Source organism: Zalophus californianus, chromosome 7 (genome assembly GCF_009762305.2).
Source record: "Zalophus californianus isolate mZalCal1 chromosome 7, mZalCal1.pri.v2, whole genome shotgun sequence".
Lineage (NCBI taxonomy): Eukaryota > Metazoa > Chordata > Mammalia > Carnivora > Otariidae > Zalophus > Zalophus californianus.
Window position 1 is genome coordinate 100,419,274 of NC_045601.1, and position 60,948 is coordinate 100,480,221.

The 60,948-nt window shown below is 42.8% G+C and overlaps 2 protein-coding genes and 2 long non-coding RNA genes across 5 annotated transcripts; 2 read left to right on the plus strand and 2 right to left on the minus strand.

Annotated features, from left to right (window-relative positions):
• Positions 1 to 6,562: 6,562 nt before the first annotated feature.
• Positions 6,563 to 13,867, plus strand: LOC113927013. Its single transcript, XR_003521481.1, has 4 exons — positions 6,563 to 6,821; positions 8,626 to 8,760; positions 12,965 to 13,087; positions 13,758 to 13,867. It is a non-coding gene; the product is annotated as an uncharacterized LOC113927013 (long non-coding RNA).
• Positions 12,103 to 38,670, minus strand: TFAP2B (transcription factor AP-2 beta). 2 transcript variants are annotated; one of them, XM_027602525.1, is made up of 8 exons: positions 38,540 to 38,620; positions 35,373 to 35,399; positions 33,680 to 34,138; positions 28,905 to 28,965; positions 20,988 to 21,207; positions 19,216 to 19,334; positions 16,936 to 17,077; positions 12,103 to 14,026 (listed from the first exon to the last, which is right to left on the minus strand). In XM_027602525.1, exons 1-8 carry the CDS (start codon positions 38,618 to 38,620, stop codon positions 13,726 to 13,728), a joined length of 1,410 nt encoding a protein of 469 aa, XP_027458326.1. In that variant the 3' UTR covers positions 12,103 to 13,725. The 2 variants fall into 2 exon arrangements, with proteins under 2 accessions (XP_027458326.1, XP_027458327.1); XM_027602526.1 differs by lacking the exon at positions 35,373 to 35,399 and having other exon boundaries at positions 13,396 to 14,026; positions 38,540 to 38,670.
• On the plus strand, positions 21,807 to 24,212 carry LOC113927014. The gene is made up of 3 exons (XR_003521482.1): positions 21,807 to 22,348; positions 22,649 to 22,716; positions 24,066 to 24,212. It is a non-coding gene; the product is annotated as an uncharacterized LOC113927014 (long non-coding RNA).
• Positions 38,671 to 44,533: 5,863 nt separating the features above from the next.
• On the minus strand, positions 44,534 to 60,690 carry LOC113927948 (calcineurin B homologous protein 1-like). Its single transcript, XM_035728339.1, has 3 exons — positions 60,645 to 60,690; positions 45,461 to 45,839; positions 44,534 to 44,546 (listed from the first exon to the last, which is right to left on the minus strand). Exons 1-3 carry the CDS (start codon positions 60,688 to 60,690, stop codon positions 44,534 to 44,536), a joined length of 438 nt encoding a protein of 145 aa, XP_035584232.1.
• Positions 60,691 to 60,948: the final 258 nt, after the last annotated feature.

Here is a 60,948-nt window from a genome sequence, read left to right on the forward strand (position 1 = left end):
TCCCAAGGACCTAATGGGGCAACAGAGGGTCTTAAGAGTTCTAAATAGAATTCACTAGGGAGTAAGATTCAATATCTCAATCTGCAACAGGGCTGAAAGAAAAGGGGGGGCAGGGAATTTGTGACTCTCAAGTGGATGAATTGCCTGATGTTGCCTAATTTCTTCACTTTGGGAGTTCTTTATATGTGGTCATACTCAAGGGTGTGTGTGTGTGTGGTTTTTTTTAAGATTTTATTTATTTATTTGAGAGAGAGAGAATGAGAGATAGAGAGCATGAGAGGGAAGAGGGTCAGAGGGAGAAGCAGACTCCCCGCCGAGCGGGGAACCCGAGGTGGGACTCGATCCCGGGACTCCAGGATCACGACCTGAGCCGCAGGCAGTCGCTTAGCCAACTGAGCCACCCAGGCGCCCAAGGGTGTGTGGTTTTATGATTAAATGACGGCTGGTATAATCTGAGAAGTCAAGGTATTAACTTTGTCATAAGTTTCAATCATGTTCACACTTAATGTTAACTTACACTTGCTTTTATTTAAAAGTGAACAGCCTGGTCCACCATATTAGGAAGGAAAACAATGGAGTTTTTTATCTTATTATCCTGACTGTCCAATCCCAATTAAGTCGGGGGAACAATTTTCACCCGCTTCTTATAATTAATGCCAAAAATTGTAATGCCAAAAGAACATCCATTATAAGAGAGCTGTTTTTCAAAATACTGTACTTCAGTCATACGGGATCAGAATTTTTTTTAAAGCCTCTTCTTCAAAACTACTAAAATATATGTAGAAAAAAAATCCCACAATCTTATCTAGAATAAAAACCAAAGCCCTAAGACCTTCTATAGAGGAAAAAGCACTTTGGAACTAATTGTGGTTCTACCAGGAGCTACACGCATAAGGTTGGATGAGCCATTCTCTAAGCATCTGTAAAATGAAGTGTTGAGGTTGATGATGTTAGAAGAATTTTTTCCATGTAACCATCCTGTCCTACTTAAATTTAACATATTAACAATTCCCAAATACATCCAAGGCAGGCAAGAGACTATCCTGAGGAAAGAAAAAGCCAATCCTCCCTCTAGTGTTATCAAACTTTGTTTACTGATTTGAACATTAAAAAAAAATCACTCACAGTTTGACCCACCATCAACATCTTTGGATGAGTCTTTTATGTGTCATTCTAAGTATCTTAGCACCAACACAGTTCCACCCTGACCAGGTTATGAAGAATCTTGGAAGATTTTATTTATATATATAGAAAGAGAGAGAGAGAGAGGGAGAGAGAGAGAGTATAGGAGCCCAGATGAACTTTATTGGTTGCAAGAAACTTTTTCCTAAACTGCTATTACTCATCTAAATGGAAGATCCACAGCCCCTGTGCCTTATTTGTCCGCGTAGGTATGGCTGTGTGTAGATAAAGTGAAGGGGCTGCTAGGCAGTAAAAGGCAACATACAAAAGATGCTGTTATCATTACTGTTTTAAGTCTCATCGTGCTTATTCAAAGACTATAAATCAAATGAATAAAAAGGATACATGAGTGGAATGACAGGACAGTTGGTCCGAAAGGCAGTCGTACTTCCAAGCTCACCACCAATGGATCCAACAAGTGTGTTCAACTCAATTGTGCATTTACAGACTTAACAGAGCCTCAAAGAGTTCATGACCACCACTGCCTCTGCAAACTCAAAAAAGGTGCTTCTGAGGGAGCATAAACTCCTCCCTTCATCCCTATATATTTCATAGGCCCTTCTCTCATGTTAATGAGATTTTAGATATGACCTACAGTATCCCTAAAGCCCTTGCTATGTGACCTTTGTGGCCAGGGGCTCATGGACCCAAAGCCTTATCAAGGAACCAGTTGGACAGAAAAGGAATTTAACATATGTTTGATCAGCATCATGAATTATATTATTAAACAAACCCAGGGTATGAATCATGGCAGGTCCAAAGGAGAATTAAAATCACCCAAATCTTCCCCATAGCTGGGAAGGACCACAAAGGACCTTACTGATTATAAGGTTAGAAATGACATTTTCAAGTTCCCATCTGGAGGCATGTTTGTTTCTTGCTGCGTAAGTTTGCTCCTGAGTTCTTCAATGGTCTGTTTTGAAAGGGTGAGACTGACTGAAACAAATGCGTCTGTCTTAAGGACTTAAAAAAAAAAAAAAATCACTGAAAACAATGTAGGGATATAAATGTCTGTGCCCACAGCCAAGATAAAAAATGCAAAGTCTGGGCCACCTTGCCTTTAATTTTCTAACTGCTGTTTTGTAAGGCTGTGTCATGCTTCTCAGTTCAAACACGCTTTGGCTCTTTATTATTCATGGACCTCTTTCTCAGTCAGTGGTGTTGAATAATAAAACAGCCCAGGATCAAATGGGCCAATTCTCCACGCCTGACACCAACTGCTACTGTTCGCTGGGCTCTGCCAAGCGTTGCCTCTGATAATGAGTGGGATTTGGTTAAACAGTAAATTAATGAATAATGAAATATCCAGGTTGATCAGTTAGAGAGCACGCTTGCTTTGCCCTGGGCTAAATGCTTGGGGCAGAAATTACTCTCAACCGGCACTTGCCTGGCTGCTGGTCTGGATAACTATTTTACAGCCTATTGCTTGACAGAATGCTGGGGAGGGGTGAAACCAGTGGGGGAGAGAAAAGGAAGAAGGACAGAGTTATTAACAGCAAAAAAAAAAAAAAAAGAGAGAGAGAGAGAGGAAGAATAACCTAGTTATCACCTTGTAGGTTTCTAAACTGCATGTGTAAGAACAAAGTCACAAATATGATCTGGAGAAGTCAGAGTTCCAAAATTCCCAACATGTGTTTAACATCAAGGAGAAAAGATGAATGAAAACAGTCTTCTGTGTGTGCTTATGCACATATGTGATTAAATGTAGAACAATTCAACTACAAACTCATGTTTCTGTGTGCACATTAGAGTGATGACATGCACAGAAGCCATCCAGTGTCCAGTGGACAGGAAAACACTAGCCTCATTTTAGTTTCATGCTCTGGTTCTTAAACACACACCCTTCTACAAATTTTAGAACATTAAAAATGTTTCCAAAACACCTCCATTTAAAAAAGTTTCACTGCAGAGGTGCCTGGGTGGCTCAGTTGGTTAATCATCTGCTTTCGGCTCTGGTCATGATCCCGGGGTCCTGGGATCAAGCCCTGCATCAGGCTCCTTGCTCAGTGGGGAGCCTGCTACTCCTTCTCCCTCTGCCCCTCCCAGCCCCCACTCCTGCTCTCTCTCTGGCTCTGCTCCCTTTCTCAAATAAATAAATAAAATCTTAAAAAAAAAAAGAGTTACACTGCAACTGAGATTCCAGGAGATACATATATTACATGCAATATATAATAGTCCATATATAATATAGTCCATAATATAGTCAGTTTTCAACTTGAACTTCACTGAAGAATTTTAAATTGTTATGTAGTGGGGCACCTGAATGGCTCAATGGGTTGAGCATCTGACTCTTGTTTTCACCTCAGGTCACGATCTCATGGGTTGTGGGGTTGAGTCCCACACTGGGCTCCTCACTCAGCAGGTAGTCTGCTTGGAAGAGTCTCTCCCTCTGGCCCCTCTATCCCTTGCCCCCTCTCCCCACCCCCTCCCCGGACTCACTCACACTCCCTCTCTCTCTCTCAAAATAAATACATGAATCTTTAAAAAAACAGTTATGTAGTTTCATGCATGGATGTGTAACAGGTTTGCTCATTCACATGAGGACATTCATATGTCCTTTACAAGAAACCACCTTTGCATCATCAAAAACCCACAAAAGAGTGTGCCAAGAGGACAACACATACTAAGAAAACATGTTCTTTCACCCCTGACATCTGTTTGGGAGATATACTTCTCTAATTGATTATCCCTAAAATATCTTATTCTTTCAGAACTTTGACCCCTTCAAGTGGCCCCAAGATTGGTGGATTTCACAATTTTACACACCAAAAGCTAAAATACTTTTCAATCAATTAACATGTCAAGTTGTTTGGCTTTGGCTTGATGATAGTTTGTTCTTAGGGGGAAGATAGAGAAGAGCCTTCACAAAAGTGGTGGGAGAGGGAGCATGTATTCAGGAACCTAATTTAATAGTCTTCACAATTGGAAGGAAACTCAGAACAAGGTTGGAGAGAGGTGGACATTATTTTCTTTTTGTGGTAGAGTTGACAAACGAAAGGATTGTTTTTAAAAATTTTACACAGGCTAATAAACAAAGGAGCAATATGAATTACCTATAACTTCAGTGTACATCATTACTATGCTCAATTCCTCAGGTCCTATCAAGCAGCAAGGCCTAGTGGCCGGTATTCCCCTAGTTTCACCCTGCAAAACAGTGTCATAGACAAGTTTTTACCTCTCCACACTGGCAACCAAACCCCTCTCCCCCAAGAAAAAATAAAATGCTCTAATTGTCTTTATTACTTTCAGACATTGTCCACCAAACACAGATGTTCACTATTGAGAATTAAAGGAAGGGTAAAAGGTCACAGGGACCCAGATCAGCGAGATCCTTCTTTGGATTATTTGGCCCCATTGTCTTGAATGGCCCTTATTTTTTTTTGAAAAAGAAAAGAATATTTAGATTGAACATAAAAGTGAATGAATCACTCAGGGGGCCCATTTTGTTGGTAGGGCTCATGCCTTTGCCCCCTGCTTCCTAAAGACAGCAAAAGGGAAAGTGTGTGAAACAACACATTAAAAAGAGTAAAGTGTGCTTCTGCTTCATCTCTTAGAAGTTTCCTATCTTTAGGAATCTCTGGCCAAAAGAATTTGGTCTTGACCCTAAAACATAGGATGTGAAAAAAAAAATCTTTCCAACACATGGGACTCTCATGGCAAAGAAAATTCCCACTGGCAAGTGTTTCACTGTGGCTGTTTTCTGTTTAGTCCAGGTCTTGGGGACTTCCCATATTGTGAATTGTGTATGTGTGTGTGTAAATAGCTACACTACCCCCCCCAAAAGGTCTTTCACCTAGTTTCCTTGTAGAATCATTTATAAAGAAAGATAACATATACACAAAATTCACTCTGGTCCACGATTAATACCTTGATCTCAAAGTTAGTGCTGCCCTCCCCTTTTTTTGTGAGGGCTGATGGAACACTGAGGTTTGGTTTGGTTTGATACTCTTTTCCTTGTCTTGACTGTGATTTTCCCAGCCATTTTGTACAACCCCTTCCGGCCCCTTTCCAAACCTAGAACGGCTGACATTTCAACAGTAAAAACCACCGCTGTGTAGAAGTTATCTGAAATCCTACTTCCTTAGAAACTCGGATTATGGTCGCACTCACTTTTCCTACTTGAATAGCCAAGGGGTCCTTCCGTAATCAGGTGTTCCCAAAGCTGCCCATCCTCTAATTGCTCATCCGGAGGCCAGGTTCTAGCGCTCAGGACCCAGTGGTTCACACGTGGAGGGCTAGGACTCATTGGGTTGACTCGATCCTCCACTTCCGTCTCCCGTAGTACAGCTCTGACCTAGGTCAAGTTTCCACACCAGAAAAGACTCGCACGCACAGTCTCAGTCCCAAAGAAGCTCCCCTTCCCACGTCTCTATACTATGGCTATTCTTGCGCCAGCTTCTCTTCTCTGGCCATTTGATCAATGTCCCCAGAGGAAGAGACATTTGACTGTTAGAGAGGGCGGGCTCTGACCTCCCCAAAATATTCGCATATATGCCCTGCCCATGCCCGCCTTTCAGTTAAGTGTGTTGGCTAATGACATTCGACAGCCACATCCTAGAAACGTTGGCTAATATCTCCACTAACAGGCACGTCCGGGACGTTAACTGGTGGGCGAGTTACAGATGACTGCCAGAGTTGCCCTCCTTGCGGTCTGGGCAAGTCACGCTTTGCTAAGTCCATTGGCTACTGTACTGCTTTCTGAAGTTTTTAAAAAGCATTTTTATGCAGAGGCCACTCCCGGGAGCAGGTGTGACCCCTACTTGGGTCTGGACGCCTCTCGCCTGAGTCAGTTCCAGAAGGCGGCAGACCTTCAGAGAGAAGAGAAATGGCGAAAAGAAGCAGGGTGGGCAGAACCAGCAAGGTTTCGAACAAGTGGGCAAAAAAATCACCGCCTGACCTTGCTAGCTTGTGACCTGCGTGGAACGTATTGAACTTGTGTAACAAAACTGCTCCCTCAATCTGAACGAACACACACACACACACACACACTACAGCCGGTTTTTTTTTTTTGTTGTTGTTGTTGTTTTGTTTTGTTTTTTTTTTTGCAAACTTGGCGCCTCAATCCCGAGGGAGCACAGCAAAAATCCTTGCAAGCCTGTGCGGCGCCCTGGGCAATAGCCGGGGCTGGAGTTGCGCCCCAGAGCACCGCGGCGCGGGTGTCCGCGCGTGCGCGATTCTTGACACTCTGTCGCGCAACCCGGAGAGCGTGCCTAGACTCGGGCAGCGGCGCGGTATGCGTGGGCTTGGCGGAGGCAGGGGCGGCGCACGCGTAAGTACGTGCGTGCGCACGCGGACACCTTGCCTGGGTGTGAGTGTCAACGCTCTGGTGCCCAGGCTCAACGTTGCTGTCCGCGGCTGCGTTCTGGAAACATGCGGGGAAGGCGGTGGGAGTGGCCAACTAGTGACCTGAGGCAGGGCAGGGAGGGAATCCAAGCAAGACGGTGGACCCCAGGAGGCGTTTGACTGACCTCATCCTAAAGAAGCGACGTGGTTATTTATGAGCCCTGATTTAAGAGTAGTGGCTGCTAAGGAAGTGAAAAAGGAGCTCACCCCAAGCTATGAGAGAAGCTATAGTCTCAAGAATGCTGTTTATGACGATATAAAACAACGTGGAGCTTGTGATGGGAAATATGGAGAGCGTGAGTTTGGGATTAGAAACAAGGAAACAAAGTCAAGAAGGAAAAATGAGTTTTCGCCCTCTTTTCCCACCCCACCCCCTCGCCCTCTGCCTCCGTGCATTTCCTTCCTTCCCTAGGAGCTTACGATTCCAACCAGGAAGTTAGCGAGGGGTGAGCACACCCCATCCTGGGTCCAGTCTGCCGGAATCTTCCCCAAGTTTAAACGAGGCTCGTTAGAGGGCGAGGGAATACATATAAATAAACAACTTGGAAGATTTATGGGAAGGAGTTCAATTTTATAGGACTGTATTTATAGAGCCAGCGCTGGCTCACTTATAAATAGATTAATGGGAAGCTAAAATTAATGGACTTGTGAGCTGCGCGTTTAATTTCTGAGGCTTCTACATGACAGACAACCGCCCTCCCTCGAAGTCCAAGCATGGAAGGCAGCTTGCGTCAGGGAGTCCTGATCACCCTCAGGAAGGGACACATCCCCTCAGGCCAGCATCTCTCTAGGGGCTCTAAGCTCGGGCTGCCCCGGGGTCTTAGGGGAGGGACCCCATGGGGCTGTTATTTGCAAACGAAGGAAAAGAATGTGGCCTCATAAAAAAATAATCGAGTCTTCCTCCTAGCATTATTTTTAATCAGGGCCCTTAAGCCGCTAATACTGGCGGGCAGGCGGGCTTAAGGGGGCACTGTAAGCCGCTCAACCCGGCTGGCTGCCTCCTAGCAGGCAGGGGAGGCAGCGACACTTCCTCCAAGGTTACGTAGGGTCCCTGTGCAGGGCTTGTGGTCAGGGTCCTCTGCCTAGCGGTTCCAACTGTGGCTTTCCTAACTCCCTCTGCAGACTGGTAAAGCAGTAACGAAGGGATTGGGGAGCTGTGACAAGGCCATTTTGTTAGGTAAAGGCTGTCTCAGGCTTCCTACCCCTTTCCTTCTCTTTCTAGTTCTTCATGTCTTCCCCTAGTTCTCTTTCTCACATTTGGGACTCTCAGGATCCTGGGTTTTACCTAGTAAAGATGATTGTCTCAGATACTCTCCTTGTCAAATGGTGGTGGGAAGAGGGGTGGTCTGGAATTTACCTCTGGGGTAATAGATGACAGGTCTGTTTCACCAGAGCTGGAGCTGACACTCCTTTAGGAGAATTTGCCATAGGAGATGGAAGTTACTCACCACTTCTTTTGTAGAATCCCAGTGGTAACCAAGCCCTTACTCTCCAAAAAGCAAATGGAAAGGGAACTCAATGTAATACAGTTGAGTCAGAGACAAATACGTATACCTATTTTCATTATAGATAAATGGATTGCATGGCCTCTTAATCACATTTCCCTTGCAATTCTTTCTTTCCTTCTACTTCCCTTCCTTTTCTGGGGGGGGGTGGTTTCTATGATTTAGTCACTTTAGAGTTCTAGCCATGATACCCTCCCCCCCTTTCTTTAGTTAATAAGGAAGCCAAGAAGTAGAAAATCTCACATAAAGCAGATTCCATTGTCCCTTCTGTCTTTCCCTATAGGGAAGTCCAACTAGGAATGATTCACCTGAAAAACAGAAAATTGATAGGGAGGCATATTATTAATTAACTGAGCACCAACTACATGCTAAGTACTCTCATAATCTGGAGTTATCAAGATTCGACTTTGTTGATTATCCTTAAATGTATATACATGTTACTGTTTCTGCTTTTTATAATTAAACCAAGCAATATTTGGATGTTGGAAAGGACCCTAGGAGTCCTTTTACAGATAAAGACCTTGAGGTCCAAAGAGAAACAGTGACTTGTCCAAACTGTGTAACATCTTGGATGACTTTACTTTCCTTGCCTCAGGGAAGACGCCCAAGCCTTGGGATGAAATACAGATTGAGAAGATGTTTGATCACTGCAGCCCATTAGGGCTGGGCTGCAGCCCATTAACCCAAATGAGAAAAGCTCTGGCTTCTCTAGGCAGCCTCTGAGCCTAAGGTAAGAACCAACCTCCTAAGACAACTATGTCTTTTTCCTCCTCTGGGTCAAAGGAGCTGCTCCTCACTTGTTTATGGAGGGCCTTGCATAGCTGGTGAGGTCAGGGTTGGGTTCATTCCTGAAATAAGCCAGTTAACTCCTCCAGATCCCCAGGTGTGGGGTGCAGGAGCCCATACCTGGCCCTGTGGGCATCTCCTGCACCATTTCCTCCAAGAACACCATGCCAGAACGCTATCCCATTAGCAGTGGGAGGGGAGCATCATCTTTGACTTGGACCCAGAGCCCTTTAGTTACTGGGACACAGAGTCTTTTAGTTACCTGGGAAGTAAATTTGACACATTTTTTTAAAGGGCAAAAATAAACCAAGAGATGCAGTTAACGAGCTTTTATTGCAAATCTAGTTAGAAAGAGGAGAGAAGAGTGTCAACTTGGAATTAAGAAAATAAAAAACACCTCCTAGTGAAAACAAAAGTGTCTGTTTTTCTAAGAAGCAAAATTTATTGTATTTATGCTGTAATGAAAACATTGCCTGTGTTTTGGTGAGAGGAGACAAAAAGGAAAAGAATTCTTGGCTATACTTTTTTTCTGTTTGTAGAATTAAACAATGTCCATATTCAAGAAACTGAAGATGAAAACACAACAAAAACACAACAGTCTTTTTATTTGGGTAAATCAGATCAACACTGGACAATAAACCAATTTCTACCCATTACCGTAACAGCTTGTCTATAAAGAACAGAAAAATTCAGATAGGATTCTACCTAGGGTCAAGCGTTTTTTTTTTTCTTGTTTTTTTTTTTTAACCACCCATTCACAGAGGTATAGATTCACAGATAAATAATCCCAAACTACTTGCCATATTTACACATTCCCATTAAATTAAGCATAAATAAATATATACAAACTTAACATGGATACCCTCCAGAACTCTTCTTCCGAAGAGTCAATAGATTGATATTTCTTGATTGTGTAGCAAAAACAATGTTAGTGAATTAGAGACCAACTCAACAGTGGAGTCAATTTTGGCATTTAAAGAATTGTGTTCATTACACTTTTTGAAAGAAAACAAAAATGAATTTTGATATTTTGATATTTCTTCTTACTCTTCTTTCTTTTTCTTTTCTTTTCTTTCTTTTGTTTTTCTTTCTTTCTCTTTTTAACCCCGATAATTTAACATATATTGGCACAGGAGGGGAAACACTGTTTGGGCTCTTGAGGCAACATCAGATGGTTTAAGATTATTATTTCCTTTCCACATAATGTATTACGCATACAGGATATCAGATGTGATGACAAATTCTCTATAAACACTCTAAGTAGGAAGGAGTTGCCCTTTTAAGTAAGGCTTTGTACCAGAGGAACAGTGTGTAGATAAGTCCGGGGCTTCAGGTTTTCCATTCAACCAAAGTTTTCATAGGATATGAAATAATTGCTTGAGAGAAAGCGGCTTCCTTGGCCAAAGAAAATAAAACAGCCAGGTCTTTGAAAGCCTCTTCAGTTCTTTATGTGGGGGTGGAGAAAGCTAAGGATGTGGAGCCAGAGAGAAGGAAAATGCAAGATAATTTTGGGAGTGGGAGTGGTGAGAGAAAGTTACTTTCCCAGTTTGGGGGAGAAATTACAGATCATTTTGATGGTGGAAGCCTCTCTCAGAGAGCTCCTCCGCCTTTTTTTCTTTTTTTTTTTTCCTCCCCTGAGACCCATGATACCTGTAGGAGGAGGCAGGGTTGGACAGAGAATGGTCAGGAGACCTTTGGAACCTCCAAAAGGAACTTGCGAAGTGGAAAGTGTGAAGGCAGCGTTGCCACATCCTGACTCCTTTTTTCTAGCTTTAGCTTTTTTGGTTTGGGACTAAGCATTCGGGAGGGGGCACGCGGCAAGGATAAAATGTCTCAAGAGTGCAGGGTGGAGGAAAAGCTGCAACTCACCTGTTTGGTTTGAAAACAAAGCTCAAAAGGCCTTGTTTTAAACGTTTCCCTTGACTTAAAAGGCAAACTCTTGCGTTAATCCTACTGTTTATTGATTTATGGGCCCAAGGAAACCAAATCTTTTAATAACTCAATTATCAGATAAACGTAGCGGGCCTGGCTAACGAAAGCAAAGGGGGCAGGGGTAGTGCATAAAAGGAGAAGTGAGGGAGCGAGGGAGCGAGGGAGGCAGTGGGCTCTCTCCACGCGGGGGGTGGGGCGCGGGAGGCGCGCAAGGGGCTCTACTTAGCGGGGGCGCGGGAGGAACACTCCAATGAGGGCGAAGGGCGATGAAGAGAGCCTGCATAGCCAAAATGGACAATTCGTATCCCATCACCCGCCTTTAGGAGCGTGAGGAGGGAGAGTTTTCGTCCTGCCAAAGGCTGGGGAAGCTTCCGATTCCCCGGACATTTCTAGGCCACTTGCCCTCCGGGAGCAGGCGCCCGGAGCGGCCGCTGGTAGCAAAGGGCACGGGCAGCGCTGAGACCCCTCCCCGCCTGCAGCCCACGTGGCGCCGCCCCATTACCTACTGGAGAATGGGGCTTTCTCGGTCGCCTTAGCCCTTAGGGTGAGACCGAGAACGAAAAGGGCCCGCGCGGCCCGAGGCCCCTCCAGCGGCTGATTCTATGTCCTCAACACGACTGGGCGCGAGTGGCCCACACGCTCTCAGGACCTGCACAGTAAGAGCAAGGCGCGTCCATCGCGTCTCTGGCACGTCACACGCGTGGGGCGCGTTGCCCTGCAAGGAAAGGAGACGATGGTTTTCAGTGTGGTTTCTCCTGGCCTTTTGCAATCAGAATACATATAACGCAAGCGGCCAGGCCCTCCGACAAAGGCGCAGGCTTCTGAGCTGGGGAGAGATGGGAGTGTCTACACTCTCCATTAGGTTTAGTTCCCAGCCTTTGTACTTCACCTCGTCTAGGACTGAGCCCTGTACACCCAGAAGTTCCCAAAGGAGCTAGCGGTAGATGGGCTGGGGTGTGACCAAAATCGTTGCTAGGACCTTCCTGGTGATCTAAAACCAGCTCCCTAACTCCCTCCCCCATAAAAGTGTCAGCGCAAAGCTCTCAGCAGGTGCCTAAACCCCAATCCTCCAACCTACCCCCAAAGCCAAAGCCCATGGGGGCGGCAGAACTGAGAGTCCCAGTGAATCTTAAGTGTAAATCCTGCAGAACAGACAGGATCTTTATCTTTCAGGGTTGTTGCAAAGGTCCTAAGGTCTAGTTGGTATAAAGAGGTGCGTGTATCCACACTAAGTTTAGAGACCACTGGGGGTGAAATTCCCCACTGCTTTGGGGAGGGTGGGGACAATGGGTTCCAGATCTTATTTCATGATAATGCTCAGATGAAGCCCAAGAAAGGAGCAGGGCTGCCAGAATGAGAGATATTAAATGCAGGAAACTTTATCCACTGGGAATAGTCCCAGTGTATACAGATGGTAAAATTCAAAGCTGAAATACATCTCCTTTCACTTTGCATTCATTATTTTGCCATTATATGCCAAAACAAGTGCACATCTGAGAGGGGGGAGTGTCTCATTCATAAAGCATCTTGTAAGAAAGCAATTGTTGCTAAAACACGGGAGCTTGCATCACCCTCCTCCCCACAACCACTCAAAAAGCTGCTTCTTCACCGGCTAAAACGGCAATCACCAAAGAGCCCAAGGAAATGGAATCTATTTCAAAGGCAGGGCAATATTGCTAAAATATTGGGCTCCAAGAACCCTTACTCTTCTCCCCTAAAATTCATTTTTCAGCTCCCCCTCCCGTGGAATTCCATGTTGAGGTATCTGTTAGCAACTAGACTCAGAGCTGCTTCAATCTCTTATTGGCCACTTTCTAAATTATTCCCTTTGAGCTTCTTTAAAGAAGTGCACCTGCAGAATTCTGACACACAGGCTTTGATTAAAAAGGGATCGGATTTTTTCTTTTCTCTGTACCTTATAGATTGTGTAGGAAGCCCAAGTCCTCTTTGAAGAAGCTCATAAACCATGCGGGCAAAGCTTTGGAAAACAGAAGAGAATGAAATGGTACATACCCCTCCGAAGGAATTACATACTAATCAACGTATTCATATTGTGCTTTTTTTTTTACTATTGTTCTTAAAATTGGTAGATGACACAAATATAACAAATGCAAGATTCTCTGTATGCAGATGCCGGCAAGGCTGGGAATTAGTAACATTTCTGAAAGGAACTGATGATGAGTCTGAATCAACTTATTGATCCGGATTTTCCTCAGCCGCAGGAGCCTCTGCTCAGCCGCCCGGCACAAGCAGCAGCCCCCACCGGCACCACCGCGGGCCTCCCTCCCCGCCCGCCCTCGCCCTCCCAAGGGTGCCAACGGCCTGGGAGCTGAGCGCCGGTGAGTTAAGAACGCAGGGCGGGGCGGGGGCGGGGGCACCCAGGGGACTGAAACACAACGCAAAGGGGCTAACCACACTCATTTTCATCCCGGAAAATTCCCGTGACAGCTTGAGGGAGGGAGGGCAATGTAGAAAAGGGTGGCTGGGAGAGGGGTGAAGTGAGGTGGAAGGGTGGGGACTGCAAGAGTGTTTCCTAAAAAAATATTAAAAATTAAAAAGTTCGTGCGTCTCAGTCAACCAACTCTCAAAGCACTGACACCAACAATGTTTCTCCGATTTTCTTCCAATAAGTTAGCGTTTTCTCATCTTTAGTCTTACGTTTATTTTCCAAAGGGGGAAAATCATGGTTTTCTTTTATTATCAGTATTACTAAGCTCGAAAGAACCGAAGTGGAAAATCCGGACGTTTGTCTCCAAGTGTATCTTGAAATAGACACTGAGAACCGATATTGTTGCTCCGTTGTACGCCTCAGTTTTTTTTAAAAGTTATTTAGCTCTTTTTTTTTAAATTTGATTGTATGTGTATTCTACCTAATATAATTCTTCCAAAGCCAATCCAACATTTTAAAGCTAAAATTAAATTTTTTCTGTTTTCCTTTTGTATTTAAAACATTTTTCTTTTTTTTTTTTTTAATTTTTCATTTCCTGTGTTTCTCCTCCTTGTCGCCAGTTTTACTACCTGGGCCTTCCCCAGACGTGTGCCTGTTAGTGGTGGTGTTGTTCAAGAACATCTTGTCCATGCCTTTGAGCGCCTCGGTGAGATAGTTCTGCAGGGCCGTGAGCGCGGCGCAAATGGCCGGGGCGCCGAAGCCGTGCGTGATGAGGCTGAAGTGCGTGAGGCAGCTCTGGATCCCCGGCTCCAGGATGGGGCTAGGCCTGCTGTTCCCGATTGGCGTCCGATCCTGCGCCAGCAGATCCGTAAATTCTTTACAGAGTTGCCTGCAAAGAGGTGGGAGAGGAATAAAAAAAATCACCCTCAGTGTCGTTGTCACTGGCATTAGAAAGGAGACGCTCACACAAGCCCAGAGGCACCCGGTCACCATAGAGCCAGGGAGCGAGGCTAATGTGGACGATTCCGCTCTGATTCCCTTCCCAGCGCTCTCCCTTCTGGAGCAGCTGGGACTAGACTAGAAGGAAAGCGGGGGTGGGGAAGTTAGGCGCCCCTTCTACCCCAAAGCCTTGCCTTTTTTCTCAAATCCAGTTTTCCCCGCCCCCACCTTCATTCCAGGGCCGCTTACACTCTGCTCGGGAAATCGGCTAGGCTTTAGCGTTGGGTTTTGAATATTCAGTAATGTTTCGCTCTTACCTGGCAGTTTTGTAAAAACCCCTTCCCCCTTCTCTCCTCTGCCTCTCTAACCTCTTGGTGATCAGGCTCAAAAAGCCCTGAAAGATTTAGGCCCCTGAGCCACAAGCCTGTCTCTGGCACAGAAGCAGATTGCCGGAGACTTGCATGGCCCAGGGCAAGCAACTGTTTATTCCAGGAGAGAATGCTGATTCCATTTAAAGCAAAAATCTGTTTACCTGCAGTATTTGGGAAGGAAGGTATATTTTCCCCTTTCCCCCCTTTCTTTTAAGCACAGGCTACTGAAAATCTTTGTACAACAGGATTGTTGTCAATATAAAAGGATTCCTACATGTTTAAATAAAACCTACAGGTAGATGGTTAAGACACTGGAGAGGGTAGATTTTTTATTTGTTGAAGGTTTTTATTTCCTCAAGGCAACTACAATTTAGAGGAATCTCTCAGCCTTAGAAATCCTACGTGCCTAACTACGAATTGAGCTTATTTGAGAAATTTTTAATATAGGAGGTGGACAAGAGGGTTAATATAGGAGGGTTTTAGCCCGGAAGGTCCAATGGCTTGGCTCTGCTACCAGTCAGAGGAATGGCATCCCAAAGGCCATAGCCTTTCACAGACTGGCAGCCTGCTTCCACTGGTGGGGGCGGGAGTGGTGAGAAAGAAAAACTACAGGAGTCCAGTCTCAGCACCCGCACCCCCCCCTTGCCCTCCCCATGGCCTGACACTTGGGGACACGTGGGGCCTGGACAACAGGTAAACAAGGCAGTTACTGAGAGGCCCATATGAGTGACCCTGGGGCATCCTTTGCCAGGGGGATTACTCTCAGGAAGAGTAATGCCTGAACAAGACAGAGAATTACCTCCCCCACCCCCACCGCAGCAGGTGAAAGGGTTTTGTTCTTAAGGCTGGTGGGTAGAGAATCCTAACAGGTATCCTCTCTCTACCCTCCCCTCTACTGGTTTCTCCACTCGAAATGCACACATGCATTCTTACAGCTAGGAAGAGATAGGGTAACGGTTCTATCTAAATAGGGCAGTTCTTAGGCCAGGGGTACCTTGGAATCACCTGTGGGGCTCAAATGCACACATCCGTGCCTCTGCCCCCACGATTCCAATTCAGGGAGCTTGAGACTAGGTCGACAAATAAATATCTTGGAAAAGCTCCCCAGATGATTCTGATACTCACCACAGGTTAAGAAGTGGTGTCCTAAGTGAAGTCACAGGGTTTCAAGAGGTGATGGGGTGGGGGAAGTTACAAGCATTCCTTAGAGAAATGATAGCATTTGTGGACTCCTATTACCTAATTTATGCACTTTAGTTTTTTTTCCCCAAAGTACATTTACTCTTTTATAAAGCACTGTGACAGGTCCCCCACAACCAGACAGTGAGGCAAGGGGCAGGAGGGCAATAGATCCATTATATTGCTAGTTGGTGCATCAGAAGGAAACCTTCCAAAACCAGGACGGGTGCCAGGTTTTGATCATTGGAAGAGATGGTTAAAGTCTTTCCTTAAGTTTGTACTCATTACCAAAGTGCCAAAAAGGAAATTCTGAACTGGGGAGAACAAATGCTTAGAGTCAAACATTCTAAATCTTCAAAGCCCAAAGCAGGGTCTGTAAGCAATTAAAGTTCTGGGACATTAATATTTTTTGACCCTGCGGAAAGGGGCAATCAAATTCCAATCACGTCTCAAAAACATCTGGACAAATTTGAGCAAATGATTTTTCAGCCTTCCATATATTTCTTTAAATTACGCTGTCAACGGAACAAACCGCGTCCTCCAGCACTAAATAAATGAGCGCCGCTGTTTGGGCCGAGCCTGCGAGAGAAACATGCGGGTGCACGCAGCGCCGCCCACTGCAGGCCTGAGCCGGCCATAAACCACCAACAATATGACACCGAAGCCAAAGACAGGAGTAAATCAAATAAATAGAAAACCCACTGTAAAAGTTCAAATGAGCTCTAGACCTAAATTTAGCCAAAGATTTACTATTTTCCCCTCTGGAGTTGTAGTAAATTTTACATCAGTGGAAGATGCCAAACAGCAATGTAGTAAAGAGAATAATTAGAGCTGCGGGTAGAGATGGGTACACGTGGGTGACATATAGACACCCCGAGCGTGGATATGACAGGGAGATGTGAAACCGGGCAGGAATGTGCACCTAGGGACCCAGGGAAGAACTGGAACAAGAACCAACCCAGAAGAAGGTGATAAGAACTGTAAAAAGCCTGGATTCATATTAATAAAGCCATTCTCCCCCAGAAACTTGGTAATTGAGGAGACCAAGAGAAACCCATAGCCCATAATCAACTTGGGTGAGGAGGAGGGAGGAGAGAGAGAAGGGCAGCAGGGTGGAGCCGGGAGGGCTCCTAGCCAGCAATCCACAGGCTGCAAAAGCTACTTTGACCACTGAGCTGCTTCCCTGCCCCACAAATGAGGTCTGCATTGCCACTCCCCAGTTCCCCAACACCGCCTCCCCATGCGAGGTGATGAGGTGACGCAGCAGGATGGGAGTCAGGGAGGAGGGCTGAGGGTCTGGGACACTCACTTGGTAGCCAGCAGCATATTCTTTCGGGAGTGCAGGTCACTGGGGTCGGTGTGCTGCCGGTTCAAATACTCAGAAACCGCTTTAGCAGGAAACTCCGTTTCACAAATATACCCAAAATCCCGAGCTAAGTGAACAGCTTCTCCTGAAAAGACAGCAGCAGAGGTAATAGTCAGCACCTAGTTCCAAATCATCCCAGGACAAGAGATCCTTCCTAGTCAACTGTTGTTATTTACAGAAGAGGCCAGCTGTTGGGGGCAAAAGCAAAGGTGAGACTGATGCCCAAATAAAAATGATTCTCAGGCCATAAAGTTGATGGAAGAAATTTTGCCCCTGCTGCTCTTTCCAGCCTCTCCATGATCCTTTTAGCCAAGTCCTAGCTAGACATCCTCTGAATAGCTTCAGGCCTCCTACATCCCAGGCTTTCTCTTAAGGGAAAGATGGGCGTTCAGGAATCACCTTAAAATTGCACCTAGACAGTTGGCTGGATATTCAAGCCAGATTTCCCGCCCCCTTTTAAAAGCACCTGTTACATCTGCTTTGAGTGAAATTTAAAAGTATTCCTGTCTTTTGTATTATCTTTTGTATCTTCCTATAACTGCACTAGGAAAAAACCTCTTATTAATAACTAATATATACAAACATAATTCCATGTGTGTACATGTCCACACATATTAAAGAACATATGTAATAACATATATGGAATGAGTGTTTCTATCCAGCAATGAAATATTTATTCTTTGTCAGTTCCCTGATAAGTTTCAGGTTTCTCCTCAGAGGTTCCTGTCATCATCTTCCTACTTAAGGACTTTCTACTGCACAAGATGACACAGCAGCTATAGAAAACCTGGACATCTGAGAGATTCCTCAGCTTATGTGGAAGCCCCTTTCAAATAAAGCATTATTACCCTTTAATGCACAGCCTTAGGTGTTCAAGGGAAGATACCAAACATGAAAAAGAGACATGTTGAATTGTCCCATAGCTATGTTATTTTTAAGGAGCATGACTTACTTTTAATCATCATTATTATAGTAACAACAAAAGACTTCAGGCATGATGCTTACAATGATCCAGATCCATAAAGCTGAAAACTGCTAAACGAATATTGGAATTTCATTAGTTTTCCTGTTTTGTTCTTTCACTGCTTTTACAAATTAAGGATGGTGATATTAGCAATTCTCTGAAGGACAAAAAGTAGCCCACCCTCACCCCCAGCTGAGAGTCAACTGCTAATAAGTGTGCTCGGGAAATTTGGTGACTGCCGCCCCTGGAAGGTAAGTTTGGGCCAGGCAACTTTGCCTTGAAGATGGCAAAGTGGAAAGCCCATAAATGTGATGACTTTATGGTTGCTCCTTGCATATTCTAAGATCTCCAAAAACCAATTCCCCACAGGAGTGTCAAAATATCACATCCATAAAAATAAAAGAAAAAACCAAGACCAACATGTTAGACTCTAGAGAAAATTCTACAACTTCCTTCATTAGGACCATCTGGCTGTATTTCCTACCCCTTCCCCATCCCGCAAATTAACTGCAGATCCTCTTGTTCTCAACTGTGTAGAAGATCCTGTTTATTACATACCATAAATAGCATCATCCCCCAACCCCAAAATGATGAGTAAATTAGAATGTGCTTGTTATAATTATGGGCCTTTAATTCACAATTGATGGATCTACACTGAAGATCATACGTGACTCCCCTCCTTGTTTCCTCACCCCACCCTTGACTCCGTTTTCTCCTAGGCCTCACTGGCTTCACTGAGCCATATTTCATTCATAATAAGTCCCAGGTAACCAGCAGGAGATAGGACCCTGGGAGTGGCATGAGTTTTAAAATAACCACAGGGGTCATGAATGCAATAATAGTTTCATAAACTGACAATGTGTTTTCTACTACTGACGATTCAGAGGTAGAACCTGGGAAGGAGAGGGGTATAGAATGGATTGCTGCTTCCGGAGTTACTCTTGCAAGAGTTCAAACAGAGGGTGTTTCATGCACTCTGTCCTGCATCTGGTGGCAGAAGTGACCCCTGCACTGCCTTAAAAGTCTGGACCTGAGCACTCTTCAGAGCTTAGGGACCCTCGCACACGTCCCTTGGCCTCTCTACAATTGCCAGCTCCCTCTAAGTAAAAGGACCTTTGAACTTCTCTCAGGCAGCCGCTTGACATCCAACTCATAAGGGCACAACAATCGCAGTGATTTCCAGTTAATCATGAAACGTGTAAAATGTCAGCCTTCAGCCAACAGTTAAACTTCGTGAAATGGCCACACGTCTTGCTTACCTTCCACCAGGGAGGTGAGTAACGTGACATTTGCAGCTTTGCGCCTGCCCGCGGGTAAATTCAAACCGATTTTTTCTAGCCTTTCTCGCAAAGATCTCCCCCCATTTTTCGATTTGGCTCTGAAATTGCAAGAATTAACATTCTGATTAACCTCAGAGTGTTCCTGAAACAAAGTTTAGACTTAGCAATCTAAAGCCCAGTGGAGCTTGAAGAGGTTTTAACTTGAGGTTAGCACATTTTCCCCCCTTCCTTTTGGTTATTTGCTGATAGTTTGCTGAGGTTTGCTTAATTTCTGCAATACAGAGCATAAAAAAAAAAATGAGTCTTTTTTTTAATCTCGTGAGAAAAAAATATGATACCAGATGGGAATAATTAGGGTGTAGGTTGTGGGTCTAGAAAAGGTAGAAGTTGCACATGCAACACACAAGCTCTTTCCTTATAATGGAGCCAGTTAGGTGAACAGAAACTGGGCAAGCACAACCTTGCTGAAAAGAGGGAAAGAACAGGGTGGTTCAGAGAGGAGGCACTAACTAGCTGAAACAGGTGGGGTTTTCGAGGAAGGAAGGGGTCAAGAGTCACTATAAAATGGAGTTGGGTTAAAAGGGGAAGGAAGACTGAAACATGAAACCAGCATGATGATGGTAATCGCAATAACAGTTAAACTAACACTTTAGGGAGTTTAGTTATGCGATAAGCACTGTATATTGATTATCTCACTAAATCTCATAGCAAGTTTTATACACACACGCTCAATGCCCAGGGGTGATTGAAAGAAACTTCCACACTCCGGGGCTCAAAGGACTCACTTCAGGAGAGCAGAGCAAGAGGATTCAAAGTGAGAAAAATCTGTGAGTCACACCCTTACTTCCTCCCCAGACTTTCCCTGTATGTGCTAAATTCTGGGCAAACATACAAGAAAAAAAAAAAAAAAAAACAGTTACTCTGACCTTTCTTGTGGTACTGTTCACACAGCCACTTTTAGGAAAGAAAGGGACTTTCAACTCCTCAAAGAGGCTAACTTGAAAAATTCATCTCCTACAGTGTCACCTTCATATCAGAGACACTACCAAAGTGTCCTTTGTCCAGGCATTGGCAGAGATTCTGGGTGAAGGCTTTAAATCTGAAGATAAAAGCCATCTCTTCCCCCATTTTCCACAAGGAAGTCTATGGAATGTCTCCTCCCCATATTATGGAGCACTTGAATGCCCCCAAGAAATAACCATTACTATTCCATTGTTATTATTGGTGGTGTTCTTACTGAAGACAGGAGGTCGCAAGTCAAGCACGGCATTTTTTTCAACCTGCAGGGCACAATGCCTTGATAGGTAGTGACCAATTTAGTCGTCCGCCAAGCATATTTTAAAACAAAACAGAGAAATATTACAGTACGTTACTGGCACAAAGCAGGCTACTCCATGAAACGTCTGTTTTAGATAAGTGTGTGTAGGTTCTGAGTTTCACTCAGGCTAGAGAATGCCCTCGAAGTGTCCCGGGGACAGGAAGGAGCCAAGCACTGAGCAGGGAGAGAGGGAGGTTCCCAGCGCGGACAACAGCGTGAGAGCGAGGCGGCGCGTGCTTGCGGCGCGTGGGTCCCAGGGCGGCGGCGTTTGCGCGCGCGGCCCCCAGCACGTGGCGGCCGTGGCTCTCCGCACGCGCAGCGCGGGAGCCCGCGCTCTGGACGCCCGGTTGCTAGGCAACCGCGTCCGGCTATCTGTAGGTTTCCGGGAGAGCCCTCTTCCTTCACCCCGTAATAACCGGTTTGGGGGTTTTACCTTCTGAGGACGCCGCCGAGGAGAGACGCATTGAGGCATTCGGGGGGCGAAAGCCGTCTCTGAACTTCCCCCACAGTTACTTTGTACTTTGAAGTTGAACTGAGCAGAGACAAACGGCCCGGGACCGAGCAAAATACCTCGCCGGTGTTGACGGACATGCCTCCCAGGAAGCCATCTTTATTCATCATCAGAGAAGTCACAGATTTGGGAGGAACCGGAACTAGAGAGAAAAAAAATATGCCATAAAGGTGACCGGGTTTCGATCCTGGTGACCGGCTGATAGAATGTGTCGGTGCGTGCTCAGGGGCGAGGCCACAGGACAGGCGCCAAGTGGAAAGCTGGAGGAGGAAGTGTTTGTTCCAGTGGGGCTGCGGTGCGTTCAGAGCACTGTGTACAAACAAATGGAAAAGCCATCACTCCTCTGGAAACTTACCCCATGTGTGTAGACCTATGAGTGTCGCTTGCCACAGCCCCGCTCACTATACAAATCAAGAAAACACGCAGCCTAGAGTTTGCATTGTGTTGTGAAACCTAGCAAATCCTATTCCATCGTGTGCTAGCTTGTGACCTGAGACATCTCAGGGAGCCTCTCTGAATCTTAGATTCCTCATCCCTCTCCTGAGGATAATAATCACATTTGGTGCTGAAGCCTGAGAGTGATTATACTATCAAAGATATAAAACGGTAATACCAGTGTTCTTTATGGGAACCCCTCCCTCCCTTCCTACTGGACCCAAATCTGTGGTCATCACTGGAGAGCACTGGAGAGTGGGCCCTATCAGAGACACAGCCAAGTAATACCATTAAGCTTGGGCTCAAAAGAGCTGCTCATTTCTCTAAAGTGGATCTCATTCTTTCCTACATCATAACAACACATTCATTTAGAAATGAACCCAAATGCTCCTCTCCAGTGAAAGCAATTCCACAGTGACATGAATTTTGTTTACAAATTAAAGCACCGGCTGGTGATTGTTTGGAGCAGTTATGATTTACAACAGGTGCCCTGATCAATCAACCAATCACTCTAATTCATGTGAGCGGAGGTCTTGCCTTGCCCCAGTTGTTTCATTTCGGCAAGTAATTGATAACAAACTGCACTCAAGGTATGTTTTATGCAGAAGTTAATAAGAGCTGACAGCTGGTTGCCACTGCTACCCAGGCGCATTCAGTCTCACCAGCCTGTATTTCTGTTTAATTGTGTTTCAGTGTCATCTGCACCTCAGGAAGAGGCGGGGCTCAGTGGAACCAGAAGGCTGGGAATGAGGAACAATGAATGGTCAACCTCCCAATTCGCTGGCAGTCTTACTCTCTTGGAGTTCTACACTGCTGAACTTCTGCAGGCTCTAGAAGCCACAGGGCAGGTGACTTCTCCTGACTTGCCTTACACCTTAGCTTCTTCCAGTGTGATATGAAGCTCCCAAATCTTCCAACGGTATTTGTTGATCACCAGTCCAGGGGATTTATTGAAACATGCATCTGGCATGAAAAAGGAGGTTTCCATTCCTGTTCTTTAATAAACACAATGTCTCATCCTGTAATCCTGGTAGGGGAAAGATATGCTCTTTCCACCGTCTAGAGCCTAGAACACTTATATGTCAGACAAGTTGCATAACCTCTCTTGTATAGAACAGACCAATTAACACTGAGTATTTTTGTAACAGCTTATTCTCTCCACTACGGATTCTGGCATTCAGACCTCCATGATTGTTTAGAGACTGCTGAAACCCAGGTAGGTCCCAAATTTCTTACTGTAGGAATTGCATTTGGCCCTTACAAACACCTTGTGGAAAAAGATTTTCCTAGGAGAATGGATGGGGGTCCTGGAGCAGTCCCTTTTGCTACTCCTTAGTAGACATTTTAGTATTTCTGGATCCGTCTACAGAGTCCAAAGCCTTGTCTCAGGGCAGGTGAATGATGTTAGGTAACAGAATGGATCTTCTGCACCGCTATGGGGGTGGTGGGGAGCTATAGAAGGTGCTGTCTTCTTTCTGATTCCCCTCATCATATTATCAGTGAAGCTGCTTCCCATTTGAGAGTGAACCAATGAAAAGTCCAAGTGTGAGTATTAATTAAATTTGAGTAAAATATGGAGTTAAAGTTATTTAAAAGACAGTGATTTGGATGGGAACACCCTGTCATTTAATTCTCTTACACAACATCCACATCTATTTTGATCTGTCTTATTCTTTGCAATACTCTCAATTTTCATATTTCAGATTCATATTCAAGAACTCTAAGCAAATAATTTATGATCATGGGAATCAGCATCAGATAACCTTGGAGAAACTTTTCCCCAAAATATAGATGATGGCCTTTTGTAATTTTAACATGGGAAGAACTATAGAAATAAATTGCACAAAAATCTCATCTTCGACACTCAGCAATGTTTTTATATTTAATATTTTATATTTTATACTATTAAATATTCTTAGAAAGAATATTTTAACAATAAAAAACCTCACTAAGCTGAAAATATTAAGTTCAGTTCCTATTTCCCATATCAGACAACCAAATACCTCCTTAGGATTGTAATTTATCTGCTTCTCAGAGTCCCAGTTGCCAAATCTCTTGAAAAGCCAGGCCTTTGGAGACACTTTATAACCTGCCGTCTAATTTCACTATTGTTAATTGCTTGATTTACCTGACAAGAGCCATTTCCTATGGGGAATGTATATTGTTCCCTCCCTGGGCTGTACCTTTCCGCAAATGCATTATCACCTGAATATCACCAATCCGGTTAGCTTCTGTCAGCACACTGCTGTCTTCTTTTGTTGTTGTTTTCCCCACAAAGATGCAAACTATTTGAGCAGACATGCTTCAGGTTATATTTCCATTTTCTTAATTTAAGTATGAATTATGTTCCTACCATCTACTCTCTCATCTTCAGGTTCTAACCCTCTCCTACTCTGGCCTTAGACCTGGTATCTTAGGACTAGACCCTACCCATTTCTTGTCCTAACTTTCCTTAAAATCCCTTGCACTGTTATTTACCTTCCCTTTCACTCTCACACCTGCTTAGCTCAGCTGATTAACCCCATATTTTATTCTCTTTGTCTTTTCCCTTCTGCTTTTCTCCAGCTTATCAATAAACCCAGAGAGCAACAGGGCCCGGTTGATTTGTTAGTAATTATGAGCACACTGTTCCTGCTCTTGGAACCCAGAGATGACTAAGATAGGTTTAAAGCGACAGCAGGAAATGGTAAGGAAATGGAGCATAGCAAAACTCAGCGTGAAGCTTTCAGTTCTTTACATGTTTACAATTTTCTGTGCATACATTAAAGCCGGGTTTTTTTTTCCCCTATTCGGTTCTCTGTTGCATATCATGACCAACTTCTGGATGTAACATCCACAAAACTTGCTCCCCTTTTTTTTCTTGCATTATATCGGGGAGAAGAAAAAAAGGGTTGAAACCGACCAATATTTCATTACAGTGACTGGAGTTTTATTTAAGAGAGAGGAAGAAAGACTGATTAGGGAAATTATTATTCATTAGTGGACTACAGAGAGCCAATGTGTTAATAGACTAGCTCTTAATCTGTATTCTTTAAACTTGAGTATAAAATCAGAGCCTTGCTATCTTTGTGTTTGACTGCAAACAGACCCTCTGTGGCTCTGATCTGCTGGTGGGGAAGGAGGGAAGAAATGAACCCATTTAATAGAGTCAAGGGTAAGTCCCTCTGGAAGATACTCCGACTTAAATATGTAAGCTACACCAGGAAGCCACCAAGAGGTTGAACAGTGCTTGAAATAACTACTTCTCACCAGCAGAGCACCCCCTTCCTTTATACTTGCATTGTTTCTCATCTACCTGAGGGCTAAATATTTCACATGGATATATAGCACATCTATTAATGTGAGGACCAAAATCCTGGAAAGAAAAATAAAAGGTATCTCACAAAGAATATATTCCAGAGAATATAAAGAACTACAAACATCCAGGGTTAGTATCCTTTAGGGGCAAAGTCTAAGAGTCTGGAAACTGAATTGGGTCCCATCACTTACTGTGTGTGTAGGACCTTGAGAAAGTCATTTATCTTCTCTCTGTCTCAATTTTTTCACTGGGAGTGGGGATGGAAGTTGGACAAAAGTGCCTAACCTTTCCAACTTTGAAATTCTGTGAACTCTGATTACTCCCTGGGTGGCTGGAATGTATCTCAGAGTCTCAAGTTGAATTAATACCTGTTGGGATCCAAGTCAGCCCTGGAAATGTGAACCTCTTCTTTTGAGGGGAAATTCATACCCTTTCAGAGGTTCTGACATACTCTTGGTGCTTTTTACCTTCTAGGTCAGAAGGAAGAATCCCAACATTGTAATTGAAATTGGCAATTTCTTCATAGCCCCCCCCCACCCGCCCCAAAGAAAATCCACACTAATCAAAGTGTTTATATGGGGAAGGGGCCAGAACTAACGGGAAAAAAAGTGGGAGAGAACTGAGGTTGAACTGAAACTAACCAAACAGGATATCCCTAAGACCAATGAAAATGCCCCACAGTCACATTTGAACCTTGGACTCCAGCCACGCTAGCCTTTCCAAGAAATCCCAGCATATTTTCTGCTCTCTAAGGTGTCAGACCGATTGCATATTAGCCTCTGATTGCACCAAAAATTTTTTCTTAAAGCCTTCTTTTAGTCAGGCTATAGGATGTTGGCAGTGATCATTTATATTAGTTGGGCACCAACCCACCCCCTCCCCAGCCCAGATTCCTAATCTTAATGGAACTGAGAGTTAAGAATGATTTTTTAATGTCTCGTTGGATTTTTAGACTGTTAATGTACCGAATCCTTCTCATTATTACTTTATTGATTGCTCATTGACCAGCCCCCTTCAAATCGTATTAACCACCCTCTGCCGGTTTAGATTAGGAGAGTTTAAAAAGCACCTTTCATTACTCCCTCCACTCCTGCCTTGGAGTTGAGACTCGGCATCTTAATGGGAGCTCTAATGGGGCAGCTAAGAGGAGAGGGGCCACGGTCCCTGCCGATTGCATTAATAGCTCAAAGGGGGCCAATACAGAAAATTAGCCGTAAACGAGCTCTGGAGATCTTCAAATGAAAGAGCCATTTATCACGCTGGCTACCTTCACTCCACTCGTTTGCTCTCTCTACTGGGAACAACTCATTTCCTCTTAACTAAATTACTTCAGAAATGTCAGCTAAGCCCAGATAGCAAACATAACAAGAGAGCTAGCCTATAATCTATGGGGTGATATCAACACGGGTGAAAAATTGGACTGGTTAAATTTTAGGAGAGAGTCCTTCCATAATTAGAGTGAGAGACATAGAGACATATATCTTTTATGCCCAAGTCTTCTGGCTTCAGTATACGTAATGGCAGAGACATGCGAACCTGGATCAGTGGCTACAATTTGTTATTAATGAGGTAGACTTTTTAAATCTTTCTGCAAAAAATAAAAATTATAAAAATCTTTCTAAAAGCCCATTAGAAAATAAATTAAGCAACCAAGTTCCTTGCCAGTTGTTGAAATTTAGAAAATTTATTTATTTTTAAGATTTTTATTTATTTGAGAGACAGAGAATGAGAGAGAGAGAGAGAGAGAGAGCACAAGAGGGAAGAGGGTCAGAGGGAGAAGCAGACTCCCCGCCGAGCAGGGAGCCCGGTGTGGGACTCGACCCTGGGACTCCAGGATCATGACCTGAGCCGAAGGCAGTCACTTTTTAACCAACTGAGCCACCCAGGCGCCCGAAATTTAGAAAATTTAGTTCAGAAACTTTCTCACCTCCTTTTTTAGGAAATTAATCTCTGGGAGATATCCCTTATAAGGGGAGGGGAGGGGACAAAGAGGGCCAGGAAGGAGCAAGTGAATCCCTAGCCTTAAGTGGTTCATCGTTATCTAGAGCAGTAAATCAACCACTTATTCCTGTTTTGCCCATGACTCTCTAAAGATAAACATATATTAGGATCTTTTCTTCATGTAATAAAGCAAATACCTAAAATACTAAATAATGGAGTTAACCTAAAACTTCATATTCATACCTTTTCCCCTAAATCAATAAAGTGACTGGGGTGCCACTTAGTTATTTAAAGCTGCACAATTTTAATAAAAGGCTTTCAGAGCCAGAAAAAGTACTCCGTGTTTTCAAAACAGAACCAGCAACTTTAGTCCGTATTCTCCTTATTACTGGAGATACCCTTCTACATAGATAATCACATTTTGCTGACGAACATATACAAGCCCTGAAACCAAAGCATCCCACAACTAAGAATATTTTCAGCTCCGCTTTGTTAAGCAAGCTAAGTTCCAAATATTTTTATTGGCCTACCTATTAATAATATTTCTGATTGGTCATCTGTCGGGCCTGCCCCACTGACAGCCCAAATGTTGTTTCTAGGATACAGAGCCCTGAGATAAGGGGTTCTAGTCTTCCCTGAAAAGGGAGGAGGAGCTGAAACAAAAAAGCCAATGGAGGAGTGCCTCCCCACCCTCCCCTACTCACCCCCAGTGACCAGCAATTAACCAAAAGAGAAGACCCCAGAGGAAATGCTGAAAGTGAGCTGTCAGGACAGTTGCAAATCTAAGCACCAAGCCTGGGTGTCCGAGCAAACCCAAAAGCTAGCATTAAAAACTGAAATGATACTATCTAAAGAATAGAGGGAGGGATGTTTGGAGCAACACTTAGAATAAAGAGTTTTGCCCCAAATCTTACTATTCTTCAGGATATTACATTCCAAATGGCATTATTCCAAGTACAGCTCCCCTCCTCCCATCCTCCACCTCTTAAAGCCACTTTTTCTGTCTCTGTAAAAAAAGATAATTTAGAATACCTCACCCTGTTTGGAATTCTGATTTCACGACCCTCCTACTGTAACGGCTTGACTTTGCGTTACTTTCCAAAGTGCTTTTTCCTTAATTGTTTTTGAGTGTCATGTGGCTCAAATTAATCATAAATGACTGAAGCTAGGGGTTGTTGACACCAGATATAAGGACGGGCCTTTTCCAGAATCGATAAGAAAGGGTTACAGTAGTTAAAATTGTATCTCCAAATACCAGTTCTTGCGATAATTAAAGATTGCACTGTTTACACATTCAAGCTCCTAAATTGGTGGCATGTGAGTGACATTCGGGCCTTTCGGCAGCCACACTAATCGCTAGGCATTCTCTCAGTGACTGTCAGAAGAGAGGGGGAAAAAATTAAGCAGCTGCAATACGCCCGAAATGAGTTATTGTAATTACATTTAATTAGTTTAATTAGTTAATTATTTTGCTTACAGCTGTACAAGAGACTGCAAACATTTGTTAATATCACATGCCCTTTAACAGTATGGGGTGATTCCACAGTCACACTAAATCATGAATGCATATGTAGAAAGATTTAGAAATGTGCATAGGCTGTCTCAACTTCTTAGGATGTGCATATTTAGCAACAAATTTGGTACAATTTTAAAAAAAATAATTAGAAACAACTCATAAAACATAGAGAACTGGAAACAGAATTACCACACACACACACACACACACACACACACACACACACACACAAATCAAATGCAAAAACAAGAAGAGGAACTATCTCAAAAACATAGGGTTTAGCTCAGCAAACTCCAGTTACCAATGAAATAATTATAGCACGTTTTTGAAAGCAGTGTTTCCTAGTCAGTTTCATACATGATAGTAGTTCAGTTATTTAAGATATATCTAGAATTGCTACCAAATGCACATGAGAAAAATGTCAATAGTCTCTGTCCCTCTGTCTCTTATCTGGGTTTCTGCCTTTGGTTGCCCCCACCCCCAAATTTCCTTCTTCCCGACATGCCTTTTTCATCTAGAAAGCCCCTGTCCTATGATTGTGAACAAACATTTCTGTCTTATAGGATAACTAATTCCCCCAAAGTGAAAACTCATAAAGACATGACTGCACAGGAAAACTTTGCTTACTTTTGGGAGGAATAATCCATACCTTTTTTTATGACAGACTGGTCCAATAGATTCATGCCGCTGTTATTGGCATCTTCAACTGACTGTGAATATAAAAACATCACTATTCAAATTGACTGGATATTAAAGAATTGCACACATAAATCATGTCATTCCAAACTGGAGTTTCTGTTATTTCCATTTATATTAATTCACAAAGGGAGGTTTTATTATTATCATTATTACCTCCAAATCAACATAGAAATGAAATTCACCGAAATTATAAATTCTTCCAATGGAAGCAGAGGAAAAAGGAAACTGTGAGAGACATCTGGGATGCAGTATTGCTTTAGTTATTATATTAAACATAGATGTTACACAGACATAAAGTTTTATATTATTTGCTCTTATGAACTGTGAAAATTTGCCAATAGCTGAAAGATTTTCACCAATATTAGTAAGAATAATTTCTGTTTTCAATTTTATCCCAGCACATCTTAACCCTAGAGTCATTTTACAAATACATAATAGTTTACATTATGGGATTTTAATTAAAGTCTGAGCAATTTGGAATGGAATGCAAACAGCAACACATAGGAACACGTTTGCAAGCTGGCAGGACCGCACGCCCATGCAGTCCATACACGTCCTTGTGTGCTATGAATTTCTTGCTGTGTGATAATCCCTGAGAGGAACCTGCACAGTTTACCCCCCTCCCTATCCTGCTGCTGCTACTTCCCAGCAAGAAGCGCACCTGTTAGGATGGCAGTAATAACTACAGACACACAGATACAAAGACTCAGATCCTCCCAGTCAGCACCTAGGTAATGGCAAAGAGCATTCATCTTCTGTGCCACAGTCTTATCCTAAAGAAGGAAAGTTTCAACCCTGGGTGTTGGCAGCACTTCTGAGGGGAAAGAGCTGTCAGGATGTTTCTTACTGTCAGGATGCACCAAGAACAGAGTTTTGGCGGTGCATCCCAGAGCATCCAAAAGCATTGTATTCCCTCCTCCACCCCCCCCAATGAAAAATAAATGCTAGGTCTTTCTGAAATGTCCTGCTGCTTTCCCTGATTCTTAGAAACCCAAGTTTGACCAATTTGTCACCCACTCTACAGAGAAGTAAAGAGCAAAGGGCTTGAGAGTGAGGCTGTGTTTTCACAGCACCTTCCACCCACTCACAATGCATCCCCAGACAGGGCGTGTGTTCATCACAAGGAAGAGACTGTCTACCCCAAACAAGCAGCATTAGAAATGAGATGATCTAATCACGAAGGGAGCATGTTAATTTGTTTCTTTTCGTTTTTAATAGTCACTCTTCAGTTGTCGGAAAGGTGAGGAAAATTGTTATTCTCCGTAAGAACCGTTTTCCATGTTGCAACATGCCATGTACATATTAAGAAATAGTAAAAGCTTCTTTAAAAAAGACTTAATATAACTTGTTCGAAACTCCTCAGGAGACCCCACCACGCACACGCGCGCGCGCGCGCACACACACACACACACACACGATTCACGCCTTGCTATGCTCACGTGTCTACAATGCGAGGTGTCCACTCAAGACAAAAATAATCGCCTGTGTCTGTGGGCGGGCAGGCCCGGGATCTCAGGGGCCAGGGCCCGGGCGCCCCCACACCTCACCCTCACGTCGATACGTAAATATGTATATACGCCTCATCAGCGACGTGGGGGTAGTTGTGGTAGTTAATGAGAAGGCTCTTGTCTGATTTTCTATCTAATTACGGCCGCCTGCTGGGTTTTTGTACAGGATATTCACGCAGCATGCTGGCGCTTAATCGTCACAGGGAGGATCGTAAAGATTTAATTAGGACTGCATGCGGAAGCGCAGAAAAACAACTCAGACTCGTAATTACTAGACTTCTTTAGTTAAAAGTGATACCAGGGGTTGCTTTAAGACACTAGGGTGTGTTTGAGTGTGTGTGTGTGTGTGTGTGTGTGTGTGTGTGTGTGTGTGTGTGGTGGATTTGACAACATCCTGATATGTTTATACTCAGGGGTAGTAGAGGTGAGAGAGTTTAGAGAGCAAAGATTGTAAGAAGAGGTGCTCATGACAGCTAAACTCCAAGCTAGGTGTCATCTCACTCCGTTCTGATGCTGTTTTTTTGAGTTTTTAACACTGCATTCCCCCAACACACATACACACAATGGGTGAAATGTAGCATACCCAGAACCCAAACAGCGATTTGCTAGTTTAATAGCCCCTGTGAGTAAATTGAAATAGAAATTGACAGGGTTTTATAGTTTCATTTAAAAAAATATTAGAAGCATTTGGTTAATTAGCTCCTCTCCTCCTCTTCTCTCACGGTCGGGACGGTGGCCCTCCGCGTGTGTGTCTGGGTCACCCAACATAGCCCCATACCAACCCTCGGCCAGGTGATACCCCTTGCTAAGAGGACCACCGGCCCAGCAGCGCCCTGGGGATCTGTCTGGTCCGCCGCTGGAAGGAGGGGGGAGGAATCCGGAACACATAATAGGTTCTTGAGATGGAACAAGTGACCGAGGTCCAGGCCGAGGCACTCTCTGGTCCCTTCTCAAAGACTGTTCGGGCTCAGCCAACCCAATCCGTAGCTGTAAGTAACGGCGAGATCCCGACAGGCTCGTAACTTCAGCTCCCCCTCTCACCTCGCCTCTTACGCTCCAGATCCCTAATTCGGAAGTGGATCCTCCGGGATGGAGCAGAGGAGGCACAGCCTCTGCATTCGGGGCTCTGGTCCTAGGTACATCTCCTCCCCTGTCTTTCTTTGTCACCTGCCCCGTGTCGCGTCAAGCACACCCAGGCCTGGGAGGCCTGTCATCGCCACTGAAACAGAGATCGTCCCCGCTGCCTGGGATAGGTGGGAGGGGGGTGTCTCCCCCCAACCCCCTGCACTGAGGGTCGTCCAGATAAAGTCCCGCAAGCCACCCCACCTTGCCAGAGGAGCGGCTGAGAAGCTTCTGGGGGGAGGAACAGGGCAGAGGTGTGTGGGTGGGGAGCATGCGTGGGCCGGGGCCTGCACCTTTCTCTCCTCTGGGCTCTTTGCACCTCGCGGTCCGCGTTCCGACGCAACAACTCAGCCAGCCGCGCGACGCTTTGACGAGGCTGTTCTCTCCAATGCACACTGAACTGGTCCTGTTCTCTCGTCCTTTGCATTTGGCCAAACACTCAAAACCCCTCACAGTTATATCTTTAAAAACTAAACTAAACTGAAACCAAAGAAATCTATTCCCTCTTTTGAGAGAATTCCTGGGTTCAGTTGACTGAGTCACTCGGCCTGCAGGGTGATGATGACGCCGCCAATGTGTTGGCATTGCCAACAGCAGTGGTGATGAGTTGATCCACTTTCATTATCTAGCACTTTGAGCGTACTCAGAAAGGTTAATTTCAGAACTTACGCCCCCCCAACACACACATTACCCCAACACATTTTTTTTTAAAAGCTCTTAAATATTTCCTTCTTGTATGGTATTCCGAAACGAGCAATCCCTCCAGACAGGGATAATCAAGCTTGATTAAGCCAACAAAACGATCATTCTTATTACTACAGGTAAATCCAGCCACAAATCAGGTGATTTCATCATTTTTGGAAATAATAAATAACTGAATTTCCTTTAAAACAATAAGCCATCATAGACTACACACAGGCAGCATTTGATGCTGTCACCACAATTCATTTTTCTTTGCTTTAGAGGTATGTCTAAAATGATGCATAATATACACTACTATGCCAATGAGACCGAAGTGTCAAATACCTTTCAACCATATTTATCTTTTCTGCAGACTATTTAAATTAGGGAGCAAAAGGAGACCTGCTCAGAATCACCCAGACAGTTTTTAGAAATCGTTTCTTTGATGTTTCTTTGTTTAGTTTAACCAAGTATTCTCAACCAAATCAGGCCCCATTGTGTAGGTTGCAGATGGGTTAGGGAGTGGGTGGGGGGAGTGTTTTGAGCCTTTTGTTTTAAGAAACAAACACGTGATGCCTCTTTAACTGGGATAGTGGCTTTGGGGAGAGGAGAGTATTAACGGAGGGGGAGAACTGAGGAGGGATGTGGAGAATATTGTTCCACAGTCATTTAATGGATCAAAAGGTGAAAACAATCTCCAAAATGGTATGTGTCCTCTTGGACTCCCAAGCAGAATTATGGCTTTCTGGGTCTCTCCACACAATTATTCCATTTCTCAGGAGATGACTCTGGAACTAACTTATCTTGAAAAAGGGCTCAGCAGCTTATGAAACATTCAAAGTAGGACCTGGTTTGGACAATCATAGCACATGTTTTTCTTCCCATGTGCATTGTCATGCTTAACATTCAGCAGGAACCTCTGGAGCCCAAGAGGACCTTGTGCCTCTCTGCTGAAGCTCCAGACTCTAGGCAGCTCAGTCTTTCACCTGTCTTGTTAGGAGGCCAGGCCCACTATGGGACACTCATGGGGAGTGGGTTGGGAAGGGTACCCAGCTTGCTAGAACAAAGTGCAGGAGAACAGGGAGTAGCTAAGGCAAGACAAAAAACATCTAGCCTTAATTCTGGTGATGCTAAACTATCAACACACGCATATATTTTTCTCCTTCATGATTTCATTTCTAGTGGTTCCAGCTTTCATAATTGGACCTCCAGAAATCACCACTACAGAGCCATACATGTATAACACAGAAACAGTTATATATGTGGTGTCCAGCTATTCCTGTTCTAAAGATGGAAACTACCTCCCCCAAAGGATACAGAGCTGCCCCTCCTCCACCCCTCCCATCTCCCAGGGCATTCACTATTTATTTATTTATTTATTTATTGTCCTTTTCATTTGTTTGTTTGTGGTTACCTGGACGTCTTCCATTCCGGGATGGCCGAGGCCGTGCAGCGAGAGGCTGTCACCCATGCCCGCATCCAGGCCGTGGTGCGCCGAATGCAGCAGCACGTCTGGCCGGCGGACCGAGTGGTAGTCCCTCCGGGGGTCGAGGCCCGAGAGCTGGGGCAAGGCTGCCCGAGGCTGGGGCAGGAGAGAGCCGGCTTCCGAACCCACTTCTTGTCGCTGCCGTTGCCCCCAAGGATGCTGCTGGGGCTGGTGCAGTGGGTTCAGGGAGTAGGGGTCGTTGACGTGGGAGTAGGGATCCTGGCTCTGATGGTAGGGGAGCGGCTGGTAGGGAGGCGGGAAGTAGGGCGGCTGGAAGTCTGACGACGGGGTGTGGGACAGCGGCGGGGCGCTGGAGTAAGGTCCCTGGGATACTGAGCCCAGCTGGGAGAGCCTGGAGCTGTGGCTTGGGACGCCATCGTGCCGGTCCTGGGAGCGGAGAGAAGGAGAAAGAGAGAGAGGAACAGAGTGACAGAGACAGAGAGCGAGAGCGAGAGAGAGAGCAAGAGAGAGAAAGAAAAAAAAAAAAAATACAAGCGACTAATGGAGAAGCCCGGCTTCCGTATATTCTTCCCAGGACAGGGGAAGCAAGAGTCTGAAACTTATACTCCCAAGTTGACTCAGAGGGCACATGATTTCAGCAATTCCAAACGCCAGGCTTTGGGGGAAAAATGGGGAGAATCACCACCCACTTAACCAATATCTGAGCCTTGTGTTGGGAGTGCAAAGCGGGCAAAAGGGGTGAGGGTAAAGTAACTATGTATGGGGAGAGATTCTAAATTTCTTGGTTAAAAATATAGGAGCCTTACACAGAGTATTTCCTCTTCTGGGTATTTTAAACTATTTTTCCTAACTCTTTCAGAGGTCCAAAGCATAACAAATTAAACGTCATACTTTTTGCTGTGCTGCTCCTGTTCAAAACCAACTTCGGCCTTCAGTGGCAACCCAGCCAGCTGACCAAGAGCTCCCCACACAAACCTAGTAATTCCAGGAGCTCTGAGGAATCTGCCTGATCTGAGTTCCCAGTCACCCCTCCCTCCCCAAGAGGAATTAAATAATTTAAATAGTGTTTGGTTGAAATGGATCTCATTTGAAATCATACCCTGAACTCACGTTAAATTAAGTTGAATGGTGGTTCTGAGGAGTTGTTTCTAAGGTTGCTTTTCTGTATCTAATGCTATTATACTCCAGGGTGTGAAAATGAAGGACCTGGGGTTGGGAGGGAAAAACTAGAAAAGGCCCAGACAACTTACTGTTGGTTCTATCTGGAGTGGCAAACTAAGTGGAAGGAGAAGGGGGAGCTGTGTGTGTGAGAGGAGTGTTTAAGTTTCTCCCTCTCCTCTGTGGAAATGCCTTGGTAAAGTCCCTCTGGTTCTTTTTGGAGAAATAGTCACCTAAATTTCCAAACTGCAATGGCAAATAAAAAGTTTTTCTCTGCGGCCTCCCCCCTCCCCAGCTGACTCAGGGAGCTCAGACGGAGAGCACACAATGCAGAGAGAAGCAGCTGCAGCCTCGTCCAATTACGGTGCTAAATTACCAAGCCAAAGGCGCTCAAAGGAAGACAGAGACAGAGAGAGTGAGGCACACACACAGAGACGGAGAGACAGAGAGACAGTGAGCGGAAGGAGCATGCAATTCTGGTACAACGTGAATCCAAACTCACCATGGATGAATAGGTGTGGACTAACATCTGGAAAAAAAAGCCTGGTTACTGCTCAAAATCAAACAATGATTAAAAAAAAAAAATCAAGGAGTCCAGCAGAGAAACGAGCTGGACACAGGAGCCAAGCTTGAGGGGTTTCCAGGACAAGCCATCAAAAAAAAAAAAAAAATCCCCTCCACCCCCAAACAAGATTGGCGATGCCTGTCACACACAGACAGAGCTGTTCATCGGTCTCTTGCTGTCTTTTTGGCCTCTTTTCTTCTGCCGCTCTTCGGGGCTCCAGATGCAGTCCTCTTCCACCCGAAGCTGGGCTCAGACTGCTCGGGCGCCCCTTCCTCCCTCCGCTTGCCTACACCGCCTCATAATAATTGATATTCATGACTATTAATATTACACGAGTACTTTAAAGGGAGAATGGAGGACAAATGGAGCGTGAAGCAGCAGCGAGCGCAGAGCTCCCCTACTATTGTAAATGACGTTCATTCAGTGGAGAATTACTAGATGTAATCAGACGAGGGGGCTGGCAAAGGCAGACTGGGGAAAAAGTTTAGCAGGAAAGAGGCAGAACTTCAATTAACTGAGCCGGGGACAGGCGTAAGGCAGCCCCTGCTCCTTTGGACAAGGCAGTGAGGGAGAGCATCGCTGGGGGCTTGTACAGAACGTAGGTGTCCTTGTTCCTAGAGAGGGACTTTCCTAATGGGAAGAACTGGTTGCCCTAGGTGCTTTGTGTGCAGATTAAAAAACAAAATAAAAAGGCGTTGCCTCATCATTTGGAGGGGAGAGAAAAGTAAACCGGTGGGCCTGGTTGTTTACAGTGACGTTTAGAGACTTGCACTGAATGCTGGAAATTATGCTTACTTATTAAAGGACAGGGGCAAGATGGGGGCTTTTCATCCCTTGTGTAGCCTTTCCCTCCTTATACTGCTCATACAATCCGTGATTTTTACCTCAATTTAAAATATATGCAATCAATCTTCAAGTACACTAAACTTATCCTTTCCAAAAGGCAAAGCCAGGGGCAACAGAAAACCTTTTTGGTTGTTTCAGGAACCCGTTCAACTGGCCTGACTGCCATTTCTGTTAAAGTTCAACCTTCTTCCCGACTTGAAAAGGTTCCTTCCACAGGGTTGCAGGTTCTCCTATATTTTTGAGCAGAAATTTTAGGCTAATAGGGATACCTGCAATATTCTCTCTCCTCTCCCCCCCCCGTCTCACCCCTCCCCTGTCTTCTCTCCCTCTCTTCCCCCCTCCCTCCCATTTTATTCTCCTCTCTCTGCCCCCTCTTCCACTCCACCCCTCCCTTTTCCTCTCTCCCTCCGTCCTTTCTGGTCTCCCTCCCTCCTTTACCATTTAGCCAGTTTACTTTTCATAAGCAAAGAACAAGTTTTATCCTGCTTACTTTTGGGAACCCACTGAAATCCCTCTATGTATATTCCGAGCTATTTACACACCGTGCCCCCGTCTCCACCCGTTCTCATGCCACCTCGGGCGCTCACATTCTTTAGGATAGTTCTAGCGACTTCGACTTTACCATTATCCCGCGTGTTAAAGAAAGAAAAGGAGGCCGAACCGAAACAAAACGCACCAGGCGGAGGCGCGGCTCTTCGTTACAGTCAATACACGCCACAAAGAGGAAAGGAAAACCCTAATCATCATTCCGCAGAAAGACAAATCTCCTCAATCTCTCTTTCTCTCTCCGTCTCTGTGCCTCTGTCTCTTACACACACACACACACACACACACACACACACACACACACACGCACTAAAACTAGTATTCCGGGCTGGCGGGAGCTGGGGACAGTGAGCTGCCTGCGGGACGCGGCGGGCAGGCTGCGGCGGGGCCTCGGAGCCCCCGTCCGCCCCGTAAGCCTGGGCCGGCGGCGTCAGTCGGGGCTTAACGACCGCTTCAGTGCGCGGCCCATCATCCGCAAGGCGGCTTCCTGCCGAGCTTTCCGGAGTCGTCCCGGAGCGGAGGGGTCGCATTTTCTCCCCCCACTGGTTTGGGGGAGGCTCTGGGCGTCCCACCGCGACCATTTGGTACGACCGATCGAGCGCTACTCGCCCGGGACTTTGCTTCCCGTCCTCCCTCCTCTCTCCAACTTTTCCGCTTTACAGTCTCCGTCGCCCGGCTCGCCAGCTTCGACCTTCCCCCGCCTTAACTCTGCTGCGCCTTTCCTCGAAGCTTTTCTTTCCTCCCTCCCTCGACGTCTCCTCCAGCCTTCGCTTCCCTCTTCCCCTGGCACCTAAGTCCGAGTCTGCGAGGCCATTCCGCTCCGAGCGAGGTTCCGCGGGCCTCCGCCGCCGTCCCCTCCCCGTCCCGCCGCGTGCCCCGCCCGGACGCCCGCCTCGCCCGCGAGCCCCGGAGCCGCCCCGCCGCCGCATCAGTCGGCGCCCCAGACCGCTGAGGGCAGCGGCGAGCGCGGCCACGGCCCCGCCGGGCGGCGGGCAACTTCTCCAGCCCGAGGAAGAGTTGCGCTAACCCCAGCGTTGGAGAGCAGTGCGCACTGAACGAGGGCAGAACATTGAGTTAAAAATGCCCAAACATGGGGTGGTTGGACGCACTGACTCTCAAAAAAGCAAAACACAAGAAAAAGAAAAAAAAAAAAAAGATCTGCCAGGGCTCCTTGGCTTGTGCTGTATCTACACCCATCTAACCCTCTATCTGCTTCCCTCCTCCTAATTTTCCGTCCTCTACTTGGATCCGTTTGTTATTGATTTCAGAAATATTATTGAAAATAAAAATTAAAAGCCTGAGTCTGTTACGAATGAGGCTTGAAAATCTAATTCTCTCCCATACTCAAAACGAGGAGAGCCTCTGCCTTTATCAGTCTCTATTTTTTCTGCCCACATTCAGTAGCACCACATTTCCCATCAGAACCTTAAGGGGGGGGGGGGGCGAGGAAGAGAGAAAGAAAAATGAAAGAAAAAGAGAGAAAGAGAGAAAAAAATCTCCTAACTTAGAGTAGCCGGATTTCAACCTTAAAGTTCTTTTTCCGAATCGCGAAGTCTCCCCCCAGCCAGCTTTTCTAAAAGTTAGAGAAAGCTGAGAAAACCGGCCGGAAATCTACGACTAAATAGTTGAAAAATATATATCAGTTGGGGTGTCAAGAAGCTCAAATTCTCTATCTCCAAAGCTCTAAGATGCATCTGGGGGTGTCGGCTCACCTCATAGATATCTTCGTACTTGACATTCTCCACGAGCTTCCAGAGCATGATGGCAGCCTGGTCTCTAGGAGGTGAGTGCATTCATGTGAGGAGCAGATGTCTGGCTTCTCAGGACTCCGCTGTCTGTAATGATCCATCTATAATTGGAAATGGGGGATACACACCAAATCCGACGCTCCTCTCCCATCGCAACTTATATCTGTTGTCTCAAACAATAGGCTGGAGAAGTAAGCCTCAGCAGAGAGAAAAACATTATTACACGCACAGGAGTTAGATGCAACCCACAGACATATATATTATAAAAAATCATAAACACATATTTACACCCAGACACCCACATTGAGTTATATAAGCACCCCTGGGTCACGCAGAGTCTACAGGCTCTAAACATCCATTTAAAGGAGAGATAGTCGTTCAGTGTGATTAAAATAAATATACACATTTAAAAACCTCTATATGGAAAATGATGAATCATTGTAGCCACTGACTAAAGTCTTTACAATTCATAATGAGAAACCAGGGGGCCAACAGTCCCCCATTTTCTATGTAGATTTTAAAAGGGGGACCATTACTGAGATTTTTATACACAAGAGCTCCTATTCATGTGTGTTCAGCAGGAGGGTATTTTGAAAGCTGGATTTGGGGATTTTTTAGGGCAATCTCTCTGTATCAGTGTCTACAAACTTTTTTTTTTTTTTTTTTTTTACCGTACCTCTGTCACTGTAGAACAACAACAACAAAAGCCAGCTCACCACAGTGACCATTTCTAATATTTTTTTGGTCATTTTGCCCTACACATTTGGAAACTTAAATACTGTGTGAACACCTCAGTCTGTCTTGTTTGTCGTTTTAAGGGTTGTTTGTGTGCATTTTCAACAAATTCCTTGTGCCTTGGCTAGAGGCTCCATATTATGAAGTTTTGTGTTTTTTTTTTTTTTTTCAGATGTTGGGAGCACAAATTCGCACACTGTTAATTCTTTGCAGAGGCATAGGACATTATAATTGCATCTGTTGTCTATAACTTTTAAGTGGTTTTAATCATGGACAGTCAAGAAATGTTCACCTGAACCTTTGGGAGATTTAAGCAGAATGTTCTTCAAAGAGATAGTGAAAAATATTTTAGTATGTACGGATTTTGTTTTTGTTTTGAGTGTATTTTTTTTTCCTTAGGGAGGTGAATTGTGTAGGTTTTTTTTTTCCAAAAGGAACACATAAACAACAACAATAACAAAGTTAACAAAACCTTGAAAATGGGCACCCTTTAAGGCACAGGGTTTCCGAATTTCATCATGAAGTGAATACTCAACCTCATTCCTCTTTTTCCCACCCCCTCTATTTTTCTACTCCCTTTCAGGGTACGGAAGGATTCCCACAGCCAGAAGGGAAATCCAGTGGAGGATCTCTGCCCCTGGGGCAGAAAATAAATGACAGGAGGGAATGAGGAGGGACCGGGGCAATTTGGGGTGGAAGTTATTAAAACTGATAAGAGTGAATCTGCAAAGGGCGATTGTCTGTGAATCTCACGACTGCTGAGCTCTGCCTTGTGCGCGCCGGGTCGGACGCTCTTCCAGGAGAGGGCACCGGACAACCGCGGTGGACTCGATAAAAACCAAGGAGAAGCTTCATATAATTCAGAAGGAAAAATTCTGCAGGCTTTTGATTTGATTTCTTAACAATAAGTCCAATGAAAGGAACATAAAAAAAGGTGCAAAGGTGCTTCAGAAAGAACTTCAGGAATAAACCCTTTTTTCTTCATTTCCAGTTGTAATTTTCACGTTTCGCCTTTCCTTTTCTGCTTCCCTCCTGCCCTTCCTCTCTCCCTCCTTTTCTTCCTTCCATCCTATTATCTTCTTTTCCTCTACTTTAAACATTAACATCTTAAACAATACAAAATCTATACAGATTTCCCACTGGGAGCGTGAGCAAAGATTTCTTCTTTGCCCCCAGAGCTGGTTTAGACATGGGAAGGCATTCTTTCTAATTGCATTGTGTGGTAGGACTTGGTACCGGTTTTACCATTCCTTCCCACCCCTTCCAGAATTAAAATCAGTCGCAGATCAATATTTTGCAAGACGAATATTATAGACTTGGAAATTCAGATGCTCTAGACACAAATTTATTAATGAGAATAATTGTCTTCTTCCTTTCAAGTCAATAACTCCATTATCTTTTTAAATCTAAAGATCACGCCAACCCAAATAAAAAGTATTTGAAAAAATTTTTTTCCTCTAAAATCTTTTAAATCGTTCTGGTATATCATTGATTAGTCTAAAATAAATAAACTCTAAAGCTTAAAGCAAGAAAAAAACCCCATGAAGATAATTTTATATGCAAAACTATTTGAAATATATTATTGGCATAGCTATTTTATAGCATTGTATATGTATAATTTAAAAATTTGCATATGTAATTTTTTTCTAATATTAGGTATTTTTAAGATTAGAAACATCATGAAATATTTGGTTAAAATTTATATAAATTCTTTAGGAAAACCGAAAAAAAAAAACAAATCTGGTTTTATTAAGAACGAAGCATAAATTTAAAAATATATACACATAAAGAGATATACAAAGAAGTACATAACGATAATTAAAACCCGCGTCAGTTTTTCAACATGGGCATTATTCAAAAAAATCCTAGAAACTGCAAGGGAAATCTTTCCTTGGGAGGCCTACACTCAGTCATCGAAGGGGCAACAGCGCCCTCTGTCGGGATTTTATACAAGCAAATCCTGAACGGTCGGGGGATTTATTTGTTAGCGATTTCTTTCCGCTCTTGAAAACCTGTTATCGCTAAAAGCGTTTTAAAAGTTCAATTCTTATTATATCTACTAATTTTTGAAGCGATTATTTCAAGATCTAAAAAGTTCAAAAGTCTCAAAAAATGTACAAATAAAAACTCAAATCTCTACTGAGAAAATTTTTCTTACTTGAGCCTGCTTTGCTTTCCTCTTAAATCTCTGCTGCATTTCGCTTTAACCCCCAATCACATGATGTAGGAAAAGATCCCCGGGAGGACTTAATAAATGCAAAACAAAGCAAACGTAAAGGCTAAACAAACTTTGTTTTGAAAAGGAAGATAAACGAGTAAAATATGCATTTTCATCATTTCACTTTTCGTTTCGTCCTGCCTTGTGCCTATATTTCTCTTTCAGGGCACGCACCCAGTCGCCTAGGTAAAAAGCTGGCTGGAGACATTCAAGATAGTTATATTCGTATTTTCCCCTTTCACTTATATTTATTTCAGTTTATAAGAGCGGAGAGGAGAGTTAATAATGCCCTCCTTTTCTCGGTCTCAAATGGAGGGAGTGTTTTCTGGTAAACGTAGGCGGCAGTAATTGAAAGCTAATGCACCTAGGATAGAGCCCTCTGCTGGTGGTTTTCGAGTAGGTTTATAATGTCTCATAAAAAGTGTTCCTGAAAAATACCATTATATTAATTCAAGATCAACTACTAGCACTCTCATGTCTCCTTTTTTCTAAAAATCTAATTATGAATTAACTAATTTTCTCAGACTTCCTTCTTTCTCCTATTCACCTTAGCACCTAGGATTTCAGGTTTATAAACTATCTCCCTTTGCAGCTAGCTCCCTGATGGACTACCTTCTCTTTTACACATTACATGGACCACCTGGGTTTCCTTTTTTCTTTTTTTTAATCATCCGCTAACACAAGAATAATAAAATGGAAAAAGCCAAGACTTAGAATTAGGATTATTGTGCCAAGTCAAGACCCTGACCCTTCTCAGTCTGGGTCCTAGGGCCTCGGGTAATGTCCGGGCTGGAAATTGGGGGTGGAAATACCAATTTACATCCTCTATGTACTGAGCACCTTCCTCACAGCATCATGAGGCTGTCTTCCTTCATTCCTCCCTTCCTTCTGAAATTAAGATGATAGTATTTTTGGATTTTTTCCAGAGTTGTTTCTGTTCTGGATTTACAAACAGGCAAAGGAGGAGAGAAAAGGGAGAACCGACTTACTCTGACATGTGCAGATTCCACTCCCACCTCTCACCCATCAGAACCATTAATTCTCCACCAAGTTGGTTAATAAGACATGACAGTTGCAGTTTTTTTTCTAACACGTTTCTATCTTGAAGCTTTCTCATGATCATATTTTTTTGAGAATCTTGATCACATATGTATATATATATATTTTAAATATTTTATTTTTTTGACAGAGAGAGAGAGAGCACAAGCAGGGGGAGCAGCAGAGGCAGAGGGAGAAGCAGACCCCTGCTGAGCAAGGAGCCCGATGTGGGGCTCAATCCCAGGACCCTGGGATCGTGACCTGAGCCGAAGGCAGACGCTTAACTGACTGAGGCACCCAGGTGCCCCTTGATCATGTATTTTTAACATCAATTTGGAAAAATTACTGTCAAATGTGTGAAAACACAGTTCAAGCACCTGTCCTTGGATATATAAGGCTTTGCTGCCACATAGGTTGCAGTGGTCTGGGTTTGAGGAAACAAAATAGGAGGAGCTAATTCTTCCACAGGAGCATTTAAAAAAATTAAATGAAGATGATATTATGTCTTCATGACTTACAAAGTGACTATTGACTCTTCGTGATTATAAAGAGTGAGGCAAACATTGGAAAGGAAATAGCATTTATTATTTTAACTGCAATATTAAAACTGTTGTGCACTTGTGAATTTGTAAAGTGATATTTAGTTGAAATCACTTGTAAGAATGAAAATCACTGTGACTGTAGAAACTCCTACTTTCTTTTGGACTTTTGAGGAGCAGTAGTAATTTTATCACATATTTTAGATGTTCTAAAGTCCTTAGGCTTTTCTGTTTAATTACTGGGGTATGAAGTTGCCAAGGGGACAATTTTCAAATTTCTATCTCCTGGAGATAAAGAGGTTAAGAAATGGAAGATGGGGGGTTGGAGTAAATGATGCAAACAGCCACAGCACAGTTGTTCCCAAGACTAAGGGATATTTCATATACAAAATGTGAGAGGTGCGCGCTTTCCCTGGCGTGACTAATGTGGGAAGACAGGTATTTCCATCATTGTGGACATTTTCCATATTATTGCTTTAAGAAGGAGCAATCTCAAAGGGTGAGAACACTATAAACAATTTGGTTTCAAAATGCAACCAATAGACCAATACATATCTGTGAGTAAAAATTTGCAAATAAAGACGTGGGAAGATGGAGAGCAGAAATATAACCTTTAAAGCATGAATAAACACATACAATGTATAACATCAGGACTGAAATGTCTCTTAAGTACAAGGGACATTTGGGAGAAATTAACATTACCATGGAACTACTTGCTAAAATTCACATTTATGCATTTTGATAAAAATAAAAATGATATTCATTTTATGACTTTTTAACTCCCTTAACATAAGATGTTTCTTCCACTTATCAGATATGCCATCATGGGCATGTCCTTTGACCCTTCCAGATCTCAGTTTTCTTATCTGTAAAATGAAGCAGATTTACTGGGTGATACCCAATTTTCTTCCTTAGGAATGGACTTTATGAGATTTACGAAAACATCCAATAGTAATTAAAGAAAAGTTTAAAATGAAACTGTTCCTTTTTGACCATGTTACAGCAAAATCTCAACTCTCTGGGACTCTCTAGGGGAGAGTTTAAGAGAATTGACCCTGATCTTTTGATAAATACTAATCACACACACACATGCAGTTTTTAGGAATATCATCTGAGAAGAAAGCAGTCAGAGAAAGGATAAGAATACAGCTCTAGGAGGAGTATGTAATTTTAACAGTACCTAATTGGCACTTTGAAAGAGGTCAAGCATCTAGGTCTAGAAGAATTACATCCTAATGTACTAAAAGAGTTTGTGGTTTTGATCTTGAAATTATGGTCAGTAACATTTGATAAAATATGCAAAAGGAAAGCAATGGCTAATAGCAGAGGCTGGAAAACATTTCATTTTTCAGAAAGAGAGAAAACCACGGGTAGGGACTCGTGCTATTGTTTAGCCAGAAAAAATGATAGTTTAAGCTGTCAGAGTGGTTAGTCACATACTCTGGAAGGGAAAGAGGAAATCCCTAGGAATCAACATAGATTCAGGAAGAACAGATTGTCCCATTGCCTTTTGTTAAATAAATATCAGGAACATAATGTATCTGGAGCTCACAGAGACATGTCAAGAATTTCTCACTGGCTCCCACATCTGAGTTGAGTGATGACATGGTATTTGGAAGCAGCCTGTCTTTTGACTACAGACATGAGCTTTTGGAGTGGAACAGATGTGTGTGAATTCCAGATCTGCCACTTACTTTCTTGGATAGTAGGAAAATTACTTAACCTCCCTCAGTCTCAATTTCCTTATATGAAACATTTGAAACATATTTACAAATAGGAGACTTATTAATTATATGAAACTTGTACATAGCAATAACCAATGTACGAAGGTTGTCATGATGATTAAATGAGATAATACATATAAAATATGTATCATGGCCTCCAGCTTAAGGAAACCACTTGGTATGTTCTATCTTCTGTTATCATCATAGATTTACAGTTATTTGAATAATTCTCTCCCAAGTGATTGATGGATTAATGGAAACCAAATTGAGGCAGTAGTTTCAATAGTTTCCATGGGACTTTGTCCTTAGTCTTATTCTAATATATTTTTTTAAAAATTGGTGAATCAGAAGATGAAACAGAAGATGTGTTCTTTATTTTTCAGGTATTAAACATTGGGGAGAACAGTCAATACACTGGATTATGGGATAAGGAATTAAAACATTTCAACAAGATAATACTCTGGAACAAATCCCCAAATCTATAATTTTAATAAACACAAAAGTACCAAATATGTAAGTGTGAAGGGGAGAATCAGAGACTGACAGAGGAAGATAATAAAATACCTACAGTTGGGGCACCTGGGTGGCTCAGTCGGTTAAGTGTCTGACTTTTTTTTTTAAGCCAGAAAACTTTATCTCCTTACAGTGCAGTTTGTTGCTTCGGCTGTTGAGTGGCTCTGGTCCATTCACATCTTTGCTCTTTTCGTTATCCTCAATAGGTCGAAAATGAGCCAAAGTTCTCATGAATCCACGGAAGTTTACCTGGTCCTCTCCCTCTGGAAAGAAGGCATTGATAATCCGGTCCCCCAGTGGGTTGATGGCAAGTTCTGGAATTCGCTGGAAATCTTCCCGGCTGAGAGTCCCATTCTCTCCTTTGTCCGGGCTGGTGAATTGGCTGTAGAGGTGGGTGATCTGACTGTGGGAAAAGCCGGTCTCCTTCTTGATCTCCTCGAGCTCTTCGTCCTGCAGTAACGTGGAAGCCCCAGACCCTATCACCGAACCGGGAGCTCCTTTGGGAGCAGGGGCGTCTGAAGCGACGGTGGCGGTGGGCTAAGTGTCTGACTCTTGATCTCAGCTCAGGTCATGGTCTTAGGGGTGTGAAATTAAGTGCTGCATCAGACTCCACACAAGGCACTGGGCATGGAGGCTGCTTGAGATTCTCTCTCTTCCTTTTTCCCTGCTCCTTCCCAACCTCAAAAAAACAAACAAACAAAAAAATAAAATACAAAGAAAGGAAGGAAGAAAGAAGAAAGAGAGAGAGAAAGAAAGAAAGAAAGAAGAAAGAAAGAAACGAAAGAAAGAAAGAAGAAAGAAAAACGAAAGAAGGAAAGAAGAAAGAAAGGAAGGAAAAAGAAAACACCTATAGTTTTCCACTGCTCAGGGTCTTTATGGTATCTGGAACACAATAATCACATTAGCATTCTATCCAACAATGTATTGAGACTGGTGAACGCGGATAGTGAGTGACTTCCCAGGTTGTGTTAATAAGTTCCTGTGTTCAGTTCTGGAGAAGTTGCAATCCCGTGGTCCTATATACTGGACAAACTGCATTTTAGGCACTCTGTTCAGCTCGAGTGGCCTGCCTTGAGACTGTCATTTCTCCAAAAGAAAGCAATCAGATTTTTAAGTCTCGGAAGGCATGTCAAAGGACAAAAGAGTTGAGAAAACTGGGATCGTCTTCCTAGACCAGAGAAAATGTAGGGATGTGAACTCCGTCTTTCAATATCTGGGGTTGGTCTTGGGGAAGAAGGAGTGGATGGAGAAAGAAGTTGGTATTTGTTTTGTTCATCGCCCTATAGCCAGCATATAGCAAAGTGGCTGGCCCAAATGTGCTCAACGCATTTTAGGTGAAATAATTCTCTTCCTCTAAAGATATAGAACAAAGATCAGTAGAGGGATGTTACCCCAGGAGGTGATTTAACTCAGAGTGAGAAAAAAATTTTTTTCTAAAAATTGGATGTACTGGACAAAACAGCTTTGATTGTGTTGAACTGCCAATCCCTACAGGATTTGAACAGAGCCTGGATGACCTCTGTCAGGGATGTGGTAGTGCTGGGCAGGAGGTCTGCCTGAATAAGTCTGGGCGGGAGGTCCTTTACAAGGCCACCATATTGTGATTCTGTACTCCACGTGCTCAGCTGGATGCTGAATTTTGAGTTTAGCAGATTAATAATTGTAAAGGACTAGCATTGAGAGGTATATGTGGAAGATCTCATTGTTTCTGAATCTGTATAAGTATTATCTGATTGGGGAATTGGATACATTTACTGAGCCCATGTTTCCATGTACTGCATATGTTATCTGATTTCTATTAGTAGGAATAACATCACAGTAATTATACTCAATAGCCTTATTGGTCTGTCAGTCTCTGATTGTTTTGCTTCTGTCATTATCACTTTGCCCCCATATTTAATAGAATTTCTGTGGGTAGTTTTATGGAATAAAAAAAAAGAAATTTATTTTTTTTGGAGTATGGATAAAGGGCCTTTTAGGCATTTGTTTGCAATCATTTTTGTGAACATTTGTTTGATCCCTAAAAGAAATAAATCCTTTGTAGAAGAATTATCCAATGATCACACTCCAAGCCAGACTTCCTTTGAGCAATTTTCAAAAATCTTTAAGCTATTATAGGTTTGTTGTTCTAAACAATGTACAGTAACTTTTATTTCTGGGTTCTTTTGTATAAGCAAATCTTTTTGCTCTCCGTATGACAGGAACACTGTGTTATCTTAACTCACACAAAGGTATATTAAAAGAGTAAATAATTTAAAAACAACAATAAAAACAAAAAATCTTTAGGTGATTTAATAAGCACACAACAAATAGAAAAACAATCCTTTCCAAGAATTTCCTTAACTGTAGAAGAATGTGAAGATTCTAAATAAAACTTTCACTGTTACTTATGAAGAAATTATGAAGCATGTTCTTTTCCTGCTGTATTGTAAAATATTTTTATTAACTCCAGCATTATGAACTAAACAAAGAATAAAAAAAATGTTTTAAAGACCTAATTAAGAATGGGCAGTTTCGATTTTATTTATTTATTTGTTTATTTATTTAACTTTATTTATTTGAGAGAAGAGAGAGAGAGCATTGGGAGGGGAGGGTCAGAGGAAGAGGGAGAAGTAGATTCCCCATGGATTGGTGAGCCTGAGGTGGGCTTGATCCCAGGACCCTGAGATCATGACCTGAGTGAAGGCAGATGCTTAACTGACTGGACCACCCAGGCACCCTAAGAACGGGCAGGTTTTAGTCCTCTTTCTCTGATTTCCTTAAGAATTTTGGTCAATATGTGAAATATGGACTTTTCATCATGACAACTACCTGAAATCTTCCAGGGAATTGAAATGGGGACTCTAATGAGGTCATTATTTGTAGCTTCTGAAGCCATTTGATGACTTTCTAGAGCTCATCCTTTCAAAAAATATGTATTCAGGGCCTATTTTCTTTGCAATGCATTAAGTAGATATGAACATACAACAGAGAAGGAAATAGCTTAGAACGTTTTCTGTCTTAGTAAAGAAAATGAAATATGGGATGAGGAGTTTATGATCTTGACTATGAAACTACATGTATTCAGTGGTATTTTATTTCTAAGTTAAAGTTTCTAAGTAACTTATCACATTCTCTTTTTTTTTAAGATTTTATTTATTTATTTGACACAGAGAGAGAGCATGAGGAGGGGGAGTGGCAGGGAGAGGGAGAAGCAGACACCCGCAAAGCAGGAAGCCCAACATGGGGCTCGATCCCAGGACCCTGGGATCATGACCTGAGCTGAAGGCAGACACTTAACCAACTGAGCCACCCAGGCACCCCGAACTTATCACATTCTATCTAGTATTTAGGTGCCCTATTTTTGACAAGTTTTACTTTTTTGCTTAAGAGTTTTGTTTAATTTTAAACAAAAATCATGATTAGTGATTAGTAAATGAAATGCATGTATGTGTGTATGTGTGTGGGGGAGTGTCTATTTGTTCTCTATCAGGTGCTAAGATCCCAAACTCTTCCATATCTTTTTTTTTAAAGATTTTATTTATTTATTTATTTATTTATTTATTTATTTATTTATTTGACAGAGAGAGAGAGAGAGAGAGAGCACAAGCAGGGGGAGCAGCAGAGGGAAAGGGAGAATCAGGTTTCCCACTGAGCCAGGAGCTCAACGCAGGGCTCCATCCCAGAACCCAGGGATCTTGATCCGAGCAGAAGGCAAATGCTTAACCAACTGAGCCACACAAGTGCTTCTTTTCCATTTCTTAAGAGGAGCAACTTCTGTATTCTACCGGGCGGGGGGGGGGGGGGTAGAATACAGAAGTTATTCTGTATTCTACCAGAGAATACAGGGGGGGAGTATTCTCTGTACAGAGAGTACAGCGGGGGGGGGAGGTGACTTTGTCCCATAAACCTTCATCCTGAGTGTCTCCAGGTCTTGATTAATGCACTCACATGAGGAAGCCTATCTTTAGGGCCACATCTCTATTACCTTCATAGCTTTTAGTCCTTGACCCTTGGAAAACAAAGAGCATTGGATTGTGTACCGATAAGGGGGCAAGTCTTGGTCTGGACACCAATGTATCCTCCGGCTTTGGTTGGTCTTCTTCCCTCCCTGGGTCTCAGCATCTTGGAGTGAGATTCTGTGAGTGTGATGGCAGGTTGAATGACAGCTCCTGGAACCAGCCGGATGAGGCAGCAACTAGTCAGATATGTGGAAATGCTGAAAAGGATCTGTTTCAGGACTGACAGCTTTACCCAGCAGACACCCTTCTGATTTTCACAACTGTAATATGAGCCTGACCATTGTTTATTCTTAACCTGGTATCTTGGGGCAATGGCTCTTTTTTTTTTTTTTTTTTAAATCAGTGAGCTTGATGTTATTTTTGCAAATACCTTTCATTTCAGATCTAGTTATGAGGACAGTACCAGAAAATGAGAAACACAATTTTATAGAATGTGATGATGATGCAAAGTGGCCTTTTGCTCAAGTGACTCCAAAGAACAAAACTGACTTCGGCTACAGAGACAAGAGGTCTAAGGCCTTCCTAGCCATATTAGATCTATCTGAAGGGTAGAAGCATACTAGCTCTAGCTTTTTGGAATCTGGGTGTTTCAAAATTTTTCTCTGAACATAATTTGGTTAGTTCAACTATTGTTCCCAGACAACGCTTATTATTTTCTTCAAAAGAAGAAGAGAACAATTGCTTTTGGAAGGATTATTATTAATAAATTCAAGTAACACCAGCTTACATTTGAGAATAAATGCAGCTTTTTCCTCTATGAAATGGTCACATTACAGACACTTCAATTAAATTTTCAATTTGTGGATTTAACTGGGCAGAAAGACTCAAAGGATAACTATCATTAACTTTGCCCTTAACATTTATTTTCTTTAGACTGTGTATTTGATGGCTGATAATAATAATGTTTCAATTTCTATTATGACCTCTCCACTCTTAAATTTCTTCACTGTGATCAAAGCACAGCCTCCTTCATTCTAGTAACCTAGTATTACTCAATAATAGCTGCCACTGATTGAAACCTCACCGTGTCCCCTGCCTTAAGCTAAGCACACTTAGCACTTGAGCTAACTTAATTTACTCTTTGCAAGCCCTATGAAAAAGGCATTATTACTCCCGTTTTCAGATGAGGAAACCAAAGCCCAAAGGGATTTAGCAACCTTCCCAAACTGTCATAAAATGGGTAAATGACAGAAGCAGGCTTTGAGTCCCACTTTGACTTCAGAACTGTCTCTTTAGCCTGACAGCTGGTCTATGGGTATTCATTGAGGCCCAGAGTAAGCTTTTCTCTGACTTCCAAGGGCCAGTGGTGTAGATGATGGCAAAACTAGGTCACATGTATTAGAGACAGAAAAAAGAAAAGGAGAAGAATAAAAGGAGGAGTAAAAAGGAATCAAATGGAGGAAAGGAAAGAAAGATGAATAGAAAAAGAGAGAAAATGAACAGAAAGGAAAGAAAACAGGTACACGTGTGGTAGGCTGTTGGCTTTCTGTCCAGGCAGTGAGCCTAATGTAGGGATGACCTTCACCCCCAGGAGACATTTGGAAACATCTGGAGACATTTTCTTTTCTTTTTATATTTTATTTATTATTTATTTGAGAGAGAGAGACAGCATGAATAGGAGGGGCAGAGGGAGAGGGAGAGAGAATCCCAAGCAGACTCCATGCTGAGCAAGGAGCCCAAATTAGGGCTCCACCCCAGGACCCCAAGATCATGATCTAAGTCAAAACCAAGAGTCGAACACTTAGCCAACTGAGCCACCCAGGTGCCCCCATCTGGAGATATTTTCTAATTGTCATAATTTGGGGTGTGGTGGTGCTCCTGCTTTAGTGGGTAGAGACCATTAGCAGTTTAATGCTGCTAAACATTAAACAACACATAGGACAGGTGCTTTGGGGGGCTCAGTCAGCTCAGTGTCAGATTCTTGGTTTCCACTCAGGGCACAATTTTAGGGTGATGAGATGGAGCCCTGAGTTGGGCTCTGCACTCAGCCCTCAGCGCTCAGTGTAGAGTCCTTCCTTTCCCTCCCTCTGCCCCTCCCCGAGCTCACTGGCGCTGTCTCTCTCACTCTAAAATAAATAAATAAATAAATAAATAAATAAATAAATAAATAAATAAATAAATAAATAAAAATATTTTTTAAAAACCCACAACACATAGGACAGCTTCCAGAACAAAGAATTAGCAAAATGTCAATAGTGCTGAGGTTGAGAAACCCTGGTCTAGGGTTTGATGGTCCAACCATTAAGATGGGACATTTGGAATAACTATAATTCTTTAAGAAATCTTACATCATAATCCTCAAACAAGTCTGGGGTACACAAAGACCTGAGAGAAGCCTTAGTACTGTTAACCTCTTTCCCTGAAGGTCTGAGAGAGAAAAAAATTCTGTAATGTAGCTTTGGAGTGATACATTTTATATCCTTACTATAAATTGAATCTATATAATTTTTTTTAAAGATTTTATTTATTTGAGAGAGAGAGCACGAGAGGGGGAGGGTCAGAGGGAGAAGCAGACTCCCCGCTGAGCAGGGAGCCCGATGTGGGACTTGATCCTGGGATCCCAGGATCATGACCTGAGCCGAAGACTGTTGTTTAACCAACTGAGCCACCCAGGCATCCTATATAATGTTTTTTAATATAAGTTGCAATTCAACTAAATGCAGTCAGCTCTAAGAAAGCAGAACTGGACTGAACAATGTTCTAACTGTTCTGCGTGGAGACTTTAAAGCCTGGTGTTAGAACTGGGAGGAACATAAGGAACCATTATGCCAGGCCCATCATTTTACAGAATCACTTGCCTAAGGTCATAAGTGGCTGGGCTGGGGCGAATCTCCAGTTCTTCTACCTTCTGATTCTTAGTTCTTCCCTCCCAGCAAATTTTCTCCTGCAATTCACCACTAACATGCACTATGGAAACACTTAAGCATCTGTCCTTATGATTCCTCAGGTCTGTTAGTTAAAAGCACACAAGGATACAAGCACATCTCTAACACACACATGAACATTTACAGACTCTCTTGAAAGTTGTGTGATGGTTGATAAAATATTTGCTCTGTCCTCTGAGAAATGTAATAATGATGAAGTACTGGACTGTTTTTGATTGAACCAGGTTATGGTTTTGCGATGATGGTTGTTTGTGAAATTTTTTGGGAAAGATTTATTTATTTATTTCAGAAAGAGAGAGAGAGTGCACAAGTAGGGGGGTGGGGGAGAAGAGGCAGAGGGATAGGGGACACAGACTCTGCGCTGAGCGGGGAGCCCAATGCGGGGCTCAGTCTCACCACCCAGAGATCATGCCCTGAGCCAAAGTCGGACGCTTAACCAACTGAGCCACCCAGGTGCCCCGGTAGTTTGTGAATACAAAACTCAAATTTTCAGAGCCATATGAAGTTTCATTCCTCGTGAAACCCAAGCTACATGGAAATGAAAAGAAACATGTTTTCTTTATCAGCATTTGTTATTTATCTTCCTTCATAGTAGTGAAAACACTACTAATTCATTGCTGCTCTTCATTTAATGAAGTTTTCAAATGCGTGCAACTTGCTCATGAGTGTAACTTAACCATGGGAGAATGGAGCTCAAAAATTAAAATCAAATACATGAATGAATTATGCACTGACGTCAAATGCTGGACCCAGTCTAAAAGGAAAATGGACAGGAGGGAAAGCTGGTACTAGTCAGGACATGATTTTAAGCAGAGAGAATTGCTAGGAAAAGGTAGATGTATAGCTAAAACCTAAGGGAAGCAGGGGAGAAGGAAAAACACAAAGAGAGACACAGGAGGAATGGGTGCCAGGCATTGTGAAAATTAACAAACAAACAAAAAACAACCCTCCAAACGGCAGGCGAGAAACCATGCTAGTGATATTGGAATGTGCATTTGATGGACTGATATTTTTTATGGTTGTAGTTGAAGGTGGAGTTCTAAAGTTAATGAAGTGACTCAAGGTGAATTGGATTCCACTAGACACACCCGCCCCCCCCACCCAAGGAACTTGGGACCTGAAGCCTTTGTGTGCAAGGCCAGAGGGAAGCTGGCCAGAGCTAGGAGGGGTTCTGAGCAGAGAGACTGAGATCTTCAGGGATGTGGAAATGATGGAATTTTTTTAAAAAGATATTTATTTATTTATTTGACAGAGAAAGAGCACAAGCAGGGGGAGCAACAGGAAGAGGGAGAGGGAGAAGCAGGCTTCCCGCTGAGCAAGGAGCCCGATGCGGAGCTCGATCCCAGGACACTTAACTGACTGAGCCACCCAGGCATGCCAAGAAATGATGGAATTTTCTTAACAGGATTGTGCTATGGAGACAGTCCACACCTCCAAAGTGCATTTAATAATCTGTTTCTTCATCTAGCCAACAATCTCACTCAGTGGGAGAAAAAAAAACAAACCCCACAATTCCATTTTCTCGGTGACCAGAAATGTGCATAGGATGAAGGCATAATTGGCTCACTGATGTAGTCAAATATTTTTGGTCTGTAGAGTAACTCAAATATTATGTATAGTGAATTGATAAAAAAAAAAAGAGCAGCAATAACATACCTTTGTTTTAATAACACTACTTAATTAGTTTAAAACAATATTCTAGAGAAATTGTAACAAAATGCTAAAGCCTACGTATGAAATTTCATTATGTGGTTCATTAGAAATATGTTAAAAACCACATTCTAATAATTTACCATAATAATTGTGGGGGGAGGGCTACCTAAAGTTGACCTAAAACAAGAGAGGTCTGGTAATCATCTTGTTCTGTAGGGAAAACAGGAAGAATGGCAAGGTTAAGGGACAATCCTGGGCCCATGCAGTGAGCGAGAAGCATCACTTGTGTCATTAGGGAGACCATTCTGTTTTGAAAGCAAATCTGGCTCTATTTTTACTAACTGATTTAGTGTTTGCTTTTACCTTCTTTGATTTTTTTCTAGTGGTTCTCATTTGCCCCATTCCCTGGATCATTACTTATGTAATCTTTAAAAGGAAGTTATTAGAAGCTGTTGACATTCCCTGTCCACAGGATTTGAAGTCAGGAATAAATTATATGAAAAATCATATTGAAAAAGTTCTGTATAAAAGGGATTTATAATTAAAATCAGACATTCCAGATTAATCCCTCATACAAAATGAAAGGAATAAAATGAATGAAATATGGTGAAGGAAGATAAATAACAAATGCTGATAAAGAAAACATGTTTCTTTTCATTTCCATGTAGCTTGGGTTTCACGAGGAATGAAACTTCATATGGCTCTGAAATTTGAGTTTTGGCATACTTTGCCATTAGACAATGGGAAAAAACATAGCTTTCATCATCTATGCAAATAATAACAATAGTATACTTGGGCATTCACGGGAAAAAGAGACAGAAATTTCATTTTTACAAATACTTTAAGATTTTCTTAAAATATTTTGATCTGAGTGAGAAGCCTAAACTAATTTCAGGAATTGGTTCAAAAATAACACAATGAACAATATTGTGTTTTTCTAATTCTGAAACTTTGGATGGGAACTAAATTTTCCCTTCAACTTCCGGATTCTGGGTCTACATATTTATATACAAAGAAATAGTGAGAACGTAATTGGTTGGACACAAAGGGTGGAGCACATTATGGAAACTCAGAAACCCGTACATGAACATGAGCAAGAAAACATACTTGGCATTCTTTTTGTAGCACTCACCCCTCTCTTGCAAATGATCTAGATCTTAAGGCAAATAAGGTAGTTGAACTCAGTACTTGTGATATAATTTCACATGGCTCATCATGCAATTATGACAGAGAGACAAGGGAAGCATGGAAAAGAAGTCATTTTGCTTGAATGGTTTTGGCCTATTACAAGAAATAAAAGAATGACATTAGATTCAGTTTATGCATTTTTGGCAGAAATAGCACAGAAATTATGTGTTCTTACTGCATCATATCATAAAGCAAATGATGTCAATCTGTGCTATGGCTGGTGATATTAATGTTGATCATTTGTCTCTAATGGTGTCCGCTGGGTGTCCCCGCTCTAAGTCACTCTTTTTCCCTTATGAGGCGGGAATGCTGGACAAAATTTAGAGCCATACTACAAAATAATTGCTAATATCATAAAAGAAAGACCGAGGACCTGTTCCATATTCAAATAGATTAAAGAGATATGACAACTGAATGCAATGTGAGATCTGATACTTTCTTTTAGTATAGAAGATGTTGTTGGTGTAATTGGCAAAATCTAAATAAGGTGTAGATTTTAAATAGTATTCTATCAACGCTAAGTTGCTGATTTTGAGAATTGTGTTGTGGCTGTATAAAATAATGTCTTTGAATTTAGGAAATAGACACTGAGGTATTTAAGGATAAAGCATTATGTCTGCAATTTATTCATAAAAGGATATATATATATATATATGAAGCACATGAAGTATGATGTTAATATTTGAAAAATATGAGTTAAGTATATATTAACACATTCTTCAGCAATCTATAAGGCAGAAAAAAAAAGGTCCAGTTTTGGTAGCTGGCCCTTATTTTGATTTCATGCTTAATCATAGGAAAAATATGTAGACATCTTGTTCTTTACCTCAAAGATCACTCTCACTCTTTTGTACCATGGTCTGTTTCTATCTGTAAATACTTTCTCAGATTTTCAAATGCAGTTACTTTATAGCCTTGGTGAGCTCAGTTTTACTAGGAATAAACCTTGCTGAAAGATTATCTTTTCCAGGCTCAGCTGATCATAGAGTCAACATGATTATTGAACTATCAGTGCAGTGTGGTGTGACATTTCAGGAAGGGTGCTCAAAGATAGTGGACTTTCAGCCAAGGAGGGCACATTTAAACTTTTATTTCTCTCTCACTCCTCTTGCCTGCAAAATGGGTATGATAGCAGTCATCTTGGACCATGAGTTGAATCTTAAAGATGAAAGTCAGGGCTCAGACGGTAGAAGTGAAGGATGGAAGGAGCCTGGCCATTGATGATTGGAGTTACTGAGAGAAATAAACTTTTATCTCACTTAAGCCATTGATATTTTAGATTTTGTGTTAAACCCTTTCCCAGCTGATTGACCACATTACTCTGAGATTCTCAAGAAGACAGTTTCTCCAGGCACTTACTATATTAAGATATCAAACCTATGTTAATGATATTTTCCCCAGCTTTTCAAATTTGGAATGCGTTATGGAATGAGTATACGCTGAAGACTAAGTTATTGTTCTTCAGTTTAGTGGAGGAAGATTGAGTCAAACTTTTGCTTCACCTTTTGGATCTTCCCATATAGGTACAGGTGGAGGACCGAGAGTTGTAGTGATGATGGTTTTCTTCCAGTACACAGGTGGTACATATGTTTCTTCTCTTATTCCAAGGCTTTAGAAGTTCATGAGGTCTGGAAAGGGAAGGCTTCCAATCATTGGGAGTGGCCAACAATGTCAGGACATGCCTACTCTTAAGAGAAACTTACATCAGAATCAGTCTCCAGCACAGACCCTCCTAAGATAGCACTGTCAATGGCTCTCCTTCATGCTGGAGAATTCCACTGGCCCTCTAACGCATCAAACCCTCTGTCTGGACTGGAAGACCTCCAACATGTTTTTCCATGCCCTTTATTTGGCTGATTGTTTCTCTTAATTTACAAAGAAATTCTCATCTTCGTAAATCAGCCACATCATTCCAGTTCCCATCATGAGACTTTTCTTACTCTCTGCCTAATTTTACTTCAGGTTTTATTTTTTAATCTCCTTAACTTTAATATTATTTGGGAACCAGTCCAAGTTTCATGTTCTCCTTGAATTGGCCGCCAGTTAGCTGAGTGCTCACTGATTTCTCCAATTGCAGTGGGGTCAGCTGCACACAGTTTAGTAATTAATCATCTTTATGATTAATTAATTAATGGCATGGCCATCTCCTTAGACAAGATTAACACTTCCTTGAGGGTGGACAACATGGCTCTACCTCTCAATATATCCCATGGACCTATGGGATATATTCTTCTGTATACATGGTTTTCTGTATATCCATGTTGTTTTATTAGATTTCAAAACACTTGAATGAAGCAAGTAAAAGGTATTTAAAACAACAATCACTTAACGGAAAGGAAAGCTGTGAGGCTAACACAAGCGAAATAATTAATAGAAAATAAACTGGAAAATAAGAATTAAAACTTATTTCCTAGATCTTCCTCTTCTGTTAGGTAACACATGTTAGAATGTAAGCTCCAGGATGGCAGGCACGGTAGGTTACTTTATTTGCTGATAGATTCCCAGTGCTTAGAAGAGTGTCTAGAGCATGTAGGTCCTCAATAAACATTCATTGATTAACTGAATGGGGGCTTTTGAGCCTAGACAAGAATTCAGCTCATTATTAAAAAGGACTGTGGACATATCTTCAAGAAGGTGCCAGAAGAAGTTTAGTCTATTTGACTGCAAGAAACAAATAAAAGAAGGTGTTGGGGCACCTGAGTGGCTCAGTCGGTTAAGCATCTGCCTTTGGCTCAGGTCATGATCCCAGGGTCCTAGGATCGAGCCCCATGTTGGGCTCCTTGCTCTGCGGGAAGCCTGTTTCTCCCTCTCTCACCGCCCCCTGCTGTGTTCCCTCTCTCGCTGTCTCTCTGTCAAATAAGTAAAATCTTAAAAAAAAGGTATCATGTATAATAAAGAAAAATATGCATAAATATATATGAAGCATCTGTTTCTTTCATGTTCTTAGCTGATTAAATGAGGCTTCAATAAATAGGTTAGTAAATTTGCTATTTTTTTTGTGTTTGTGAAACAAAGCATATTTTTGAAACATGAAGAGAAATCATTTCATTAAAAGGAAGCTAATAATTTATTTTAAGAAGTGAATAATTCTCTATACATGTGACTCCAGCACTATATAAATTTGTATAATCATATGACAGGTTTGCCTTAAGAGCAGCAAACTGATGATGAGGGAATGGGGACCAGGTTCTTTTACCCATCAACCTTCCACAAACATCCCACCCATGTTAGTAATTATCCTTATTGATAGATGGTGGGACTCCTAGATGGAAATATTTACAGGGGTAGGAATTTAGAGTATTTTTTAAAATAGCGATATCACATGCAGCTGGGATGCCCTGATTAGTACCATGGAAACTCACCTGAAGTTAAATGGAAAGCCCCTCAAATTGCCCAACTTAGAGTCGTAAAAGCCTGTTTCACTGAAGGGTTTATAAATGAACCATGTAATTTTGTGGCTCACAAGTAAGGTATAGTAATGACACCTTCCCATTTGGTATTTACTTCTACAGGTTGGAGCAGCAGACACCTGAGGAAAGATCTGAAAATTAACGTTTTGATCCTTTGGAGGAACCACATCAAATGGTGGGGGCAACCAAGGAGTGTAAACATTCTCTACAGGAGGAGACATTATGGAAGGGTTACTGGAGTAACCAGGGCTGAAGACTTACTGCCAGGGAACAACAGACATCTCTCCTAACACCACAGAAACTTCGGCGAGGACACCCTTGTTGCCCAAGTGTGCTCTATGAGTCAGGAATGGCAATGAATACAGCTCTGCTGTGGGCTCCGGATCTTAACGTTGCTTCTAGATAACAACTCGAGAGAATAAATGGATTCTCACCCTTTCTATGCCTTTGGAACATGTAGATTCTTAGAATAGAAGTAATTAATTCAATTAGAGTGAACTGGCCCAGACCTAGGTGAATCATGGGATTGCCCCATTAGTTAAGATGGGAGTGCTGGAGGTAGAAAAATGTCACCTTTACAGCCACTGTGGTTGTATGTAAAATTTCAAGTAGGGGAGGGGGAAACCATCCTAGGGCCGTGTCTACCCATCTTGGTCATGGATAGGTGAGGGGAAAGGAAGAACCAGGGATGTCATGGCACATGTGAAGTGAAGGGTATTTTTCTTTTCCTTTCCAATGCCCCATGGGGACTCCATTTTCTCTCAGCTTGTCACAGTCTCACGGACCTCCACAACCCTCTCAGTGAGCCCTTCCATCTCCTGCTCCCCTTCTTTCCTTTATCCTGGATTCTCTGGCAGTGCTTGAGCTACTTTAGGGAGACAGGTATGCTTTTCTGTGCTTCTTTCTCTTCTCAGCAGACTGGCCAGAGAGGAGTCCTTGAAACCCACTGACCCTACCAAGTCCTGAGATGACCTCATTGTATGCGATTAACTCACCCCAAACTGTCTAGTGATTTCCATGGAGATTTTGCCAGTGTTGGAAAGGTATTACAATACTGAATCTCAATATGCTGCAATAAATTAAGAAGTGTGATTAAAACCAACAATTCTTAGCACACATCTATACACATCCATAAATACTGCTCTGAAATTCAGAGGTCTCTTCTAGCCTCACAGTTCCCATTTTTACCAAGAAAAGAAAAGGCAAAAAGGAAGCAGAAAGAGACAGAGAGGGAAGGAGAGAGAGATCATGGTGGATGGGGGTTGAGGGATGGTGGGAGAAGAGAAGAAAATTAGGGAATCAAAACAGACCCAGTTCTGGGGGAGCAGGGATCGGAGGTGTGCTTTGCTTCCCTCTCTGTTCTAACCTTAGCTCCCCTGCTCTAAGGTAGTAATTTCCAAACTTGAAGGTGCTTTAATGGGGAGTGCACGGTTAATGTGAATTCTCAGGCTCACCCCTAAACATCATGATTCTGTAAATCAGGAGTAGGACCTAGGGATTTTCCTTTTAACAAAGACTTCAGAAAATTCAGATTCAGGTGAAAGTTTATAGGTGGTAGTGAGAGAGAGAGAGAGAGAGAGAGAGAGAGAAAGCTTATTAGAAATAAATGTGAACATACTGGAAATTCAGGGCTAAGTTATTTTGACGAAAAGAAAAAAAAAGGATGTTCAAATCAAAGAAGGAAAGGGAAAACTTTATCTATCAAATAGGGGAGACATGCTGTAATTATTTTTCTGTTGTACTTTTTCAACGGACATATGTGATGTGATGAGGTTTAGGATCTGAGCTCACCAAAACTGTAGCCTAGGCTTCCTCACAAAACTTTTGGTTGATGGGGCCATTCAGACAACAAGCTATATTAGGAGAAAACAGAGTGATAGAAATGACATACTGATCTGAAAATGCGGAGTTCTGGGTCCAGCTTTGGTGCTGCTGGGGGCAAATTTTTTGTTCTCTAGCATCATTACTCTTACCTCTAAAATGAAGAGCCTGGGAAAGATGGTCTTTTGGTTCTCTTCTAGCAATGAATTTTGAATTCTGCAGGAAGGCTCTATAGTGGCCTTATTGAGTGATCCATTGTTTTTAAAAACTGGATGTCAGGTTAGTTCATAGGCACCAAGTTGTTAAAAGACAAAATACTAACAATAATTTTACTAGGCCTCTACCTGGTACCAGGATCAGAGCTTCACCCTTGATGTGTGCTTTCCCCATTCTCCCCCAGATCCAGTGAGCTGGGTTTCTTTACTATCATTTTGTGATTTAGGATAATATGACTGAGGGAAGAGAGGCGGCATAATGTAGGGCTTTAGAACAAGGTTTCTAGAACCTTGAGCCCTGGGCTTGAATCCTGACTCCACCGCCTACTGACTCAGGGACTTAAGTCTGGAAAAGTTACTTAACACTCTCTGTGCCTTAGTTTCCTCATTGGTGAATGAGGATTATAATGGCACTTCCCTCAGGGGGCTCTTG

Coding starts and splice junctions, on each gene's coding strand:
- TFAP2B (XM_027602525.1), bottom strand. CDS start 38,620: ATGCACTCACCTCCTAGAGACCAGGCTGCCATCATGCTCTGGAAGCTC. Junction 35,400..38,539: donor AGTACGAAGATATCTATGAG/GTGAGCCGACAC, acceptor TTTTTTTTCCAG/ATGTTAGTCCACACCTATTC. Junction 21,208..28,904: donor CCAGTCTGTCATAAAAAAAG/GTATGGATTATT, acceptor TTTTCTCTCTAG/TTCCGGTTCCTCCCAAATCT.
- LOC113927948 (XM_035728339.1), bottom strand. CDS start 60,690: ATGGGGAAAGCACACATCAAGGGTGAAGCTCTGATCCTGGTACCAG. Junction 45,840..60,644: donor AGCTCTGATCCTGGTACCAG/GTAGAGGCCTAG, acceptor CTGCTCCCAAAG/GAGCTCCCGGTTCGGTGATA.